General features: G+C 34.9%; 4 protein-coding genes across 6 annotated transcripts; 3 read left to right on the top strand and 1 right to left on the bottom strand.

Moving 5' to 3' along the window:
* The first annotated feature begins 20,766 nt into the window (after positions 1 to 20,766).
* Positions 20,767 to 44,392, top strand: LOC110998502. The gene is made up of 25 exons (XM_022267186.2): positions 20,767 to 20,917; positions 25,751 to 25,892; positions 27,743 to 27,940; positions 29,148 to 29,255; positions 29,654 to 29,794; positions 30,849 to 31,001; positions 31,459 to 31,589; positions 34,497 to 34,650; positions 34,743 to 34,904; positions 34,974 to 35,073; positions 35,147 to 35,285; positions 35,487 to 35,653; positions 35,820 to 35,899; positions 36,082 to 36,219; positions 36,587 to 36,691; positions 36,898 to 38,731; positions 38,847 to 38,946; positions 39,876 to 40,086; positions 40,251 to 40,642; positions 40,821 to 41,005; positions 41,204 to 41,339; positions 41,431 to 41,549; positions 41,933 to 42,060; positions 42,204 to 42,368; positions 42,482 to 44,392. The coding sequence occupies exons 2-25, from the start codon at positions 25,773 to 25,775 to the stop codon at positions 42,626 to 42,628; spliced, it is 5,313 nt and encodes a 1,770-aa protein (XP_022122878.2). The 5' UTR covers positions 20,767 to 20,917; positions 25,751 to 25,772; the 3' UTR covers positions 42,629 to 44,392.
* Positions 44,393 to 45,182: 790 nt separating this feature from the next.
* LOC110998249 (microprocessor complex subunit DGCR8) lies at positions 45,183 to 49,254 on the top strand. 3 transcript variants are annotated; one of them, XM_045630994.1, is made up of 9 exons: positions 45,183 to 45,320; positions 45,852 to 45,894; positions 46,524 to 46,766; positions 46,842 to 46,958; positions 47,238 to 47,380; positions 47,538 to 48,022; positions 48,094 to 48,200; positions 48,292 to 48,728; positions 48,797 to 49,254. In XM_045630994.1, the coding sequence occupies exons 3-9, from the start codon at positions 46,529 to 46,531 to the stop codon at positions 49,202 to 49,204; spliced, it is 1,935 nt and encodes a 644-aa protein (XP_045486950.1). In that variant the 5' UTR covers positions 45,183 to 45,320; positions 45,852 to 45,894; positions 46,524 to 46,528; the 3' UTR covers positions 49,205 to 49,254. The 3 variants fall into 3 exon arrangements, with proteins under 3 accessions (XP_045486950.1, XP_045486948.1, XP_045486949.1); XM_045630992.1 differs by having other exon boundaries at positions 46,489 to 46,766; XM_045630993.1 differs by lacking the exon at positions 45,183 to 45,320 and having other exon boundaries at positions 45,704 to 45,894; positions 46,489 to 46,766.
* Positions 49,255 to 49,283: 29 nt separating this feature from the next.
* Positions 49,284 to 69,182, bottom strand: LOC110998269 (glucose dehydrogenase [FAD, quinone]). Its single transcript, XM_022266829.2, has 11 exons — positions 69,103 to 69,182; positions 62,176 to 62,325; positions 61,125 to 61,245; positions 60,705 to 60,850; positions 56,465 to 56,723; positions 56,115 to 56,376; positions 54,909 to 55,144; positions 53,538 to 53,781; positions 52,767 to 53,031; positions 52,233 to 52,373; positions 49,284 to 50,024 (listed from the first exon to the last, which is right to left on the bottom strand). The coding sequence occupies exons 2-11, from the start codon at positions 62,323 to 62,325 to the stop codon at positions 49,944 to 49,946; spliced, it is 1,905 nt and encodes a 634-aa protein (XP_022122521.1). The 5' UTR covers positions 69,103 to 69,182; the 3' UTR covers positions 49,284 to 49,943.
* Positions 50,550 to 52,163, top strand: LOC110998281 (acetyl-CoA acetyltransferase A, mitochondrial). The gene is made up of 2 exons (XM_022266840.2): positions 50,550 to 50,877; positions 51,010 to 52,163. Exons 1-2 carry the CDS (start codon positions 50,713 to 50,715, stop codon positions 52,024 to 52,026), a joined length of 1,182 nt encoding a protein of 393 aa, XP_022122532.1. The 5' UTR covers positions 50,550 to 50,712; the 3' UTR covers positions 52,027 to 52,163.
* Positions 69,183 to 72,089: the final 2,907 nt, after the last annotated feature.

The following is a 72,089-nucleotide window of genomic DNA, read 5'->3' as shown; positions in this document are numbered from 1 at the left end:
AATATTATGAAACATCCACAATTTATAAATTTATTAAAACATGTATTTCAACAGTAGTTCCCATTTTTCATATTGAAGTTATTCTAAATACAGCCCTGATTCAAGTATTGAAACCAAACTGACGCCTTACAGTAAGTAGTAAGTGGTTTTCCATAGCAAATTGTAGTACCTACGAGCGAAATTGTTGTCAAAACTCCACGTAGGTGCTGCTAACTTTAACATAGTTCTGAACATTATGTTGGAAAATGTAATTATGATGACAGAAAGCTGTACTTTAATTAATAACTCTATCCGAGGGTTTGGAAGTCGTAAACGATGCTTAAACTTAAATCATTAGACGAAGTGTATTGTTTGTTGCTTTAAATTTTGTTACAATATTTGGTATATAATTTATGTATAAACAATTGCAATAAAACATTTTTCTTGTCCTATCTTTAATAAATAATTGAGAAAAGGGTAAGGACAGGTAAAGGGTCGGCGCAATATTTGTTTATTACTTATTTACACGTTTTCAGAATTTTTATATTAAACTGTTATTATTTAGACCAGTGTCGATAATTTTTGAAACCAAAAAAAATTACAGTAGGATGAAACCCATTAGAAATGCAGGGGAATATGATCAAAATGAAAGGAAAAATAAATTACGGTCGATCCGAGTTCGGGAAGTGGGAGGGGGGTGACTTTTAAGGGGGAAAAATTGTTTATCTTGATTTCCGGCTAAACTACCAGTCCTATGGAAAAAAGTTAAATGGCAAAGTTGTAGGTCATAAAAAGATCTACAACTTTGGTATTTACAATTTTTTCACATAACCTCAAAATTTAGGTGAAAAATTCAAAAAACCAAGTTTTTGGTTTTTTATTTATATCTTTTTTAAAAAGTTTTTTTTTTCTACGAAATTTGGTGAAAACTTACCTTATTATGTCCCAAATATACTGTAATTTATTTGATTAAAAATATTTATTTTTTCGCCTCATTTTAACTTAATATCAAAAAAGCACCCTAATTTTCAATCGAAAATTCTGACGTCAAAATTTCAGCTTTTTTCAAAAAGTTTAGGAGCTTTTTGTTCGTTGAAATATCTACTTTCTGATGGTGTAAAAAAAAATTTACATTACTATAGGAAATATTATTAGAAAATGCGAAAAATTGAAAAAACCTCAAATTCGAAAATTTTCTATTAATTATGTACAATTTTGAGGTATTTATTAAAATTTACACTTTAATTACTCAAAAAACGTAAGATTTCATGCTTCATTGATAAACGAAAAAATTGCAAATTAAAATATACTTCTATAATTAACAAACAAACAAGTTAATAAAGTTAATATTTAATAAGACATCTACAATATTTTGAAAAAGTTGTAGAATCTTCTGTAAATAATATTTGTAGATGCCTATTTATTGCTGTTTTAAGATAATTTATATACCTGAGTGACCTTCGGTGAATTTTAGCCCAGTGTAAGTTATTTCATTGAGAAGTGGGGATGGACCTAGGAGGGTCTGGGCCTTACTGCTACCTGCTATTTCGTAGCAGCTGTAAAAACCGTTAGCCAGTATTCGAGATACAGAGTAGTGTACAACATCGTTTTTAAAAATACACCTGCAGGCTGAGTTACTCTAAGTGATTTGTGAGAAATTTACTTTATTCAAAGAAAAATTAAAAATTCACCGAAGGTCACTCAGGTATATAAATTATCTTAAAACAGCAATAAATAGGCATCTACAAATATTATTTACAGAAGATTCTACAACTTTTTCAAAATATTGTAGATGTCTTATTAAATATTAACTTTATTAACTTGTTTGTTTGTTAATTATAGAAGTATATTTTAATTTGCAATTTTTTCGTTTATCAATGAAGCATGAAATCTTACGTTTTTTGAGTAATTAAAGTGTAAATTTTAATAAATACCTCAAAATGGTACATAATTAATAGAAAATTTTCGAATTTGAGGTTTTTTCAATTTTTCGCATTTTCTAATAATATTTCCTATAGTAATGTAAATTTTTTTTTACACCATCAGAAAGTAGATATTTCAACGAACAAAAAGCTCCTAAACTTTTTGAAAAAAGCTGAAATTTTGACGTCAGAATTTTCGATTGAAAATTAGGGTGCTTTTTTGATATTAAGTTAAAATGAGGCGAAAAAATAAATATTTTTAATCAAATAAATTACAGTATATTTGGGACATAATAAGGTAAGTTTTCACCAAATTTCGTAGAAAAAAAAAACTTTTTAAAAAAGATATAAATAAAAAACCAAAAACTTGGTTTTTTGAATTTTTCACCTAAATTTTGAGGTTATGTGAAAAAATTGTAAATACCAAAGTTGTAGATCTTTTTATGACCTACAACTTTGCCATTTAACTTTTTTCCATAGGACTGGTAGTTTCGCCGGAAATCAAGATAAACAATTTTTCCCCCTTAAAAGGCACCCCCCTCCCACTTCCCGAACTCGGATCGACCGTAATTTATTTTTCCTTTCATTTTGATCATATTCCCCTGCATTTCTAATGGGTTTCATCCTACTGTAATTTTTTTTCGTTTTTTACTATTTTTGAAGGCTTCGGCACTGGTCTAATTGGACTGTTACTGTTATTGGATTTCTAAATAGTATCTACCAGAGTCTTGCTTACTTAACACACTGGTTTGGCCTTTTCTAATGCCTTATGTTTTTTATATAATAAGTGGGCAAACGAGCCTTCGAGACGTCTAAAAAGCTGCCCATGGAAACCCATTTTAGTAGGTGCGTTGCCGGCCTTTGGGGGAGGAGTACACCCTAACTTTGAACAGTTGGATGTTGTATGGACAATTTTACCAAAAATAAATAAAACTGAAATTTTTAAACATTGATTTTGCTTTTATGACAATGCGAGTATTGTAATACAATAATAATTTTGCCCATACAATATATTTAAGGCACGATTTATCCGCACGGTAATCCGAACTGCCCCGTAATAAGTCTCCATTCGGCGAAACTCAATGATCTGTGAAACACATTAGGAATCGTTCCCGTTCGATTGCTTTGCACGATATTAGGTATCTATCTGTATCGTCTATACTATGCAATGTGTATTTGTAATGATAAAAATCACAATAGAGCACCATAAAGAAATTCTCAGATTGATATAAAAGAGAGAAAAACATCTGCCGCTTCATGATCTGGAGAATTAATTGTTGTTATTTATACAGTACATATAATATACAAAATAGAATAGGTGTCCTTATTAAAAATACTAGACGCGTAACTTCACTTAGTGCTATCAAATCTGAAAATTGTTTCCTTTGATTGAACCTTTGACTGTTTTACAAGTCACCTTGACTCTGAAAAAATAAATATTCATGATGGCCGCAATTCGCCATCATCATATAATAATCAAATTCGTCAAGATTTTAATGATAGTAAAGAAACTTTAATCACGCTAACGAAATGCCAATTTAATTCAATCTATACTAATATTCTAAAGAGGAAAAGTTTGTATGTAAGTAAGTTTGTAACGAATTGCTTCAAAAAGTACTGGACCGATTTTAAAAATTCTGTCACCATTTGAAGCAAGTGATGCAGTTGCAGTGATAATGCATAATCAATATTTTAATAACAATTTATTATATTAATATATATGTTTATATGTTTAAAGAACTTTATTTCTCATTACAAAACAGAAATATTTTATTTACATGAGAAACTTAATATTAATATGTATATATTATATACGAGCGAGATACACGTCGCCATTAGCCGTAACAATTTTAGTCAGCTATGTTCATTCTAACATGCATCTTTAATGCCTTTTTGAATTATATATAGTATTTTATATAGTATAGTAATACTTTCCTTTAACTACAATAGTGTTACCTAATGTGTAAATCAATGCCTATAAACATCTCACATCGCATCCGCTGCGAAAAGTATTGATGAACAAAAAGATGTTCCACAAAATTAAATAATATATCAATCTACCAAAAAAAAATCCACCCGTGCAATGCTGCTGGGACAAACCGTAGTACACCTAGTATTATGTAAAATCAAACGCACAACACAGTTAGCTTTGACCTAATACTTCTTTTCGACTACCATAGAAATATAAGATTACGAATTTATTTTATTATTTAATTTTGATGTTATTAGTTAATTTAAAAATAAGTAGAGTGCTACGCCCTAGTAATTTGTCGAAGTATTTTAAAATGGTTACAGCGCCATCTAGCTGTTAGTGGTCAAACTATGGCCACAACAAACTACGTTACAGGCAAAAGCTTTACGCTGCTTGGTTCTTAAACGAGTTTCATAAATTGAGTAAAAGTAAAATTGAGTTACTTTGCCGCTTGATTTTCTTACCGGTAGCAAATTTATTTCTGATGAATAATGCCATCATTAACGTAATTTCAAACAGGTGAATTGATATTTCACAACAAAATTGGATTAGTTTATTTTAAACTGTTTTGATTATAATATTACACCAGTTATATTATTGTAATTTGGGCCATGGGTAACATTAACATGAAGTGCGTCCTACCAATTCAATTAGGGAATGTAGTGTCCTCGTTATGCAAACGAGTGTGGCTTTGATGGTCAACCTTAGCTAATAAATTTGGCGGCGCGACGATTACCAATACACCAACACTGGAATCTATCCAACCGCTGAAGGTTTTACATAAAAATTAAGTAATATTGTAAATTTAGAAATAATTTAAACGTTACTTTCATTGAAAGGTATGTATTTTGTACGTTTTATATTTCTATGTTTTGAATATGATACAAATCAAACTACTACAAATTATTAAAGAATGTGTTTATGTGCATTTGATTCGTTTGTAAATAATATTAAAATGTTTATTTATCTTTAAATAAATTAGAAATAAACAATTCTTATAATAATGTCTAAACTTTCATTTGATTCAGCTGAAAAAAGATTAACGATATTCGAGGTTTTCCCGCGGGTAACCAACTGTAACCGTTTTTGATTTATCTCTTGTTTTTCATACAAACTCTTTCGAAATAATATTATTTTATCCAATAACGAGTTAACTGACCAAACTTTTCACTGATGGACTTTGATTTTATAACAAAAACTTGGAGTCTAGACGGTATATCAAGATCAAACCTACGGCACTTACTGTGAAACAGACATGTCTTTTTGTGTTTAAGAACTTTCTTCATTCAAAAGTATATAATATAGCAGACTCGGCCAAGCGTTGCTGTGGCTAAGGTTTTTGTTATATTACATAGTAGTAAATTAATCAAGGGAAACCGTAGGAGAACTTATGTGAAACGTTGGTACCACGACACGGACCTAAACTAAACTACCTTTAACTCAGCGCCATCTGTTAGAATTGTATCAAATAATAAACAAATGTTATCGTAATTTTAGTAAGGATGCCTATTTTTTTTTAAAATGAAATATAGCCTATGTCACTCAGGAATGATGTAGCTTTCCAACAGTGAAAGAATTTTTCAAATCTGCCAAGTAGTTTCGGAGCCTATTCAATTCATACAAACAAACAAAAAATCAAACCTTTCCTCTTTATAATATTATATAGTATAGATACATATAAAGTACATAGATTTATAACATAATTAATTTATAGCACGCGTAAACACGGTCCTATTATATATCTACACCTTATTCTAGTACAATATCCTATGCTATAATGGGATTTAGATATCTGTATCTAATACAAAGCCCATCGTCGGATGGTTGTATCAACTTATAAACGTAAAACATCATGCAAAGTTGTCACTGACTTGTCAAAGGTGTTGTTAAGCCAAGGCTTACAAGAAAACCTAATATTGCATACGCTGGCTATTTGACGTCTCTTACTAACAAGGATGATAAATATTAAACAAAAAAATAAAAAGAACTGCCGATACAGCCCGTGTTTATGACCGCTTTCAAAATAACATGTTTTGTTATGTTCTTTAAAGGCAATTAACGTTAGGTTCGTCTAGAACGGTTGGTGTACCGTACGGTGGCGTAATTTAAACACCTCTATCGAGGGTGAAATGTAGTTAGGAGTCACTAATGTTCGAAATTATACCAAACACCACAATAGGGAAACGTCGAAACACTTGTCATATAGTAGACAAGTTAATTTGCTGAAATACAACGATTAAACCTAATGTCCTCTCAGCAGTCGGGACACGTACAGCCTCCATTAGTAGCACTAATGTGATTACTGTCCCTCTGAGATCTCTTGTTTCGATTCTCTATGTGATGGTTTAACTAAACGTTATACTATCCTCAGATGTACTATTTTGTTGTTATTCATTTTGTAGATGGTTAAATAAGTTTACTGGATTATTAATTGAGTGACGCTTGTTCGTTTGTGGCATCAGATTGTTTGGTGTCTTAACCATTTGTTTATAAGCAATTAGCTGTCTTTGTTGCGCCTGTTAAAGGCACACCACTAGTTTTTAATTTACCAAAATAATTATTTTACTAAAATGCTTTAGATTAACGAAGAGCATATAGTGACTGATGATAAGTCTTACAAATACTGGTACTTATGGCCTCAATCGTGCTTTCAACTTTTTTAATTTCTATGCATGTGAGGACCCTCGTTTGAACACTAAAATACATGATTCTAGGGTAAGTAGCCAGTGAAGTGATAGTAAATGTTTATTCTTCAACACCTATAAATAGATGGCCTTTATGACATCTTATACAGAACCGATATTTATTGCTCATATTCTGATACAGCTTTAAATAAACTCACTTAACACATAAAATTTTTATGACTTATGTCTGTTTGAATAGTTGGGCTTTTATCGTGACTGAGATTTCTTTCAATACCAAGTGTATCATCAGTGTTGTTTCAAAGCAGTCAGTTTGGTGGTGGTTCTGAGGACTAGAACTCTACAACCATTTCGGTTGGATTTATGAATTAAGAAATAATAATTGCTTCAAACAGACGCCATTCAGCTGATTTTAAAAAGCAAGGAAAAATAATGTTTTCTGTAAAATTTTATAATATTATTTTGATTTTAATAATAATAAAAAAAATTACACATTATAATACAATTTCACAATAGTTTAGTTTTTTTACATATCCGGCCACCGTTACTTCTATTCAAGTGTGAATAGGTTTGTATGTAAGTTTACAAGGCAAATTAATAAATAATAATAATTGCTTAATCCATGTCGTGTCGCCAGTGCTCGCTTTCAGTAGTACGTAGGCCGCGACGCGAGGTGGTACTTTTCAAACGCCTCCATTTTCGCTTCGAAACTGTTGCGATCGAACAGCCCTCTAAATGTTTCCCGCGTAATTTAGATTTTTTTGACAGGTGCCAAATGCCAATGGCATCCAAAAAAACTATAGTTCGTTTGCCTTCTGTGGTAAGGATTTAAGTGTTCGGAAATGTGGCATGTGTCCAATTAAAACTCCTTTGCTTGGTATTGTTCTAATATTGCTGTTATAATAGCAATTTAAGCACCATTCCTAACTATTCGAAATCCTCGCATGTAACACTCTAAGTTGAGACATTGTCAATTTCCTCGAACCTTTTACTTAGTTGGGTCAAGTAGTGGCCTTCGATTTCTGCGCGTTATTTTTGCGGCTTATTTTTATCCGGCCTCTGTGTGCTTTTACTCCGATTGAAAAAGAGATATATGCGCTTCATGTATATACACGGTGTCAAGTGCTCTGTTATAGTCATTTGTGAAATCGATGCCCTCGAAGTATATTCTGTTACAAAAACTAGAATTACAATAAAATTTGTAAATTTAACTTTTTCTAAATATACTTAATTAATTAATTTTAATTTAAAGTTCCACCGGAAACTCTTGAACCTGGCTAACATCGACTTTTATTTGGTAATACTGTGCTATGATAAAAAACATCACATTTTTTATGTATCTATAATCTAGCTACAATAGATAATAGTAGCGCATGCACCAAAATTTAAACGACATCTTTAATAATTACATTTGTAATAAAAAACGATTGTGTTAATTCGAGGAAATTAACTTAAAGGTAAGAACATCGTAACACAAAACTAAATACAGCCCTTGATGTAGCAAAATTCAGTGTTAGGCCGATATTTCCATATTGAATTATTCCACGAAACTTCCTAACATAGAGATATTCCGTCAGCTGTCAGTCGTTCTCATTTGTATGCTAACAGAACATAATTTGAAGATAATTTTGTTACAATAACTTGATGCTAGTGAAATGAACACGTATGCTAATAATTCAACACGTGATAATATTTTGTAATTTAGTCTATTTAAAAATATATATCAAAAAAATTGAATTCTATATTATATTGTGCCAGTATTTTCTAATTAGTTGGACTGTTTTAAATTCAAATATTTAATATGCATGTATTTAAATTAAAGTTACATATATTTATAATATATATAAGTGAAAAAGTACAATAGCTACTTTAGTTACCACTAACTTCTATTCAAGAAAAACAAAAATATTATATAAGTACTTAGAGAAATAAAACACAGAGTTGGCGTAACTAAAAATACTAACTTGTCTGTTAACAGTTGGAGTTAACAGTTACTGTTCTGTCTCGGAGCTATTTTCTTTATTAGAATGATTTTGATTGAACATTCTCTAATTTATGAAGAGGTCTGAGAGATTCAAATTTATTCGCTTAGCAAACGATCTTCAGACTTTTAGCTTCCGGATTTTCAGATAAAAACGTAAAAAAAAACAGTTTTCTAAGAGAATTAAGCATTTCTATGAAAAAGGTATTACGAAACACGTTTTCGTTTTTACTCAGTGATAGATGTTTGTGACTAAGAAATATATAAGAAATGTATACGATACGATAAGATTATTTTGATATAAAAATAATGTTCTTTAAAATGGAATGTACACTGCCTAATCTTAGTTTAGTAGAATCTTTACAATTATTAAACTATTTTTCTCTTAGATTTGTTGATAACGATTCAGTCTGTTTCCATCAAAGTGATAGGTGAAAAGAAATAGATGTTTACCGCTATTTATATAATTAATACGTTTAACAATAAATACTTATTAGTTTTGATTGGATAACAGCTTTTCACAATTGTGGTAACAAAAATATATGGTAATAGTAACGAATAAATAATAACGAATGTTGCAAACACCATTTTGTTGCTACCAATTGATACCAGTCTAATCAAATAATGTTGTTAAAAAATATATGCAAACATACTATAGATGTACGTTAGATTTAATGCAATACAGCTCTAAAAAGAGTTTCAATAAAGAAGAGAATATTTATGAGGAAAAAAGTTGAGATAAAAAGAAACGCAAAGAGAAGGTCGTTCTCAGCAAATGGAATATCTATGTCAAGTGGGTGTTTAACATGGATGAGGCCTAATAATGTTATACTTTAACTAGCTTGTACCCTGATTTGCATCTCCATAACGCTCCTATTTCTGAAAAAGTATCTGGCCCGTGAATTAATTTTATTTATCGAAAGATTTCTGAACAAAGTTTGAGACAAAGGCTTCGTATATTAGAACTTTGATACAAACGATTACGTTTACAAAATAAAATCTTAGAAAATGCACCAACAGAGATTCTTTGAAATTGGATAATCTATTTCTTTCTTTTTTTCCCACGAAATAGGTCCTTTGGAGGTAAATGATTCATCTATTATTCATGAATTTAGGGCAAATAACGTTCTTCTATCTGATAAAGATAGATATACCTCATTATGCTACACCAGGTCACTGCTTTTTCAAATACATGACTTATTCTTATTAACTATTCACGTGGCTTTGCTTGCGTAGATTTGGTTGATATTAGTTGTATAAATATCTACTACGAATTCATTTATTTACATGCATGAATAACGCTTTTCGAAAGTACAGGAACACAAAAGATGGTCTGACGCCAACGTTTCTCCTCGCAGATTGAGAGATTCTACCTTTGCTTTGCGACAAATGGAAAAAATTAAAAAATGGTAAATTTATGCGGTGGATTCGCATGAAGTCAGTTAACAAAGCCGATCTTGTTTTAATTAAGGATATTTTGTATAATAAACAAAAACACAATTTGTACCTAATTAATTTAACCGAGTTTCATTTTGTTCAAACAAAATTTGGCGATGTTAAACAAAGTTAACCGCGAACTTTGCTGAAGTTTTGATTGATTCATGTAGAAAGGCCCCAGAAACGTTAAGGTAATTAAAGCATTGTAAGGACAATGACAAACATTTACGAACCACAGCAGTTTAAAGCGCTCTAAAATCGTCAGCTAAGAAATACCATAATATATATATAATAAAACTAGGTGCCCCCGAGAACAATGTCCTTAATGCCTAGTTTGGCTGTTAGTACAAACTAAAAAAGTCCTTAACTATCAAATAAAAATAGGGGTTAATTGTAGAGGGGTAAAAATAAGGGTTGTATGCAAAATGTAATACAATGTATTAAAATACATATCGGGACGCCCCATATCGCTTAGAGGTATGCAAAATAGATAGTAGCCGATTTTCAGACTTAGTGAATGCATATAAAATTTGATAAAAATCGATTAAGCCCTTTTCGGAGGAGTATGGTAACTAACACTGTAATACGAGAATTTTATAATAAGATAAATTAATACATTTTTCTTTCATTCAATGGTATCAGGATCACAAAAGTTGTAGGCTTAATATGACAATGTGGTTCACATTGTGACAGTTGGGGATTACACTCCGAGTTCCCAGTATTAGGGGGTTATTGTTCAAGGGTATATAAGTTGCAGCTTTTAATTTAATCGACGTGTGATAAAAGTTTATTAAATCGTTTGGCGTAGACACAGTTAGGAGCCTACGGTCGGCGGCCATTAGTAAGGTTTGGAATTCAAATGAGATGAGATATTTCAGTACATATACAATGACGTTTAAATCATCACACAATATACGAATACTTCCAATGTAGAATGTATATGATCAACATCTAGCTACAGTAAAAGCAACCTTAAATCTTTAACATCGCTCTGTTTGCACGGCTTCGAAGCGCAACCTCTAGAATATTGCTGCTAATTGCTATGTATTTTACCTTCAAGGCGTTTTGAATTTGTAATCCTAAGGATTGTATCGCATTGAGCGAAACTGTACCTTAACGGCGTGTTAGACAAAGATTTTTAAATTACATTAGCATATTTCGAATAATCTTGTCTCTAGAATTTTTGCGTTTGCAAAAGAAACCATAAGAACGTTGTTCGTAACAGTATTATCACAATTTGACAGCTTATATATGTAATCCTTTTAATATAATATTTTCTTGTCTTTACACTGACGTTCTACAAATGCTACCGTCCTAAGAGCTTCTCACAATTGACAGCGGACGTAATCATAATAAGCAACACTTTGCAAAAGAATCTTTCTTCACTAGAGCATTCACTCTGCGCCAGTTTTAGCTTAACCGGTAATTAAGCTGCGCTGAGATTACTTTTTTGTACTTAGTCGCCGTTGTTTTTACTTAGCTAGAATTTTTGCCCTAAGATATCAAGTAGCAAAGTCCTGAAAACTGAAAGTTAAAATACTTACAAATACAATAAAACCTACTTCTTCAATTTAATAAATATACGACGTTGCTTTAACTTTTTCGATAATGGTAAGGTCTGAAGAAGACGTTTGGTAACTGAAAGGGAATCGTTTTTATATGTCATTGACCTTTTTTTCCTTTTTCCTGTAGACAGAAGCAACCACTCAAATATATTTTGCAAAAAATACAATTTTCACACCAAGTATAATTTAGTACGGAAAAAATTGCTTTCAGCAATGGAACAGTCCGTTTCCATCTTTGTCTTCTTAAATAATAAATAACCAAAGATTTATGTTTTAGATTGTTAATTAAGTATAGGAAAAAAATGCCTTCTAAAAGTTTTTTGGAAGTAACTAAAAGTGAAAATTTTAAATGCCGGTTTTGTTGCTAAGTTTAATGTACAATTTTAAGGACCAGTAGGTACGATAAAAAAGCGAGAACTTTACGACCACATCTAAAAAAATCAATTTTCTTGTACGTGTATCATAAAAATGTAAGGTTTATTATGTGAGTGGTAAGCGGAAACAAAAATATATCAATTTATTGAAAATTGTGATGGGTTTTTTAGTTTTAGAAAACCGTATAATAAAAAGACAAAAATCATTTAGTGCGAACATTTAGATTTAACAAACGAAAATAAATGAAAAAAAAAATCTTTCTTGGTGTAATTTTTGATCAATAAGATAAAATAGAGGGTTTGATTATAGTTTTTTTACAACATGGGGCAAGCAGGCACGAGTCTCATCTGATGTTAAATGATAACCCATGAACACTGTCACTGTCAGAAAACTCGCTACTGCCATGCCTATTTAGGATTGATACCCGTTTTCTTTAAAGACAAAATTACACTTTATATTATACTTCAGTGGGGAGTTGGTTCTACTTAGTAGTGGTGTGCGGTTATAACAATTGTGGAACGACGATCGTCGAGGTAGTACGGGTATTAAAGATATGGGCTATTGGACCTATAATTATTTGCATGGCCAGTGCTATACCTATCATTGTTAGACAGAAGAAACAGTGTCATTATACAGTTTCAGTTATAAACGCTTTTTAAAATTATCGATATATTAGTTTTGTTGTGGCGCTCATATAATAAACAGAGAGAACTTAGTTTCGCTATCGCTACTTACGTAATGTGTTCTTCAAGTTGTCGCTCGAAGAATATAGCAGCCCCATGAAAAGTTTATTTTCTCTACTAAGGTATTTACAGTTTTATTAGTTTCTCCTTAAAAGGAAAAGATTTCTTTATGACTGTTTGTTGTCGATAGCGATAGCATAATCATACTATGTTTTTGTTATTGATTTATTGTTTAAGTATTTTAAACGGTTTAAATTCAACTCAAATCGAAAAAAAAGATTTTCACGCATGCCAAGGTAAAGTTTAGGAACCGAGGTACTTAACAAATCATTCTCTATTAAAAATATTCAATAGTTAGACGAAAAGGCAGAACTAAAACTAACAATCTCTCATTTACTGCATTTCTCTTCATTATTATTTCATAATAGTTACCTACTGTTTCGCTTTCGATTTTGAAGCTTCAGAAATAAGGTCAGTTTTAATTAGAGTCAGTCTAGAGTTTAGATAATTTTACAGGCTATATAGAATGTGAGAGGTGTGAGATGTGAGGTTAGATACAGAAAAACATTCTCATATTAGCGGCCTAACATATATTAATATGATGAAGACCTCCCAGGAGGACTGAACAGTCAAGATGACATTTGAAGACTGTTACACAAGACAGATCTTGATTTGCTTCTTGCTGAACGTGCTTATCTGACGTAAAGTTCTTTGATCCTTTGTTCTGTTTCCAACCCCGGGGTTCAGTAAATAACAATGTAAAATTTACTCAAATACCATGTATTTTTGTAACAGATAATTTTTATTAACTGGAATGATAGATAATGCTCAAAGCAATCAAGATTGATGTAGCAATTATACATGGCAATACTTCTCGAAGCTCTTGAGAAGAATTGCCAGCAGAAATATAAAAAAAATATTAAGCATTACCTACATAGTACGTTCACGGAAGATTATTGACAAGCCACTACAGTCACGTAGATGTAAGAATGGGCCCTATCATCATAAGTGCAGTCTGCTGCCCACCAAGGCATAACATCAAAGAGGAAATGCTTACTCAATACTTCAACGTACTTGGTAACAAATACGTGTGTGGTGGAGACTGGAACTGCAAACACCTGTACTGGAGATTAAGGTCCTTAGGTCATACAACAAAAAAAAAACACAAAACAAAAATTCCAAGTAAAGTATATAGAAGAAACTTTTGATTTGCGTAGTATAAATATATATATGCCTCAGTACAACAGGAGTCTGTACTTGGCACTGTTCTCTACAGAACATTATATACCGCAGACCTTCCTAACACTAATGATGTAGAGACTGCCACATACGCAGATGATACAGCATGTCTTGCTAGTGACGGAGACCTAACAAAATATTTGAAGAAACTCCAAAGTTAGATTCATGTAATTGATTCTGGCTATACACAAATGGAGGATAAAATCTACCACTACGAAACAAGTTACTTTTACTCTTAGAAGGGGAGAATGTGCACCTAAACATCTCGGAGTCAAGCTAACTAACAAGCCAACAAGTAACAATTGATGAAAAAATACTCATAGTCTCCTATTACTGGTGACGGAATGTTTAAACCCATTTAAGTCTAGTAGTTTTTAGTTTGTAGCAAAACTATTTATCTTAATAGTTTGGAACACAATAATACGACAAAAATGTCAATAATAGCTAATACTGAAGTGTATTGATGAAGTTCTTGTATATTGAGGTGGTTTATTCAAATTATCTAGCTAAAAAAACTCAAAAGAAACAACAAAATCTCCATGAAAGTTAGTCAGAGCGATTCCGACGCAGGGCTTTTAGCTGGATATATAAGCCTTGAGTATGTGCGACGACTCAAGTGTACTTTATATTCTATAACTCTCAAACTTCGATTTAACATTCTTTACGGGCATATGTGAGCGTTTGGTATTTTTTACCCTCCTTTGGGATTTGAATATTTTAAGTTGCACTCAAACTTTTGTTGATTTACGATTTTCATTCCAGGCGCACCAAAGCACTGCATTATAACTCGTAGCGTAGACAAGACGCGCTGAATCAACAAAACAAAACAAACCTTTTGGAATCCAAGGCTTTAAAAGGCAAAATAAATCAAACGATACTTTTATTATTTCGCGATTTAAGACGGAATAGTTATTATAGAGATAACTCTATAAAATATTGGTATACGCTAATTAAAACTTCAAGTTTAAAGCGCAGCTTCTCAGTCGTGCGCCAATTTGCCACATATCTTATAGACGTCCTGCAGTTAGACCATCTAAGGATTGAAAATCTTTTAAAAAATGTAACCTCGTTATAATAATCAGCGGGTGTCAACTTTGCGAACACATATTAAATATAAAGTAGGGTCGACTTTCTTAAACAACTATTTTTGGTTGTTTAGTATCACTGGGAAAAATCCATGCTTTGTATATTCTGTAAATAGCATTAGTAATGCAAATATGATGATATTGAAGTTAACCAATTTACCTGTCACTTTACTCAGCAATAAATCAAATGAAGTATTCCATATCGATCAGCTAAAATCTACACTCCGATTGGAAATAGAACACCTACGCGATTGTATATTCACGATATTTTATTTTCATTTAATTGTATGCATATATATCTGTATAATTATTTAAAATGAATATATATATTACATTATTAAAATGTAAAACCGATAACATTTGATACTTTTTCGATTCAATATCATTCAACATGAATGCTATGGGAGCCATAACGTTGTGTTATTTAGGGACAAGGGCGGTTTCAGTTAATAACGATTTCTGCAGATACAAAATAAGACCTTATTTGTAAGGAAGCAAGAATCATTCTTTATTGTGGTCTGTCCAGAACGGTGGAAGAAATTGATTTTATCACCGATTTCCAAGTAATGGTTGATGCTGTATTTTTCTATTGAAGTTATATGACAGTATTATTACTGTACTTTACAAACCAGGGGAAGCTCTCAAAGCTAAATATTTTTCTTAAGTTTTCATTACCCGTTTCCTTTTGTTACCGCATAATATTTTTAAGCCAATGCTACTCCCTGATAAGTGATTGTGTAGCTGTACATTGGAAACCTGTTTAGCAGATTCAGAGTTTCTCCATTACAAAAGTAAAACATTACAGTACAAAACTAGTAGTGTAAATTCATACAGTTAAATGACTTGAGATTATTTACATGATTTCAGTTAGAAATTCTCACTTGTAAATCTCTCATATTGCTACAAATTCAATTTTTAGATTAGTCTTAATTACGAGACAAAATGCTTAGAATTATTCAAACAATGATTGATGGGTAAGTCACTGAAGTGAAATTGTTACTCGGATATAATCAGAACATAAACGAGTTGGCTCAGTGAACACATATCATTTATTAGAAATCAACTTCTAGCCAAATCAATAGATTTTTTATGTGAAAATAATTTACTGTATTAGCATTTCATTCTATTTTATTTAATCGTAAGAATTATTAAAGTTTAAGGGAAGGTTCAATTTCAGGCATTTGGTTCAATTACCAGTGAAATAATATTTAGTAATACACGTAGACCTGAAAAACTCATTACTTATTCCCACAATAAAGATATGGCACAAATATTTTTGATATTAAGACGAGTGGGTGGAATTACCAGTAAAGCGATATGCCGTGAATACATCACCGCTGGGACGTGTCAAAGTGATCACACCTTAACGGAGTCATTACTTAGCCTATCTAATTAACGATCCTAAGGGATATTCGAAAGGTGACCATTCATTATTTATCTATCGTCGTAATTAATACGAGTATATACTTCATCCAACAAAAAGCCTTTTTTACAATGCATGCCCTTGTAACACAGTTATTACTAGTATTACATAACTATATAATGATAACGAAAACCTCCTCTTTGGTCCAAAGGTTCACGCATACATTGTGTACACCTAAATAAAAAGTTGTTTCTGTTGGTAAAAATATGATTATAAAAGGGAATGTACGAATTCTAAATGATCCAGAATATGACTTTAAAACAAATTGAATTATCTGATTTGGTGTATTATTTATTATTTCGTCATTTGCATTGTAAAATAGAAGAGAGACATGTCGATACTAAAATAATTTTTGTAATTATTCAAGGCAAACATAATAAACAGAACAAAGAGAGATTAAAGAGAACAGAGAATACAAAATAAACAGAATTTGCTGTATTAATTTTGACAATATTACTGAATTTTCTTATTACCCTTTTTCATAAAAACTAAATTAAACTAAGTTAAGTAGTAGTTCTTCTAATAGATTGGACAAGAGGCGTCTCAAGAATTCAATTTGAATATATTTTTCCTTAACGGTTATTAGGGAAATGCGACGCTTCCATAGTTTATCGTGTCGTAATATCGTTTAAAAGTCCCGTCTATAAATCCATCAAATATAATAATATTTACGGGAAGTGGCATCAAACGATTCTGTGAAGATTAGGTCAATATCCCAACACTCGGTGACGGCAAATGTAGGAATGTCCCGAGGGAAATAAGGCGTTGGACAAACGATGCTCAATACTTCCGGTTAAAGATAGGAGAGTGTTCTTATTATTCACCGTGCATATCGTTATTTAATTAGTTGACAGTGTAACTGTTTTATAGTAATATACTACTTATGTAAACTCAGATTTAAGGTATAATAGGGCTTCTAACATGTCTGCAAAGAAAACTTTTAAAGTGTAATGGACCAATAAAGGCAAGAGATACATTTACGATATTTCGATACCAAGTAGAATTTATTCCCTCGGGGGTTTGCGTCGTATTTGAGAGTTCGTTGAATTTAATAAATACTATAACAACATATAAGACATTTGATGGAACTGATTATTATTTTTTTATAGCATTCAACGTTTACATGTTGAAAAACTCTGTTAAAGGAATCAATGCTTGATTAATTTAGTTGCTACTTAAAAGTAAAATTAAAATTTTTTTAGAGTAATGATTTGAAAATGCGTTCAGATTTGGACTGAATCATTGCTTTTACGAATAGAACGTTACAGAATATCGAAATCCACGTTAATATCGGACTATGAAAACAAAATATTTACTGATCTTCAAATTTATTTCTCATGTATTGAAGTGGTACAAAGATAAACAATTACAGCGCACTTTCCCAGTTCGTCGTTCAGTCTTTTGTATTACGAGATGTAACAAAAGAGTATCGCTTCCAGCTGAGCGATAACAAGTGATGCAAGTAAACCTGCGGGAGACATCTGGCTATCATTATCCTGTTTCTAATGATGTACAGTCGAGTTCGAGTTGCAATTACAAAGATTAACAACCCAGATACGCTATCGTAAGCTATCTTAAAGCATGAACACGCTTATAACAGCTTAAAAGCAAGCCAGATCAATGGTAATATATAAAAAGTTAGATCGGTTTCCAAACTTTGCGAACAATAAATCGGAATCTACCCGAATCCCTCTCAGAGCTCTGACAGTTTTAGAGTCGTCGTTTTAAGCCGACATCGATAAAAAAATCGCGCAATTTGCTGCGACACTATATTGAAAGTTAATAAGATACGAGAAGGGCATTCCAAAATAAAATAAATGTAATAAAACTTGTTTAAATTACTTTGAAAATTGGAACATTGTGTGTTTATTAGGTGTAAAACAAAAAACAACGAGTAATCATTTATTAGATAATCTTAAGAAGTCTAAAACAAAAACCATTCAATGTACAAGAATGCAGAAGTATTATAGAAGTCTCGGTCACAATCGACACATTCGTGTGCAATATGAACGTTCAAACTCATGAAATTGATCCCTTTTATAAATAAGTACCTCCAAGGACAAAATTCCAATTAACTTGTCAAATTTGGGCATCGCATCACTTTGTCACTTGAGCTTAGACAGTCTATTTCGCATCCTCTCGACACTCGAAAAGCCTTGTTTTTGAAATCCGATAACATCGTTCATCTGTCATCTGTAGCAGATGCTACTGTTAATTTACTTATGTATATGTCACATTATCTATTGCTTATTGATCAACTTATACCCCCTAACGCCTCAGTAGTCTTATGTTTAATACAATAAATTTTTAATTTATATTGAATCGTTTTTATTTAAAGCTAAAGTAGGGAGAGTGGACTTTTACAATCATACTTGAGAAATGGAAAATTTAAGAATCCTTAAAAACTAATTTTGACTCGCGCTGTTAAAACCGTATTCTTATGTAAGAAAACTCACGACTTTTTTGTTTGTCTGTAGTCTTTGGAAGTCCGTATTCTTTTAATATGACCTACATTTCACTCGACATCGTGTCTATAAAAGCACAAAGCAATATGTCAGTTTAGTTTTAGCAAGATATAATTAAAATGCTTAAAATGCAGTATCAGTTAAAGCCTTTATTTTCTACCCTATTCCTTTTAAACAGTCGCATTGAATTGTAATACACTGGCAGAGTATGCATGTAAACGCCTGAAGTATGTGTTTAAATATGATTAAAGAAGAGTCGATACCTCTTATTCGTATTGAGGTAAGTTTATTATCGCATTTTATCATATATTGCCTATTTTTATATTCGATATTTAGCGGACAATCATCGAAATGCGACACGTCTTACTTGAAACAAATGCGGCACTTTGCAAAAGTTGAAATCTTTGAAATTCCCTTCGACAAATGGGAGAAGTTTTCTTCTGGCTCTCAATTAAAGAAAAATAATTAAATGAGTAATAAAAAATGTCAAGTTAATGGATTAACAAGTCTAATGACGTTACGCCGATTACGAAAATACCACTAAACACATAATTTAGATTGTTCTTAAATCGGATAATGTAAGAAAGAAGAGCTGTCATTTCAACGAACACAGATTTCTTATTATCGTTAACGTCACTAACGGGTAGTATTTTTTTGAATTTAAATTGTTATTATTATTACTTGTCAGTAAGTAAATTTAAGAACAAAAATACCGTTAATATCTGATGTTAATATTTAATCTGATGGAGCATTTTATTCTATTAATAGATTCTTTTGGTTAATGATCTTATTTTAAATGCTACCAACAATGCTAAGTGTACTGAAGAAAGTGATTAAAGTGAGGTCCAGATTAAATAATGTAGTTCTATGTCTAGTCTATCGGCTCAAGGCCTAAGTAAATAATGATGACGTCTGATCGATAACTGGTGGAGAACTTTACAAACTTGAGTGAGCAAAATATAAATTGAGGTCGACATTTTTAAAGTTTAAATTATTAAAAAAAAAGGAAAAATAAGATTCATTGCGAAATATTTTTGAAATCTAATTAATGAATACTACAATTGTAAATACAATAAAAAGGATTGTAAATAATTGTAACGTGATAAAATATACTTATGCAGCGTCATAATGTACGCAAATACTGTCCATTATTTTGAAAATTCAGCTTATAATAAGAAAGAAGGAGACGAAGAAAGAAGGCAAAGACAGAGAACGATTGTCGACAAAACAATAAATGAGAACCTGAATAATTACTAGAAAGCACGGCCTGAATTTTAACAAAAACAGGACGAAATGACGGCAGACAAAGATGACAAAAATGAGTTTGTTGCTTTCAGGCGTTTAGTTCTAACATAAGAGGCTACTTTTTAAAGGCTTCAGATTGGTTCGACCGCTCAATCGAACACCAACCAATTCCTGTAACAGTTCGCGAATTGTGTTTGAAAGTGTCTAATACTACTTTAATATGACTATGACTTTGGAGTTATTATTATTATCGACCATTAAATATTCGTTAATTTATATATCTAGCAACATTGACCAATCAAATACATCACTAATATTAACAGTTTTGAACTATATTTACTTTGATGTAATTCAATACGACAATGGCCGCTCCGTCATTTATAATAATGTCTATTAAATAACTAATTCTCATACAAACTATGTAATAGTTGTTAATTTGTAGATCTAATAATACTAGCTTATCGTATAAATCAAAAGTATTAACGGTTGTAAGCTAATAAGGCTTTGAAGTTGTTAAGTTACAATCTCTGTGACATGTAATGACAATGGCAGCTGAAATCAGCGCATTTACTCTGAAATCGTTGTTTTCTTACAGAAATCGAAACTCGATGAAATATAAAAATGTTTTCTCTTAAAGGGACTTAAAGCCAATTACAAGTTTTATGTGTGTATATTTGGACATACTTTGTCTTCCCTTAAAATGAATTTTGTTTGATCGCTTACAAAGACGCCTTTTATTGTTTCAGGCTGAAGAGGGTACTAGCAGAACATCAGAGGGAGAAGACAATGACGTGAGTGAAGTGAATGTCGATTCCTCCCGAGGAGTGTCTGTTGCGACGTCCCGGGAGGAGGATGACGACTCCAGTATTAATGCCAGCAACGCTAGCAAGAGTCCAGGACAGAGGTAAAATACTTTTGCCTATTAGTGATTCAAATAATATTTGTCCAATTGATTATGTATCTCAGAGGCTCTTTAAAATTAAAGATAAATCGTAGGCTAAACCAACTGGCCATGCATCATGGTACAGTTTCAAGAAATATATATATTCTTAGGGTTTCGGAGATTCTTAAATAAACAGGCGCGTACTTTAAACTAGGTGTAATCGTTAGGCTTTAGCCTGACCGGAGGGCAATCACAAAATCAATTAACTATTAATTATGTTTAAATTTCTCAAAACAGTGAAGGATTAAATTTATAATAGCAGGAATATAATTAAATAAAACCATAATCAATTTAGATAAGAAAGTACTGTGTGAAAACTATAAAGTGAACTAATAGATATGTACTATGAAACCCCACTGATTCAATTGTAAAGTAAAAAGGAAGGCGAAACGGTGTCGCGTTCGTTCCATTGTAATAGAAAAATAAGAAATAGTGATCGTGATGCGTGTCTTTGGATGGACTTGAGATGCTGTAAATCAGTTTGAAAGATTACTGTTTGCATAATTGTTTAGGCCAATATACAATCATTATAACAATATTTAAGACAAAACTAGGTACATTTTATTCACATATTGGCGAGTTCCGTTAGCATGAATATAATGGAATATTCTTTGTTAATCAATCAAAATCTAAGTCAACCCGGGGAAATCTCTCCTTAGACATAAGAACATATGTTGCATTCAAAACTATGTTTGTACATATATAATGAACTTTTGTATAATTTATAAATACATTGAGTGTTCATTGACGCCATTGAGCTACAGCTTGACACATATCTTATATCACGCATGCCTTCCACAACAAATACACTTAGGGTCTGTTTCACAATGTATGGATAAAGTACCAAATAGCTATGTAACACATACATTATTCGGCAGATAAAAGTTTTGAATAAGATACTTCGCGTTTCATGATGAATAACGCTATCTGACAGTCGTGAAACGCAAACATACTGTTTATCCTACCAATAAGTAATAAATAGCTTATTTGGAACTTCTCCGGACATTGTGAAACATACCCTCAGTAGATAAAAATATATTCCACATTGGCACTCAGTACCTCAAACACATATGATTTATATAAGAGATACACTAATGAATGTTTTAAGATATATCGTTTGATTAAATCAAATTATGTACAATTATATACAAAGAAATATATTTTATTTCGGCTTATTGGGGTCAGAAGGCTAGTCTCGAGCGTTAGAATAGTCAATCGATACATTCGCAGGCAAAGAGACTGGGTTCGTAGTTATTTTCTCATGTGACGTCACACGATATGCGCTTGATCCGATTACACGTCAAGGTAATCCGGCCAACACCGCGTGTGACTCACTATTACTTCGTTCCTTCAAAGATTTATTGCCGATCAATATCTTAATAATATTTATTATTTTATTTTAATTATATATTAAATAATTATATATTATAATAATATTTAATTTTATCGATCTCTTTCACTTCAACGGTTGAGGTTTTTGGTAATTAGTTGATCTAAAGTTTTTCTTATTTTTTCCCTAAAATTATACGGAAACTTATTTAAAAGTAAAATGTAATTTTACTAATGAATGCAGGAGTTGCCAGCTGGTTTCTGCTGACGGTTAGCTTCAAGCCAATGGCTCGAAAGTAAAATGGGCACTGACGTGGACTAATTAACTACTTTCCTATATTCATAAGAATTTTATTATATAAGATTCTGTAAAACATGCAGTAGAAACTTAACAATAAATAACGCCACCAAAAAAATAAAAAAAATATATAAATTACCTTACATGAAATTACCAAGTATTATCCTATTCAATATGATTTTTTTAACCCTTTAAATTCAAAGAATTCCGATCGGATGATGCCTGAAAAAATATTATTTCCTCCTATTCGAATGCCGGCTTTAACTTCTATCTACCCTCCAACTTCCTCTAGAAGTATTCCTGAGCGTAATTTCTGCCTTGTCTTCTTTTTAAATAAGTAAGTATATTCAAATTAATATTTACGAGTGAAAATTTATTTAAGAGAAAAACACTTTTATAGAGAGAACCCTAAATGAGAGAATCATGTCAAGTTCACTAACGAATCAGTTGAATCAAGTTCAGCTGTGCTCATGAAGGCTTTCCATTTGATTGTCGAGTGTCCCGTCGGACTCGATATGTTGGTTGCTTCTTTCGTCACAACAAAACCTCAGGCAATCAGATGCAGAGTTTGTGAAAAGATATTTAAGATCTTATCAAAACTCTTTAAGTTGAACACATTTATTACTTTCTGTAAGTTTTATAACAAAAGGGACACTCTATGATATTACTGTTCAAATAATAATAATAATAATAATAATAGCCTTTATTCAGATACATTTTACATTATATATTTTATATACATTTAAACAAATTTTCATTTTAATCTAATTCTGGTGCATCTGTGTTATCATTTTTGTTACAAACTTGTAGTGGACAAATACCTAAGTTTAAATACCTAATTTGCCTATAACGTGTCTTCAAAAATTAAATGGATATGCAAAACAATATTAAGTGTAATTTCATTCAAACGAATAAAAAATATAACAAAAGTAGACATTCCATAGTTACTACTACAAAATCACTAATTAAATTAAACAGTGTAGCATAATATATCGTTTCCTATATTAAGAACTTAGAACACCGTATCGCAGTTGTATTGACATGGAATTAATAGAGATAATCTCGGCCCCATTTCCATTAACCTTATTTGAATTTCATACATTGATTTTTAATGAAAAAAACTAAAAAAGCACGTTAAAGCTTATATACTTGATGTATAAAACAAAATTCTTATTCTTTCAAAATTCTTATTATTGAAAGCTTTGCTACTTACTACTACTTACTACTTACTACTGAATATAGAAATTTCTTTGTTAAGTAAATTGTTGCTGATTAAACAGACTAGTACTATAGTCGTTCTATGTTGGCTGTTGTACACTTTGAAAAAATAAAAATAATACGTTTGAATGTACAAAAATATAACTTCTTCTAAATCCTTCGTGTTCTCAAAAATGCAATTTATGTAATGTCTTTGTAATACGTGACTACCGCAACTAGTTTCTAATATAATATTTCTTTAATATCACTGTAAGCCTGACTCCTATGTAAAAAACAACCACAGGCTAACAATCTCTTAAGCATAATTTATAAAATATTATTTGACAATGTTAAGTAAAAATATTTAATTACTCCACGTATGACCAAAATAATTGAATGAAATAACCACACGATACGTTAAAGATCCCGTGTATGAGAGATTTCTATGTACGAACATCTAAGTGAGAAACGAATTAATTCTAGGTTGATGAAGTATTCTCCATTCGCATCACATACAGCCCATGAAGACGTGTAAGTTGTAAACTGTGTACGAAATTTGTAAATGTTTGCTTACGCTTCTTAGTCGAGCACTAGGTGTGGACTTCGCTTTTGGTGCTGGAGTCTGATTAACATAGTCACCAATCATCATTTTCGCGACGATTTCACGTTGTATCAAATAAACATGTCTTTTACGTGCACTATTCTATAATTTTATAAAATAGCTTATTGAATACAACAAAATAACCAATTACTCGCTATAAAACAATTCGTAAAAATGAATTAAACAAACTAAGTACTGCAATTGAAGGCAATAGACAAGGGGATCATTTCGTACTTACTAGAATTCAGCAGACAGGCACTTCATTCACATAGAGGAACATGCCTGCATGATTCAGCACCCATATCTACCACTGGCTACTACAACTGCTCACGAGATTAAATCTACAAGAAGCAATGGCACGAAGCGCACTGCGATACCATTCACGATACACAATAGAGCGGGTCTTGTCTAGATAATGCATGTTTTAGTTTATTTTGTGATGAGGCTAATCACAAAAGCTGTGAGTTTCGTTCGCTTCGTCAATATTTAGGTCGCGATATTTTCAGTCTGGAATCAATGAGGCTTAATTGAGGAACCCACCCTTCGATACCTTTCACCACTCCTCTTTTCCCCTTTACAGCAAAGATAGTTGTTCCGCGACTCTTGTAATAATCACACTATCACGTAACACGAGCATCCCTTTGTAGGCGACCGATCATTGCATCGAGCTCGTCCGCTCGGAGGTCCGAAGGGGACTCCGAGAGGGCCAGGTCTGACTCAGACTCACGCGGCCATAAATGGAGACACGTGCAAGCTGTCATGGCATACTACCAGGCACTCAGGAAAATAAAGAGGTTCGATTGTATAGAAGAACGACAACATCTTTAACTTTGTATTTAATCGTTGTGTTCTAACTATCCTCTTTACTCGTATATAGGACTTCGGGAATGTATAATCGGTGGACTTTGTGTGTTTCTTGTGATTAATGTGCCTACTAGTTTTATCTTTACTGACTTTATTTCCGATTCTTAATAATCGAATCTTTTTAAATTTTATTCTTGTTTGCATTTGAATGATACAAACTGCGAGATCTAGTTGATTCCTGAGTTTAGATTAGTTTAGTTTAGATACGTTTGTGTTTTCAGAGTTCACTCCACGACTGACTTATGTATGGAATTACTTTCCTTTCTTGTATGCCATGCAGCATGATACATTTTAGATAACTGTGTGCACGATAACCAATCACTCTGTCATGACCTTCGCGTATTCCACTCGGGTGACACAATTCAAAAGATAGATAATTAAATTGACAAACCAAATTTGGGTTCTCGAGACTTAAAATTGTATTTTTTATGCAGTGAGATAAAATGTTTTCATTTGAATTTTAAATTAGTCTGTTCAGAATTACTTGTATTTTTATACGTTGTAGAACAAAGTCCAATCAAAGATGGATGAAATTACGAACTACGGTTCAACTCAGCTCAGCGATCCAAAAAAAGCCGACCCTGAAGAGAGAAGATTCATTCTTGAAGCGGTTTTCAATGCGCCAGATACCGGAAACGCAAGAAACAGTAAGATTTTAATTTACAACTTGCTTTGCTAATGACATAATTATTAACAAATGCATACATTAAATCGTAGTCTGTTTAAAAAGTTCTTGAGGTATTCGATAAAATTCAGGTTTATACACTTTTTATACCTTTAAAATTTTATTTATTTATTACAGATATACATTATCCTTACAGACTAATTATGTACAAATATAATATTATACGCATAATATACACAATATCGCTACTGTGAATTCACTCTGCGAACATACAAATATGTCGATAGTGTCGGAGACAGTATTCAGGCGCAACGTTCTGGATAGCGGGGATCTGTGCAGACTGGTTCTTACCTTTGGTATCGCAAATAACCTAGGCCTTCGCCGTCGCATATATCCCATAGGTACTAAGAAACCCAGTTCTTGAAGTACACTCGGGTTGCACACTACACCCCTCAAGACTTTCAGTACGCAGTAGGCCAACTGTAAGTCCCGTCTGGGTTACAATTTGTTATACGCCACCATCCCTAAGACATATGATATTGAATACATTAAAGGATAGTAGGGATAGACGCCATACAGTCCGTTATAGAAGTGTCGCTTGAGTGTGAGTTGACCCCCTGACATGTTGTACTCATGATGGCGAGGCAATTTGGCGCAACTAACTATCACCATGGCACATTTATTAATATTTAATTGGAGATTATTTTAAATGCTCATCACATGCACATACACATACCTACTCCACCTATATCTCCTTGCAAGTGTTCACAGTCGTCCACCCCTTGGCAGGAGTAATTTTAGATCGTATACAAAAATAAGGCAACTAGTATGTCTTATTAGTTCTGGTAAATCGTTCACCATTATTGCAAACAGCAATGGCCCTAGATTGCTGCTCTGACTCACGCCTGATTTAGTGTAGTATGGTTTCCACTGACACCCTTTGTACTCTACATACTGCTGGCGAGCTCTCAGATAATTAGCAAAAGAATGTAATAGTTTTGGAGTGAATCCAATACTTACCAACTTCGATAACAGTATGTATACGACGTTAAACGCCTTCAATCAAAGTATACAGCAACCTGCAATCCGGCGTAATAGGGCGTTACATAATTAATTACATGCTGGCAGTCTGAAAAGTACGGTTCTACTTGTATTAAAATGCTATGGTTCAGAGCTCCTTCGAATATTATAGCGGAAGCCGCATCCTTCCACAGAGTCTTTTTCATCACTTTTGGGTATAATCACTCTTGTGATTTTCCAGCAATCTGAAAGTAACCGTTGTTCAGGCATAGATTGAACAAATAGGCAAGGGGCTCGGCAGGTATAGACCGACGGTCCCTCATAATATATGCTGGTATGCCATCCGAGCCTGCCAAGCGCTTCAGCTTTAGACGGGCAAGCGCATCTGTTACCTGCGCTAATGTCAGTTTAGATACCTACATACACCTACGGTACCTGCTGCCATCGCCTCCTTCATATTCAGTTGCGCGGTCTCCATACGGCTGAGTAAAAATATATATATAAATCTTGTTGAGAAATTTTCAGTGTTGTGAGTTTCTGCGTGTATGAAAGCATTCTGGAGTCCAAAGTCTTGAATTACCTGTTGTATAATTTTTTTTGTGGGTAATATTTGATTTATACCTATTTTAAGAACACCTTTCGACACAACGCAAATAAATGACTTCTATTTTCAAAAAAACGAAGGATTTTTTTTTTGTTTTTTAAGTTTAGGGCTATGATGTACTTATTTATTCTCTTTCCAAGGAGAAGGTATCACATTATCACTATTTATTAAAGACCCCGTGTGTGTAAATGTAAAATAAAAGAACAACTATAGCAAATAGTAATTGGATGACTTTATCGTTTACTTAGGTGGAAGACACTGGGTCTGAAGGGGCGACCGGAGAGCACAGATCTACCACTCGACAGAGGCGGAGGAAAATACGTGCGCCTAGAACTGTCGTTAACCCAGATGAGAATTTTTACTTCTATTGGCTCTGGCTCATTACACTTTGTGTGCTCTATAATTTATGGACTCTCATCGTGCGCCAGAGCTTTCCTGAGCTTCAGGTATTTAAACGTTTCTAAATTATAATAATTTTAATCGAACCATCTAAATCATACTATGATAATCAACTACAACGTAATTGATTATCATAGTTTCGTAGCGGTCTCTTCGTTTTAAAAAAGCTGGTTTTTCTTTGAATTATTTTCAAGACAAGATAAGAGCAGACAAAACAGTACATTATGAAATAATGAAGTAGCCGGAATAAAATTAATAGTATGTTTACACTTTTATAAAATGTGGATTATTTTTATTGAAAGTTCTATAATATATTGTAGTTGTAGGTTTAACTGCCGTAGATTTATTTAACATATTAAAGTAATTGCTACTAATACTTATAATGTTATTTGAAAAAATATGAAACATTATATTTTGCTTCAAAAACACAGTTTAGTGTACATTAAAGAACAAATCCATAAACGTAAATATACAAAAATGTGATTCGTAATTTCTCCGAAAGACGAGCAATGAAGGTGGCCGTACGTGACGCTTTCCTAATAAAATGAAGTGGGCGAAGAGAAATGTTTGTAAAAGAGCTGCCTCCAAGATACCGCCTCGAGAAAATTAAGTAATTTCACACTAAGACCCAAGCCACTTTAAGACGATGATAAAACTTCGTTTTAATTGTTTAATTCACTTTACGGAGAACTATACTGTTGTAGCTTCTTTTGTAAAAGTTTACTTATAGGGTATTATTATAGGTATTGAAATGTGTGGCTCACACACTCCATGAAAAAGTTAAAAATATCCTGAGTTTTTGTTATGGTCAGAAGTGATTCAATTTGTTTAAGGCAAAAGAAATAAGTAGTCTGTAAGATAAACTGTGTCCCCGAGAGAAGGTATTGTCCCCTCGAGACGATGCGGGCATTTCAGCCTTTTGTATATATAACGAAATCCTGTGGGGAAACCTTTAATGCATAATATATAAGATACATTATATTTATATTTAAAGAAAAAAATATCCGTTACAAACGTTGATCACCCCATCTCTAAAGCTTATAGCCGTCGCGTTATGTAAATATAGTAATAAATTCATATTTATTTAAGTCAGTGAAACAATTTGTATTATAAAGTACTGCTTTTTATGTCATCATACAATAATTATAACCATCATTTATTATTTTGAGACAGCTGCGGCTTCAGTTGCATCTTAATTCAAATACACCAAAATTAATTTCGTGTAAAAAGCTCTGCGAAACGGCTTATTTACAGATGATGTGCCATTACTTCTGGTTAACCTGTGACGGTATTGGTGACCTCGTGTTTGCGTTGGATCTGGTGGTGCAGCTTCGCACTGGGTACTTGGAGCAAGGGCTTATGGTGAGAGTTGGCCTTTCGAGTAGGTCTTGTAACATATGTATACATCTTAATATTTAATTTAAACAGTAATACATTTTATTATAATATAATAACTGTGCAATATAAGTATAAATAACTTTCAAGTGAATAAGAATAAAATAAGGCTTTCGAGAATTGTTAGATTGTACTCCACACTCGCTCCGGTAACAAAATTCTCAACGAGCAATAACAGACGAACAAACTTGAACCCTGATGTTAATTACTTAATTATCTTCGAGTGCACGATTAATTAACTGAGCGAGCCTCAAAATTACACTATTTTAATTATTCGTTATTTTAATTTACTCTTTGATTGATGGATTACAGTACCTCACATGTGATAATTTAGTTTGTATCTAATATATATGTATATATATCAGGTGTACGATTCGAAGAAGCTAGCAAAGCACTACCTGACATCCCGTCCCTTCCTTCTGGACCTGGCCGCGCTGACGCCCTTGGATCTGCTGCAACTTCGCATCGGCACTAACCCTATCATACGATTTCCCAGGTTCCTCAAGGTATATCTTTACTACGTACGCTAACTCCAAGTCGTTTGGGATTCATTTTATTCACATAATTGGTTTTATGTATAGGCCTGGTATATTATAACATAGCTTATTATTATATCCAGCTCAATCAATTTCTGTTTTCTGAGAAATGATCAAGCTAAAATAACCTTCTTACTTAATAATTATTTAGTAACTTCATTAATAATTCGAAAAAAATGTTTTTTATAATGTAAATAATTTTAATGTAATTGTTAGTAAAGGAGAATCGAATCGGAGAATGAGTGTTGTTAGTCAAGAGATTTTTTTCCCCATAAAGACTTGCTAATAAATGCCACAATTTCGTCAAGTGCCTCAACGAATCAACGATATCGCTACATAAGCTGCTCCTAATATGTCTTCCTTGATATAACCATCTATTACGCGGCCACAGGACTTGCGACAACAGTACGAAGGGGCGTTTTATTTCGCTTTATTCAAAGAAAATATTCCTTTATGTCTAAATAATGTCTCGGCAGTGTATAATATACATGGCCATTTAAAAGTTAAGCATATCCCAGAACATGGCATCTATAATAGGCATGATAATAACAAAAAGCTCTTAAACGGAAATTGTGTTTTTCCACTATTTGGAAATTGTTTTAGATTTTTTGGGTAACAAGAATGTTGTCTCTATAGTTTAGACGCCTACTGTTTACAATGAGCAACCTGTGCCCTGAAAGGTCGCGTAAAGGCCGCGTGTAACTCAGGCTGTCACTCTGCTGAAGCGATGTCCTCGATTTGTCCATTAGGCCTCCTGTACCCTCTAAATAATACGCCTCTCTCAACATTTTAAGGAATACTTTTCAACATGCTAAAAATAGCTGATCCTGTGATGTCCGCTATCTGTTTTTTAGACTAAGCAGTAAACCTGACTTTGTTATGTACTATACTATACTAATTTGTGAGTTATTGTGTGCGAGACACAGGAGATTGAACACTTACTTGCCTTTAAAGAAATCCTAGGCTAAGACTTTGATGAGGAATTATTTATTTTTAATGTAAACAATAAAAGTATGTTTTCCAGGTGTACCGGGCTGTAAGCTGCTACTACATAGTGGAGTCACGAACAGTGTACCCCAACTTCTGGCGCGTCATTAACCTCATCCACATTCTGCTCATCCTGGCACACTGGTTTGGTTGCTTCTACTTCCTGCTCTCCGAGGCTGAAGGCTTTCAGGTGACTTAACGATCACAAAGTTTTAAGACGGATTCTGTCTGTTGGTAATATAACATGGAATTATCCTTAATCTTCGAAAATCTTTTAATTTAATTTGATTAAAAATATTATTTTAAATATAGAAAACCTCAACTTTGATTTGGTAGAAGACAAGTGCAGAGCAACTCCGAAGACGAAAGCTTCACAAGTGTCATAAAAAAGTTTTTTCATTAACAGTGAAAAGTTTACGTACAGCTATCGTAAAGTTCTCAATGAATGTAGAAGTTAGTGATCTGTTTAGTCGGAATTCCAGAAACTTCGCTTTAATTGATTTTATTACTGGCAATATTCATCTCCTTCCAGGCGGAAAACTTCTCCTTCACTAAAACTTATTATTTACTTAATTTTGACAAGAAAATCGTCTTCAACCTCCCGTCTTCCGTTATTTAATGACAATATTTAATTATACTATTTCCAGGGTGACTGGGCGTACCCCCACCGACCTGGTGATTATGCGACTCTCACTCGGAAGTACCTGGGCTCTCTCTACTGGTCCACACTCACCCTCACAACTATAGGAGACTTGCCCACACCCGAGACTAATGCTGAGTGAGTACTTCTGTAACTATGTCTGTGAAAACCGTAAACACTAACAAAACATTCCAAATTTATAGCAAAAAGATTGAATAGTAAGGCTCGTTCTGTTTCATAAATTTATCTCAAATTAATATTTCAAAAGCAATGTTTGAATAATGTAAATTTTCTTACTTAGTTATTATTCGTGGATCGTTTTATGTAAAAAGATATCCGTTGCGGTGTAATAGTCGCTCGGAAAGATATATATAAAGAAAATTTTGATTTTTTTTTAATTTTTATACACTTAAATTATGTAAGCCTAACTTTTGCTTAGTATTAGCAAGTGTCGAGTACGTAACAGACGGTGCTTTTACTAACAAAGAAGTCAAAATGTTGTTATATTAAATAACTTTCATTTTAGTATCTAATACCTGTGGCATGTTAAGCATAACTAAACCATACAATACTGTTTTTAAAGACAAATGGCAGAGTTGATAAACACGTTATTAACGATAATTATTATTTAGTCAACTGCTGTCTAACTGGGCCATAATTCTTATACAAGTCCTAGGCCCTAACCTAAGTCTATTGTCAGAGCGGAGGTAGACCACTCACAAGTACTAACCTGTTATACCAGCGCGCTGGGACGCCCCAAATTTCTGCCACGCAGGGGACTCAAGTCCCGACTTCTGCAGTTCAGGTCTAACCGAGGGTATGTGGCTGCCCCTTGATTGGTCAGATTATGCTCTTAATGTCGTGGTTCTATATAATACAACTTTTTAAATACAGATATATTGTACGTGTTTGTGCCTGGTGTAATGAGGGAAATTCCGATAGAACAAAATCGTTTAAAAAATTCTTAAATAAGTAGCTGGAAAAGTTAATAATATATTTACATAATTAAAATAACTAAATTAAAACTTCGACTTTTCGTTTACATTAAAAAAATAAGGGTTCTCGGAAAGGGCACGAGTAGATAAATCTGTCCTGAGGTCATTAAGCAGGGTCAGCGGCCGGGGATCGGTCATAAATTAAGCGAGCCACTATTGTCTGTGAATTACTGCTGCTGTCATTAAATTGCCGATCGCTAGGGTTCGTCATATTTATACTTGGCCAATACTTCTTGACCATTTCAATCGCACAATATAGAAGATTTAAGCAGCTTTAACGTACAAATAAATTTTAAGCGTTTAAACGCGTCACTCAATTCAATATTACTGATCCGATGAAATATTTTAAAGTGATTGGTTTATTTGATAAACGAAGTGAATTCATCACTCGAATAATATAAAAGGTAATCCTATTATACAAATTTTACGGTTGCTTTAGGTTATTTTCCATATCATTAATTATTATGAGCATAATGATATACGTTTAAACGTCACTTTTTTTACAGCTTTAAGCTTAAGCTTCAAAGCAAGTTTAAAACGGACAATTTAGTTGCAAGATAGTTCAAAGATAGGTCTAAATAAAGCAAGTACACGCCTTCTATGTGTCGCATAATATGTAGAATTGAGCCGATCCCTTTTTATGACATAGGGCTGACGAGCACGAGTCACTAATGAAATCCTGTACAGTCCAAGAGCACGAATATCCGATATTCAATATAAACTTATTACAATTTCCATGTCTACAAAGCCACACAACACGAGGATGACAAATTTCATATTTAACTCAATATTGTAAAGTTAAATTCGTTTCGTAACTCAAATTAGTTGTAGCTGTAATGAGGACGGGGATTTGAGATGGATTTGGTAGAATCTGTCACTTACTAATAAGTTAATCTAAAGAGTAATTTATATCTCTGTCTATATAGGAGAGAGATTTAGTTATGTTAGCAAAACGTTTGTATAAAATATGGTTGATTGCGTCTTGTTGGAGCTTATATCTATATTGATTTAAATGATCACCTATTTAATCAGAGTGAAACTTTCTCTATATGGGATAAAAAGGGTGATTATCCCAAACGGGTTACGGTTACGGAAACTAATTGTTTTTATACGCATTATATATTTTTTTATTTTATATACGGTATTAAACGTAATCAATATATCAATACTAAAATGTTACATAATCTGATCAATCACTGGTATTAGTTAAGTAACTCTTTTAAATTATATTCTAATATAAATTATCCAATACTTTTATGCGCACAATGGCTGTTCATACATCACCATCTTCTACGTTGTATGTCATATTATAATCAGCTACATGGAATTATGTATAATATATAATTTTTTAATGAAATTGGAATACGTCGTTGCAGTGTGAACTTCTTCTAATTCCCAGAGTTAAAGTAAAAAAAAATATATCTCCGCCTGTCTGTCCTTAAGACTAAACATATAACGTATGCAATATTGGCATATAAACTTTGGATTAAATTAACAGCCATTGTCATGCACACAATAAAAATGGCGGCGGCAGAAATTTGGAGGCTGTTCGCTTCGCAGTGATAGAGTATGGGTGCGGCGATTGATGTCAATAGTTCGTCCCTAATCGAATTCTTTTGTTATTTCTTTTTATTGCTCATCAAAGTCAGAAAGTTTTCGAACAGCCTTCATAGAATCTAACCGCCATTTTATTATCGCTTCCGGCCACGCCTGTTTGTTTGTGATTTGTAACTGTTCGAAAACTTTGCACCGCTTACTTGTTGTGTTGCATGGCTCTCATCTACGTTTCGTAGCTACATACTTACATTTAGTACTATTTTATTTTATCTTAAAGTAACTAAAATTATGGAATATGGGACCATAAAACGTGTCAAACTATTCTTCCCCGTTAAATAGTTTCCTTGATTCATATTATTCTACAATTCAGACGTTTTGCAATTTTTATATTTCATCTAGAAATAACACATAGCCAAAGGCTTCCTTCTCATTTAGGAAGAGTAGTTTACGGTTTAATATTTTATTAAAATTAAAAATTTTTGTTTAATTTCAGGTATGTGTTTACAATAGTGAGCTACTTGATTGGTGTATTTATATTTGCGACCATAGTGGGCCAAGTTGGCAATGTCATTACAAACAGAAACGCGAACAGGCTCGAGTTTGAGAGGCTTCTGGATGGAGCCAAGACGTATATGAGACATCATAAGGTACATTTCACTATGTAAATTAATTTTATTACAACAGTTTATAACGTACATATACATATCGTTTGCTTTTTGCAATTATTGTTATGCTCTAGGTTCCGGGTGGCATGAAGCGTCGTGTGCTGCGTTGGTATGACTACTCGTGGTCCAGGGGTCGCATCCAGGGTGGAGGTGACATCAATACAGCTCTAGGTCTACTTCCCGATAAGCTAAAGACCGAGCTCGCACTTCACGTCAATCTTAGCGTGCTGAAAAAGGTACCCAAAGGTAAAAAAAGTTAGAGCACGATTTTGACTTAACTAACCATTTGCTTATAAATATTTCAGGTAACAATATTTCAAGAGTGCCAGCCCGAGTTTCTTCATGATTTGGTTTTAAAAATGAAAGCTTATATTTTCACACCCGGAGACTCTATTTGTAGAAAAGGTACAAAAAAGGTTCGCAAAATAGCATACTTATAATAAGGGTTTTGTAAAACTTTTAACTCTGTGTTTTCCAGGTGAAGTAGCTCGGGAGATGTTTATCATAGCTGATGGGATTTTGGAAGTGATTTCAGAAACAGGCCACGTCCTTACCACCATGAAAGCTGGAGATTTCTTTGGGGAAATCGGTATTTTAAACCTCGACGGATTAAATAAGTGAGTTTCGTTTTATATTGTCAATTCGGAACTTAAGTAACGAATAATAATTCCAGATAATAATTAGTTTTTATTCTCAACTACTTAATGCATCATTCGTCGTATGAAGCAAGTTAGAGATGTATTTAAATAAAAAAGGGTATAGAATAATCAATTCTTTGGAATTAAATTTATGGTTTGCATGTTCTTTTTTCTTTTTAGGCGTACCGCAGACGTACGGTCTGTAGGTTACTCTGAGTTATTTTCGTTGTCTCGCGAAGACGTCCTTGCAGCCATGAAGGATTATCCAGAGGCGCAGGATATCTTGCAGACACTTGGCCGGAAGAGACTTCAAGAGGCCAAGAGCATGTCGCGACAGAAACCCAAAAGTTAGTACTATATAATATAATGTTTTGTACCTGTTATCATAGAAAGGATTTCATATTAATGTACGTTATATACAGAGATTAAAAAAGTCTTTCAGTTAAATAGTCTTTAATGTATACAATTTCTGTGTCATAAATTACAAAAAAGGACTAAACTATTACGTTCCAGACGAAGTTAGTCCCGACAAGACGGGAGGCGATGACAGCACTTCAAAGCGAATCGTCCATAAGCTGCGTACCGATGTCAAAGTAAGTTTAACTTTTACGTTCAGCTTATTTCAAACTGAGAACATTATTCCATTTCCGTTTAACATACTATATATACACTAAGGGTCCGTGTCAATTAGATGCTACGTCGCATTCCAGATGAAATAAATTGAGCAAATTTCCTTCTTTTCTACTTAAAATAGCTAATTGTCTATTGTATTCAGGGAATACGCAACGCGATCCGCAGCCGATCGCGCGGCGGAAGGCGATCGGGCGAAACCTTGGAGATGCGAGCCATGTCCGAGCCTAAAGTACTGCGCCGCATGCCTCGCGTGCACAGCGATGACTCACAGCACCAACAGGTGAAATACAAACTGTTATAACCTTAGCATCTAAGAGAGTAACCTCTTGACTATCTCATATGCTAATTAATCAAAAAAAGAGCAGTTAGTCGATTGTCAGTGCCCATTAAGGTTGCAACTCTGTTTCTAGACAAATCTTTTTGCTTTTTTTAAACATTATTTCAAATATCCGCATAACAGAAGGAATAATTATATTTCATATTAAAAAGACAATTTTATCATTCGTGCTCTCAAACGTAGCTGTTATCGGTCTAGAAATTCAATACAAAGTATTTGTATTTCCTATGTCGTGGCTCCATGTACGCCAAACTCATCAAGCATCGAATGCTAACTCGATATCATTTTTTACGAAACTACCACTTTTCAGGAACAGGCTAGTGACCCTGCGCATAAAGAGACAGAAAAAACAGTATCTCCTCTCGGAGCGGGTTTGCCTCTGCTTTCACGATTGAAACTCCTTAAGGAAAAACAGGTAGATTCATTATAAGTGTACAATTTACATTATACTCATCCGCGCAAAAATACAAATAATTTAAGAAATACTTACAAAGTACAACCGAAGTTTTTTAAAACTAATTTAATTAAATAGTTTTACTAGGAATTTGACTGCGAAGACTTAAACGACCGAAAATTAAGTTAAAAAATACATATATTTATTTCGTTTTACCAATGTTTAAGGATCGAGAGGAGAAAGTGGCAAAGCAGTGGCATCTAGCATCATCGGTGGTGTCGCCTCCACCCCCGCAACCGACTCCATCCACTAGTTCCGCTCCCGATGCGGAACCGGAAGTTATCGGAGCTGGCCTCCCTCTTATACAAAGATTACTTCTTCTAAAAGCTAAAGAAGAGAGAGAAAAAAATCAACTAACACCTACGTTGAGTAACCAGCCCTCAAGCTCTGACACCATCAGCCCCAATTCTTTAAAGAGCCCCTTAAGTCCAACGATCAAAACCCTAAGCCCGTTTCGAAAAGGCTCGGAATCAAGCTCACCTGGAAAATTTTCAAATTCTAGGAAAAATTCTTCAGGGTCCAGTGACGGAGCTTCCAAACCAAAAGTTAGTTTTAGGAATAAAATACTGCAAGTGCAGAGTGACGGCACTGCTGTATGTCAACCGCTTAGTAAAGAAATTACCGAAAAACCGGCTGCAGTCGTTGAACCTACCCCTAAAACAGAAAGTAGTTTAATATCAATTCCACATTCTGTAGTCAGTAAAATAAAATCACCAGCTAAAGTAGTTGGTTCGACATTCCGAGATAAGTTAAGATTATTGCAAAATGGATCAAATAAAGACGTCGAGAGAAATAAATTGCCCTTACCAGATAAAAGTTCACTCGAAGTTATTCCGGTTCAAAAAAAGGATACTCAAGAGGAAAGTAAAACTAAGAAACCTTGGAGTAAATTAAAGAAAGCTGCAATATTAGGCGAATCTAAAAGTTTTAGTAAGAGTAGTATAGATAAAATTAATAGTGAGACTCCCAAACAATGTGCGAATGAGAGGAAAATTGAAAGTGTAAATTTGAGTAGCCCAACGCCTGTAATTAACACGGCAGAGCTTGTCAAAATAGATAATAATAATGTAGAGGTTCATAGAGACTGCATTAATAGTGATAAGCCTAAATTATGCATTATGAGCTCTGAAACAGATGAAGAAAAATCTTTAGATCTGTTAACTTCTTCCCCAAAAAAGTCGGAGATGAAAGTCCACGAAACAAAAAAAGTCATTACGATAGGAACAATGTTGTTGCCCAAAGTAAAAAAATACAAATCAATAGACGATCTCTCCCCGGAGTATGGAGGACTTCCTTTTGTAAAGAAATTAAAAATATTGAACGAAAGGCAAAAACTAGCTGAATTAGAAAAAGTAGTTAAAATAAGAAGTTCTAGTTTAGATTGTGCAAGTTCTTCGGAAGACTTGCTTTCCGATACGCTAACTCGTAGTCATTCAGAAGGAAGCACAATGGACAAAAGAAAATACAAAAGAAAATCTTCTGAATCTATCGGAAGCCATGAGTCTAATGAGACGTTAGAGAGACGAACGTTAAAGTCTATTTTGAAAAAGTTGTCAGAAGATGTCACACCTGCAGAGAGTCCACAAAGAGGCAAAGAATTACGAAAATTGATTCGAGCACCAACGTTGGAAGGTTACGCTGCGAGACATTCAAAATTTGCCAAAAGCGTGACTTTTCATCGTCACACGCTGCCGTCTCCACCAGGCAGTGCCTTGTCTGATATAGTAGACGATGTGTTCGAACTGCCAGAACCAAAGAAAGAGCCATCAATACAGACAGAATCGTCCACTGATACTCCATTTTCGCAAACTCAAATTGTAAAATCAAGTCCTGATGTAATTATACCGCGTGAAGATTACAACATAAATATAAAATCTGAGTATGAATTACAGCAAAATTTAGATTTTCCATCACTCCGGCCCGAAGATATAAAACTTCCTTCTGAAAAACCGAAAATTACATTAATATCAGCAGTTGCTAATCAAAGGAAACTTCTACGAGGTAAGTAAAAATAATAATATGCTTATTATTATACCAATAACGATACTTATGGCTACATAAGTAATGTTATTCACTTAGTTGAATGTCATGTTCTAAGTCATTTTTCCTTCTGCAGCATCTCTAGAAGAACAGGAATACTTTGGAGAAGTATTGTTGGGTATCAAACAAGTTATTGAAGGACATTTATACGAAGTACAAGGAAAATTTCAGGAAAGGTTTGTCTTAACTCTTTCATCTAAAACAATGGCTACGAATTTCATTTTATTAAGATGAAAAATATCATCATGAATATTTTAATATGAAATGACTATTTATATTTTTTATTTTACGTATAACAGCTAGAATACATCAAACTATAAATAAAAAGAGTGTGTGTACTTATGTTCACGCGTTAGTTATACATACTTCTTTCGCGTATGGAAAAGTGATTACATTAAATTATTAAATGATTAATATTAAAATTAATCAAAACGATTTTATTTAAAAAATAAAATTTGATTGTTAATAATAAGAATATAAAAAAAATATTTAAATATCAATTAATTAAATTTTAACAAATAGTTAAGATCAAAGATAGTATAAAACACTCGGCATTTAAGGTTATAATATAAACAATTATAGATTTTTTTTTATTATTTGTACATAAAATTTGATATCAGAAATAAAACAAAACGAAAAAAGGAATATTTTTTAGACAATAAAGTAAAAATTTTTAATTAACGATGTAATAAAATTATACATACCGACAATTAACGTCAAATCTATTAATGCACTCAAAACAGTTTATTCAAATCAGTTTTATCACTAATATTCAATATATATATACTAATAAATTATTAGTAAATACTATCACCGTCGTATATGAAATTAATTTAATAAAATCACCTATATAATATTGATTGATTCACACTGTTCCATAGTACTGTTAAGAATCACATGTTCTAAATATAAAAATACTAGAATATACAACTTAAACATAGTTATCTATTTTCATGCCACTTAAAACTAACTTTACGATGTTGAATTCAGGTGTCAGTGTTCGTGCGCATCGTAAAAATTCACTCTCATCATTTTTCTCCATCGCGCCAAAAGAAGTATAACGTCAAAAATCAGTCGTATAATTTATTTCATGACTTTGTTACAGATTCGCTAGTTTAGAAAGTGAAGTAAGAAAACGAGACGAAATAATATGTCAACTACAGAATAGAATTCAAGAATTAGAGAGACTAGGTTTGTCAGCCCCATTATCTCTGAAAACCAGTAATGAGCCCGTGCTTGAAGAAAATGGAAACATACCCAATATCAATAATGATAGCTCAGCTAGTGAAGGGTCAGATGTAAATGAAGGTTTTATGGTAATTATGTTTCATGTTAGTCAAAACAGCAAAGAACTTATGACAAAAAATTTGGTCTCAATAGTTTTTTTATGAATCAAACAGTATTAACATAAATAGTCTTCAACCAAACTTGATTTATATTATTAGCAGGTGCAGCATAAATATCAGAACGTGTTTTTCAGAGAGGAGACTCTCTTGATACAGTATTTGCAACATCTCCGGGTGATGATGACAAGATTAATCCGCCTCTCAAATCAATTCCGTCATCCAGTAAACATGTATCAAATGACGATTTGACTGAAGAAAAGTTAGCAGAACTAACTGGTGGGATAGAACTTTCGAAATTAACGTATTCAGAATTACAAATGTTAGCTGAATCTATATCAAGTAGAACCACTAAGGCTTGCTCCAAGAAAGAGACGTGGAGCATCAGTAAGTCAAAGAGGCTGGACTTAAATTTAGATGGAAAAGCCGGGACTTATTCAAGGAAACGCGCTGCCAAAGTAAAACAAAGAAAATCGTGGGACCAAGATCATAGCGATCAGGAATCAGTGGAAATGCAGGAGTTGACAAGGTGAATATACACAGGAGCCTTGAGTACCTGGGTATATACATATGTAACCGTATACCTTTAAAACAATTGTCAAAAATGTATAATATAATATAAAATATTTGAAATTTTTGTAACTGAGGGTACTTGGCCTTTGAAATCTTCAAGAGGAGTTTTGTAACAAAGAAAATTTTTGTTTCAGATCAATATCACCACAAATAATATCAGAAAATCGATCGTTACTAAGTCCCGAGCAGTCGAGCCTGAGGTCCAGCAGACGAGGAATGCCATTCCACTTTTTCGGGTCTCATCTGGATAACACTAAGTCTAAAATCAAGAAAACTCTCTCTGTGGATACTGGCATGCATCAAACTGGAAGAAAAAAAAGTAACTATTATATTTGTTGAATAGTTCGTTCGTTAGTAAGTTCTTTTTAAAACTTAGTGTCATATACCCAAAAATATGACATTAATATTTCGAGAGGCTTTGTCAGGCATCTCTAGGACAACTCTTTTGTATCCCTAAAGGTGAAAAAAGGAATTCGACATTACTGTAAAAATCAGATATATTTTATTAATTTTTCAGAACAAAGTCGGGACGAGCGTAAATTTAGCCTAGGATCATTTTTTGGGTCACGTGGGGGGAGCGGGTCCCAGCAAGAAAAATCACACAGCAACGATGTAGTGCTGGATATCGGCAGCGATGCCAGTTGGAGCAACACGTAAGATATTTATATAAACCAACAAGATAGTATTAGTAGTAATTATCTTTTTCTCCATTTTTCTTAAATATTTGTCTTATAACTATATCAGGACATCGACATCGTCCAGCGATTCAGAGTCCATTCCTCATACCCCAGTTTTTGAGGAGTTCGTGAACAGCAACAGACTTTGTCAAAGATCGGGACATGGAAATAGGTCTTCTGTTAGAGGTAGGTAATTCCGAATTAAACCATCAAATGTCTTTGACAAAACAATCATCAAACCTCTAAGTTATATCCATCATCTATCCTAAGTTAAATCGCCGTCTTTGCGACTTACGAATGCGTTGCTGGCTATTTAAGAATTATTACGCTACAGTTTATGAATAGTATCAAATTGGTGCATAATATCATTGAATTACAAAAGGAGTACAAGAAGAAGTATGTTAAAAGTACCATTATACTTTTTTTCCTGATCATACTAATAATATTGTGTTAGTAATTTAAGTATTCCATTAATCGTTCTGCTCATTCGGCTCGATCATTTAGAGACTTTAAAATGGGAATGATTTCAAATATATTTTAATGATTGGATAATTTAAAACATATTTCAGGTTTCTCTGGAAGTGGAGGAGACTGGGAGTTAATGATGCTGGCTGATGAGTTAGAGAGGCGAGAAAGGCGCGAAGATGGTCGAACCCTACTGCCTCCCTATCCATCTGCTCTACGGGACCTTGAGGAGGTGACTTTAGTCGTCCTATTGTGCTTTCATCACAAACAAAATATATTTCAATATCATTTAATTTAAAGGTGTTCTGACCTCTGGGTTTGTAGTGCACGTAATGGCATAATTAAAAACGAAAACAAAATTGGGTGTGTTTATAGGAGTCTGATAGTCCTCAACGCGAGGACAGCGCTGACGACGTGTCCAACCTAGAAGAGTCGTCCTCGAGTACGCAACTACTATCGCAGTCACTCAGTGACCACCTCGAAACTTCCTTCACTGAACACAGAAGAATTCCGCACCGCCTCGGCTCATTAGGAGACCAGGTAACCTTGAAAATTCAATGAAACTTCAGTTTCATCGGAAATTGTAAATTTAAATAAAAAAAACAATGCGATTACAAAATACAACAAAAAGTTTAAAGCAAATTACGTTTCAGCCCAGGACGGAGGTTTCCCGGATGATGGTCCGAGCGTCGAGCCTCGATCCAGCCCCTCGCAGCGCACCTCCCCCCCGCCGCGCAACTCCTCCCCGCCGCGCCACCTCGCTTCGCAGCTGCAGCGACACTCATCGCAAACGGCTATGATCCGTGACCTTACTTTTACCCTTTACGCATACAATGCTTACGAGATACATCCATTACTGACTGTTTTTATTTAAACCAAATAATATAAATCATATTGTATAGTTAGTTCTAGTCTTATAATATGTAAATTGCCTTCTAAGCAAGTTAATAATATGTAGTAGGTATACCTCTGACAGAATACTGAGAAATAGTTCATATTTAACTTTGATCTTTTGACTATTATTTCAATTATTAAATGCAATACGTCAAAGTAAAAAGATAAAAATAATTAAGTATATGCATTTAAGGAACATAGAAACGGACGAGAGAAAGTTAGTTAACCCAACCAAAACTATATATTTTATTTAAGAAAATATAGAGTATAAATTAAATCAAGAAATAATAATTATGACAAAATGTTTGTTTTCCGAATATGTTAGTTAAGAAATAGGTCACGTAATGCCACTCTAGAAATTGATCTGTACAATTTACGGCACAGGTCAATACCTGTATTACTACTATATTACTGTATTACGGAAATACACAAAACAATTATAATCTACCATACATATATAATCATGAAACAAAGTTAACTTTTAGAAAAAGTTATAATATATAAAAAAATTAAAAGTTAACAATAAATATACTTGATTGAACAATACTTATAAGGGTGTTCTGTCATCTGTTATAAGAATGTTTTCTGTATAGACCATTTTGTCCTTTGTCATATTAGATAGTACAGTCAGCCCGTCTTTCCAATACAGAAGGTTCCAAACAACAACTACGACCTTCATAAATAAAAATACCGTTAGAGTAGTTGTCAAATGTATTAGTTTAAAGATAATCTTAATTATGTATTACTGAAATTGCATAATATGTAGCACAAAGGGTAAATAGCAAAATAAACACTTTAAATGATATAAAAAAGAATCTTATAAATATTGTTATTGTACATAATATTATAATGTTAATAGCAGGATTTGTATTAAACGAATTTTCAAAGTTCAAGCACAAGTGTAACTATTATTTAATAAACTTTTAAAATCTGCTTTGTGTTAAATGTCTGATATTGATATGAATTAAACACCATTAAATGCTGTTGTGCATTTAAAACTAAAATGAGTTTTCGTTTGAATCGGTATTTCCCCAAAATCTAAGATATTTATACATACGCCTTTGTTCTATTGTCAACTATCAGAGGTTTAATAGATATTGTATTGTCGTGACAATTCGTTCTAGACAACTAATAGACTCGTTAATATAAGATTATGTGCCAAAAATGTAGTGTGTAGTTTCGTAAAAAAAAATAATTAAGGATGTAAATTGTGAATAATTATTAAATAGGTACACATAACCCATTTTGTAAGACCGATTAGTACGATAATGTAGGTATTCCTATTTGTGTACACCACACAATAAATATGTATGATAATAAAAAAAAATTAGACGTAAATAATTTCACAAATATTAGGTATTAATTATGATTTTATTTTTACGTTTATGTATTCATATCACAAATTACTTATTGAATATTCTTTTTTTGAACACCATCTAGTTTTTATACTGATTTCCAAACTAATATTTTTATCCATCAAAAGTAATAAATATGACTATTGACAATGTAATTTCAGCAATAAACTGACAATTTCCATAAGTTATTTGTTATTACGTTTTTAATTAGAATTAAGAATCTGTTAATTTGGCTGGAAATTTAAATTACTATACATATAATAGAGATAAGAGGTAGGTATGTAAATGAAAGGGAGAAATACAAGATATTAAAAACCTTAAGACATTTTTTTACACCGTGTTTCTTGTATTTAATGTAATATCCTCTAAATATGGGCTTACTAGTTAAAATACAAATACACAAAATACTCACTTTGTGTATTGTGTGTAGACCATGGCTTAGAGTGAGGCGTCGCTCTTGGTTGTAGTGAATTTGATGATACTGATTATGTAGATGTCTCGGAGGACATTGATTGGAACGCCTCCAAGTAATTTTGACTGCCAGAGTTGTAATGTAAGTATAATAAAAATTTAATATTATTTTGTGTTTGTATTGTATTGAAATTCGTTTAACGAAACGTACATTTTATATTTTTCTGTTAATTATTTCAAGTAGTGGGTATTTCAGAATATTTAATTTTTGGAATCTTGGCTATATTTTACAATTGAGGTAATAACTTAATTTTTTTTTAGGAATAATAATTGTTAATAAAATTATTTGCTGGGTTATCCCCGCCCCCTCGTTACTCTCCATTTCTAAGAGTCACTACTTTTAAATTCTGCAATTTACACTAAATTTTAATGAAAAATAACTAAAATTGAAAATGATTAAAAACTTAAATGTACGCGGACTCTTTTTGGAGTTTCCGCCGAAAAGTGAGTTAGCACAACTACATCCAGGTAGCGGTAGTGTGCTACAATGTCGAGTATTGACTCTATATCCTCTAAGTACTCTAGTCTATGTCAAATGTCAATTTGTGTTTCAACATTAAAATTACAGTATCTAATTTTGACGGTAATCGGTTTACAATATTAATATTAAATAGTTTGCTGTTTCTTGTTAATGATTAATAATTACGGAATGGAGGCAGTTAAATTAAAATTTAAATGCGACCATAAAATTTAATGGATTAAATTTAATGTTAGTGATCATAATCATTAATTAAGCATTTTCGTAGATATCTGATATACGTTTTTTTTCTATGTAAGTATTTCAAGTTTCTAGCTACATGCATTCTATTATTCTTGAGTCTTCCCAGAGAAAGATATTTCTTGCAGGTAACATACATCAGATCTAGTGCCATCCATGATATGGCTATGTCTTGTACCAAGCAGTTTTACAAAAGGCTTTACTCTTGTGTTTTTTCAGAAGAAGTCTTTTGGAAATCTGCTCAAAGCCTCAATTTGTATTCATCTTTACTATTTAAAAGGTCTTTTTAACATTTACATTTGACGATGGTAAAAATTCAATTGTTTATTTTTATTGGGTTTTTGGAACTATCGCAAATTGTAATTGTTACACTTCGCACTATTGTGTTGAACTTTTTCTACAATTAAAATAACATCAGTATATTAAAAAAAGTATTATATAAAACTTCAGTGTTTGTAAATTTAAGTCCTGTATTGGTATTGATGCTCAAAGGAAAACCATACTTATTGTGTAAAAATAATGCAAGTTTCATGTTACTTTATTTTAAGAAACTAATAATCTTAACTTTTCTCTTATACATTTCAGTTTAATTAAGTTCAGACTTAGGAAATATTGAATATATATTAAGGTAAGTGAGGCAGACTGGTTTTATGATTATTAAATAATAACAAAACTTATAGAAAAATGAATTGTTATATAAATTATTATCATCAACATCCACAAACAGTTTTATGATCAGCACAACATAAGTATCATATGCCCTTCTTGTATCTTGTGTAAGATTTACTTAATTTCAACAGTTGTCTTGTAGATCAGTACAGCAACATATACAACTTTAGCTGTGTTCATGTAATAAAATCGGATATTTTTAATTTTGATTAAACCTGTGTGTGACCTAATTTGAAAATAAGAGTAAGTATGTAATAAAAGATGCCATAATTGTTCATGAGTAGTCATGCATCAAAATTACTTAGCCTGTATATTAAAACTATCCAAAGCTATTAAATGTACAAAATCGATTTTCAGACATAAAGCTTCCCTTTGATAAATTACAATTGCAAGGAAAAAATAACAATATCCCGGAAAATAGTTTCCTTTATTGTATATAAGTATATACAGTTTTTGGTCTAAACCTAATCAAAATAATTCTTATTATTATTGTAATACAGGGAAATATTTACATAATATGATTAATAATTTTGTTAATTTCTTGGGTTAAAAGGGCTCTATATACACCACAATAACCTCATATTGTAGATAAAATGAGTGATTCAGAAATTCCACCACCATCAAAAAAATCCAAAGTGATGGAAGAAAAGGAGGAAGACTTCACCGAGGATCCCGGCACTAGTACCAATGAATTTGTGGTTGATGACAAGTACAACAACTATGTGACACCAGAGGAGCTACAGAAATTAAAAGAGTTTAAGATTCTCGATGAAGTTAAATCAGATGATGAAGAAGCCGCCAGTGATGGTGGAGAGTCCGATGTTTCTCAGGGTATTACATAATTAAATACATAAAAATATCTGGGGTTTTATATCTCTAATAAAATATTACAAAAATAATTTTCAGAACTACCAGAGGAAGAGATTGAAAAGATGTTGGAGGATGATCTTCCTGAAGATTTCAAAGGAGCTCCAAAACCAAAAGAGAAGCCATATGTTTTGAGGTCCAAAATAGTAATGGAAGGTTAGGCTGGCCCACTTAGCAACATCCAATTTTTTAAATTTATTGTTACCTAATTTTTTTATTATTGCTATGAGCCCATGTTGAGATTTAATTTCATATGTAATAAAAATACCAGTTTAAATAATTATTTTTGATTTTTATTCAGACAGATATAAACACGAATTTATAAAGCACATACCATAAATTTCTGGCGCGCTCTGTACCCTTGTACCCCTCGTAAGGTAGTGCCTTGTTGATGAGTTTACGCAGTGCGATTGATTTAACTACCATTTGTGGCAGAGAAAGGCACCAATCCGTTCGAAGTGCTGCCTTTGGACTGGATATGCGCTCGTCACATGAGCGGGATCCCGGTGTACATGCACCGGCCCACGCGCGTCGTCACCCTCGCCAAGCCTTACTGCCTGGGCAAGAGCAACATACAGGTCAGTGGTCTGTCTTGCTTTTTTGTTTACACAATTACAATAAATCCTTCATGTAATCATCTAATTATGGATTTTCTATTGTGAAGTTGGGTTTTGTGGTCATTGAAACCTCGACTATTTTACAAACTCGATTTATAAAATTGCCCTATTTTTTTAGCGCCACGATATCCCAATAAGTGCGATCCCGTGCTTGGCGTATCGACGGGCTCTGGAGGAGGAAGAAAAACAGAAAGAGTTAGATAAGAAGATACAAGAACAGGTCGACATTTGTAACGCTAAACTACAGAGCGACAAAGATTCGTCGTCGCCACGGGCCTCCGGGACGGCCGATCGAGCCGCGGACGACCTCGTCGCGGAAGCTCACGTCGGTGACGACGCAGAAAAAGATAACGGCACTGTCTCCGGATGTCCCTTCAAAGGAAAACTAATTGAGAACGACCCCCAAAGCCAGGAGAAGGAGAGAGAGAGCGAAGAGTCCCTGAAGATCCGGCCGGTGATAGTGCCCGGAGGAAGAGCCGTGCCTCCGCCCAGGGTCGAAGCGGTCAGCTCCAGCTGGCGCACGCAGCATCTCACGGCCGAACGCATCACCCGGTACTGCGAGGCACTTTTCCACTTCAAGACCGTCCAAGTCATGCACTTCAAGTGAGCCCTCGTTCCATTTTCATACATTTTCGAGAACTCGAACAACTTCTCGGGAAATACTTACGTTTCAGTCGCTGGGCGGATCGTCGCAAGTACACGAAGGCCCGTAAGGCGCTGCAGTACCCGTCTCTGCCCGAAGGCACCAAGCTCATCACCATCCCCACCACGGGACAGGACGGTAATTAAACGCTTCTCGGCATCGATCGCCCACCGAGGGTCGCTTCTAGATGCAAGATCTGTATCATCAGTCCGTCGTACCTTGTCCTCAGGCGTCCGCGGCAAGAGGGACTGGGTCATGAACATGAACGGGCGCTGCTACCTGTCAGTCTTCCACGAGTACGTGAACCGCGCCCTTCAGCAGCAGCCGGTGTACCACTTCACGCAGCTGGAGAACGCCGCCACGCCCTACCAGGCCACCGTGTTCATAGGCGACATGCAGTACGGAGTCGGCGTCGGCAGCTCCAAGCGCCAGGCCAAGGCGGCCGCCGCCCGCGCCTCCATCCGCATCCTCATCCCCGAGATGAAGGACGAGCTCGCAGCGCCCGACGCACCCGAGCCGGACTTCTCGTTCTTCGACTACGTGGGCGTCGAGGACCCGCGGGTGGCCGAGTTCTGCGTCGCCACCTGCGAGCCTTCGCCACACGCCATCCTGCGCACGTGCCTGCTGCGCAACTTCGGCGCCGGCGACCGCCACATCGACGTCACGGTCGGTGCCCCGCCCCTCCGCCGCCCGCGCCCTTCGCCGTGCCGCCTCTGACCGATCCCTCCTTGCAGGTCGACAAGCTGGAGTACCAGAAGATCCAGCTGACCATGAAGGTGGGCAAGCACAGCGCGGTCGTCGTGTGTAACAACAAGAAGGCGGCCAAGCAGCGCGCCTCGCAGGCCATCTTGCAGTCGCTGCACCCTCACGTGCGCTGCTGGGGTTCGCTGCTGCGTCTGTACGGCTCGCGGTCGGTGCCTTCGTGCGCCGAGAGGAAGCTCCACGAGCAGCAGATCACGCTGCTGCAGGAGCAGGCGCGGCGGCACCGGCCCAACCGCGCCGTGCTTCGCAAGCTCCGCCAGGACATGCTCCGGCTGGAAGAGAGGGATCGGGCTCTGGCGCCCGTGGGCACGCTGCTCTTGCGCCCCGCCGACGCGCTGCCTCAGCACTCGGGCTCCAACCTCAACAACTTGCATCTCTAGCTCGACCTCTTACAGTCATTGAAATAAAATAAAACACGCATATATATATATATATATTATTTTTTTTCTTTTTTAATAAATTAACTAAATTGAGTATTTTGTACGACACCTATTATACATATTATAACAACAGTCGTAGATTGTTTCAACTCGCCTCTTAATTTAAATTAATTATTATCTAAATTTGAACATTACCGGCCTGAATAGGAAACCTGGGTTAAGAATAGTCCCATATTTGTTAACATCTTTCATTGTGCACTTATTAAAGTACACCACTTTTATCATGCATTTTTACAGTACAAGTTACAATCTATCTATTCAAAAATACATGACAATTTCTGTGAACATTAATTTTTCTAAAAGACTATAAATTTTAGTTTTTACTAGTTATCTAAAATCATAAAAAACACCTTAACGATAGCAACAATCTTTGTACTATATTAAATACAGGTTTCACGTGGCCGACTCACTACTGAGATGAACTTAAGACAACTTTACAGTATACAAAATTTAAGAATAATTCATCCTAATCTTTCAATAGAAAATCGTTTATGTAAACATAATAGATAGGATCTTTCGACTCTTTAAAATAACATATTCTTAGTTCTAAATATTAGATCATTGATGGCGCTAAATTAGGGGAAACAAGGAAACGTTTTAAAATAATGGTAACTATAGGTAAAAATCTAAATCGAGAGAGGGGATTCAAGGACGGCTCATGACCTGGACTACGGGTTGGTCAGAGCCACCCTGGGTAGCGACTCTCGCTTGGGCTCAGCACGTTAGAGATGTCCGCTGAGTCCTGCGTGGGGTTAGGTACCTGAGGATATATAGGTAAGTAAATATAAGTGGCCAATATAATGAATGATCAATTTATTATGCGTACGTTCAGTAGATAATCATTGAACAGTCATTATATTGCCTTGATAATACCTAAGACACCAATACATTCTTATTCATGTTTAATAAACAATTTGAGCCTCTATTATATTATATAGTAAAGTAAAAATTATTTGACCTATAGAAAGCTACACTAACGTAAATAGATAATGTTGTAACATATGTATTTGACCGAAATTCCAGTTCTACCAAAATTGCAAACTGCTTTTGGGCATTTCGATCCCTACGGTAACACCATTAACAACCTTTATGATATCATCATTTGAACGAACGAAGTTTCAGACAATATATACTTACATTAAGTATAAAAATTACAAATTACTTCATATATTACTGGGGATTTTGTATTGTACTGATACGACTTCCGTCATACAATGCATTATCATTATCATATGCATTCTCCATAATTAGACAATGCATATAGATATTGTATTACGTAGCACGAGGCAGTTCTAGTATCTACTTCGTTGTAGAATATTCCAATGCAATGTACTTGAATCATTCAATGCCATTCGCTACTTGAGCATTGAACGATCTATGTATTTTATTCTTAGAATTTATAAATTGTGATTCGTTTTATTGTGGATCAGTTTTAGGATTGTTTAACAATGTCGAAAATTGTTCTTAGCGAGGTGGTAATAGTGTCGGCTGTCCGTACTCCTATCGGATGTTTTCAAGGAAGATTGTCTACTCTCACCGCCACCGAACTAGGCGGTATAGCGATCAAGGGCGCCGTTGAGCGGGCCCACATATCACCCGAAGAAGTACAAGAGGTACTCATACCACATTGAGACACAATAAATCTATATATTTTTGTGTAATATTTCTGGGGAAAACATATAGGAACCCGATAGTGATAACGGTCTTCATAATTGTGGTTTAAATTTTATAATGTACTTTTGCAGGTTTTCATAGGCAACGTTTGCTCAGCGTATTTGAGACAAGCGCCAGCTCGTCAGGCTGCAATAAACGGGGGTCTTCCTGCAAGCACAGTTTGCACCACAATTAATAAGGTGTGCTCATCGGGACTAAAAGCCGTGACATTGGCTGCGCAAGCGCTACAGACTAGGACACAAGATGTGGTCTTAGCCGGAGGTATCGAGTCCATGTCGAATGTTCCGTTCTATCTGCGGCGCGGTGACACCCCGTACGGCGGGCTGCATCTTGTGGATGGCATCCTTTACGACGGCCTGACTGATGTCGAGCATAACATACATATGGGAGACTGTGGCGAATACGTCGCCAACAAGTTTGAAATTCTGAGGTGCGAGCAGGACGACCACGCCATTGACACTTACAGGAGGACTATCGCTGCCTACGAGGCTAATGTTTTCGCGGAGGAAATGATACCTGTCACGGTACCGCAAAGGAAGGGAGCGCCAATAATCGTGGCAGAGGATGATGAATATAAAAGGTTCAATTTCGAGACATTTAGAAAACTGCAACCGGTATTTCAGAAAGGAGGCACGATAACTGCTGGAAATTCGGCTGGTCTCAACGACGGAGGGGCTGCCGTGCTGATGATGACCTCAGAAGCTGCTGACAGACTAAAAGTGGAGCCGCTGGCCAGAGTAGTGGGGTACGCGGACGCTGAGAGGGATCCTCTCGAATTTCCTATTGCACCGGCCGATGCTGTTACCAAACTATTAGAGAAAACCGGGGTTTCAAAGGAGAGTGTAGCCCTGTGGGAGATAAACGAGCCGTTCAGCATGGTGGGGATCGCTAACCGGCGTATATTGGGCTTAGAGGCTAGCAACGTCAACGTGCACGGCAGTTCAGTGAGCCTCGGCCACCCACTGGGCATGTCTGGTACTCGACTAGTAGCCCACCTTAGCCACGTACTGCGTCGCGGACAGCTGGGCGTGGCCACCACGTGTAACGGCGGTGGGGGGGCCACCGCCCTCATGATAGAGAAGATATAGATACCGTAGTCCAATGAAACGGAATTTCCAATATTATTTTTTTACAAAATGCTCAGATAAATTCAATACTTATCAGTCTGGTTTTTAGATGACTTTAATAGTTTTGTGATAAATAAATATTAAATAACAGAAATTAATCTGGGTACTTTTTAAATCTCCTCAAAAAACCGATTGGTTCTATATTAAGATTTACTACAAGTACATACTTGTGTCGCGCCCAGCCAGCGTTGCTTTATGAAGTCTGCAGCGCGTTCTGCGATCATGACAGTTGGCGCGTTAGTGTTTCCTGACGGCGCAGCCGGCATCACACTAGCATCCGCCACGCGGAGCCGATCGATACCTTGCACCTGCAAGACATAATAAATAGAAAATATCAGGCCAATACACTAAACAGGTAATTTGATTGCCAATAAGTAATCGATAATATTTTTTCGGTATACATATTTACATATATAATAATAGTAATATAAATACTACATATTATTATAATATATATATATATATATTATATATATATATATATTATTACTATTATTTTATAGCAACACAACCAATATTATAAATTATAAATGGATGTTTTATACAATATAACATAAATAAAAGAGATTATACAACAGTTCAAAGGCCTGCTGAACTTAACTTAGCAAAAGCACTCTTTGGCGTGAAATATAATTTGCAGGACACATCCTGGCTCTGATGATGATGACTATTAATAAGATACTTAATGAATATTGGCGAACCTGTAACAGCGGGTCGACGCACGCGAGTGGGTCACCACGAGGCCCCATTCTGCATGAACCTGCCTGGTGGTTCTCCGGTCCAGTCTGCATACGCACCGCACATTCCCAGTAAGCGTCGCACCCGAAGCGATACCTCTCACATCCCTTCACTGAGGTGCGATCAAGCTTTATTCCGTACTTTTTCAAGGCTCCGGTCTCTGACAAACGGATGGCGAACTTGATGCCCTCTATCAGTGTCTTCACATCATCTGGATGGGTCAAGTAACTAAAAGTAAACGAGATAACGTTGTTATTTTTTTGTAATAATTACACTATAAATATTTAATTATATTCATTAAATACGAGAATTAGTAAGAAATCATAAAAGAATTAATAAGTGAATATGGAGGATGTTCCATGAATTCGAAGCCATATTTTTGAATGGAGTTGGTGATGATGCTGTATTATAAACTGTCGTTGTAGGGTGTTGTTATATATAGAAATAAAGAAAGATTGTGGTCAAAAATACTTGTCAAAAAGCGTCTTATACGGCATGTTAAAACCACGTGATTGTCTAGGCCAATCTGGTTCTCTGCATGAAGCTTTTTAAGCTGTATTAGTGTAGTGCAAAGTTGAAGATCTCAAGACAGTGTTTTAAAGTGATTGAACTCAAAGACATTAGCATATTTGGAAATAGAAATCAATGATTAATTACTTGTGGAAGCAAGATCACTGCTTTAATTTTAATAAATTAAAATATATTGTAGCTATTATCAAACACCAGTTACTAACTTGGCAAAAATCTTGGGATGCTGGAAGGGGTCAGGGCTGGCGATTTCTAGATGGCCACGACTTTTTGGTCGCAGTACAGCAGGAAACATTTGCACGGAACGGGCGCCTTCTCCCTTACTCTCCCCCAACATCCCGGTCTTGGCGCAATCTGCGAGGAACCCGCCGAAAAACATTTGGATGTCGGGGTTGTCTTCCTCCGGGTTTGCATACTTTGTGTTGATGAATGCGGTTACTTCAGATATTCCTAAAAAAAAGAGACTTATTGAAATATGGGTAATTATTTAATTAACTAGGAAACAATATACATACAGTTAAACATAATATTATAAATACTAATAATGGAAAATTCACTCCATTTATATTAATACAATTGACATAATTAAATGAAAAGGCGATAAGGCCTTATCGCCTTCGAGCGATCTCTTCCAGGCAACCACTGTGAAAAATCAAATTTAAGGCCAGTAAGAAGTGCAAAAATATATAATACATTTATATATATATATATATATATATATAATACAATAACACAGTTTTATATAAATATACATGTTTAAAGAAAAACACTTTTTTACGGATTATAGTTATGTATTATTGTATTTAAACTTATAATATTTGGACATAATTTTAAATTTAAACCGACGTTTCGCGTGCTTTACAGCGTGCGTGGTCACGGTGACTGAAGACAAAGGTGTTAAATGTCAAAAAGTATTACAGCTGCAGAAAATGTTGTGTTATCTTTATTTATTTCCCCGGAGTTGGTATCGACTAAAAATGTAGGGTTTATATTATAATATTTATATTATAATATTATAAGTTTAAATACAATAATACATAACTATAATCCGTAAAAAAGTGTTTTTCTTTAAATGTGTAAAAGTTATGTTAATAAAAGACAATACTATAAATATACATGAATCTCGATAATTACAGATCAGTCAGTATGTTAGTACGAGAGTTAGGGATACGATATGGATACCTATGCAAGTACAGTAGTGATTTAAAAAAAGATAGAGAAGGAGCTATGCGAATAGGGATGGGACTTCAATAGCATCACTGCAGACACTTTAAAGGATTCGCCAAAAAGGAAAAGTTATGTGATTACAAGGATATCGTTTTCGTAGGAGTGGGTGCTCTGGGTGTCCAAGAATTGAAATCGTTTTTGAGAAGAAGGAGAACGTGAGCATCACGACCCTGTCGAATGGGCAACCAGCCTATCCGCTTACGGAACGAAAGACATGGTCGTACTTTCTTAGACCGAATATAAAACGGATACAGAATCGTTACGATACGGATTATTATGTGGATTATTTGTTACTCTCCATACAGTGTTTCAAATATTAAAAAATATTTATGATAAATTTCTTGACTGACCGGTGCCAGACATGAGCCCGTCACGGAAGAGAAGATACTCCATAGCGGTGGCCCAGTTGAGGGGCGCGGTGTTGTTGTCTTTTAAATAGAAGCTGAGGAAATGCGTGACGTGGTTGTGAAGGTTGCGACCCACACCAGGCAGCTCATGGATCATCTCCACTCCCGCCCGATTTAAAACGTCCGCGGGTCCAACTCCGCTTAGCTGAAGCAGTTGTGGACTCCCGATGGCACCCGCGCTGTAATTGTTAGTCGTTATTAATCACTTATACGTATTTCTTAATAGACAACAATTATAGGCAGTGAACAAATTGTTTTCTACTCAATTCGAATAAAATATTAGGTCGTTCTACTCAATTCGAATAAAATATTAGGTCGTTACATATGAAATTGGGTTTTTGTATGACGAACAAAAAGTAGAGATTATAAAAAAAATCTTTTTTTTACATGAGAAACTTAATATTAATATGTATAAGAGCGATATACACGTCGCCATTAGCCGTCTCAATTGTCAAACGCACCAATATTTTAGATGGTAATTGATTATATATTTGCACACTTACTGATTATATTAATTTGTACAAAGTAACCATTGCTATTTGTGCACTTTTGCCATGTTTTATGCAAATTTAGAAAATAAATTGATGATCGCTGGGGACTGGGGAGTACGGTGAATGTCTTAGACATTCCAATTGAAGTTGCTCTAATTTGGTGGCAGTGTGTGGTCTAGCGTTGTCGTGAAGCAACTTACTTTTCCATCTTGGTTTGCAATTTGCTGATAATAGACATCTGACGTAATCATCAGCTGGTATCAGCCATTGCGATGAGCGATTCCGATTATCATACAAGATCCAATTTTCATCACAGGTAATGATTCGGAATATGAAGATAGGAATAGTCAACGCGCGATTGTCGATTTGCTTCTTACAATTCGTGTACCTTTCAAGCTGTTTTACGGAAAATAAAATGAATGGTTTTCAAAAAACCAATGCACGAGTAAATTGCAATAATACATTGAATTTGGAATTCCTAAGCAAAGAGGAGATATTACTTGAGGTCAACGTGGCCTCGTTGTACGAAAAAACGCCAATTTCATATGTAAGGATCTAACATTTTGTCCATCCATATCATACCAAGTTAGATGTATTATATTATCATATTCAAATAGATATATTGTATATGCTAATTATTTTATTTTTATCAAGTCACCTCAGTATAATTTCGTTATTAGCAAAGACGGTCTCGGAACGGCCGTAAGAGTTGATAATATCGACAGCGTAGGCGCGCCTCGTGGTGGTGTTGATGCGTACTCGAGCCGCTGTGGCGTTAAGCATCACGTGGAGATTGGGGCGATGCCTCGCGGGACGCAAGAAAGCCCGCGCCACGCTTACTCGAGACCCGTTGCGATGCGTCGTTTGAGCGATGCTGAACCCAGTGTGGATGGCTCCGTTTAAGTCACGGACTTGATAACCTATTATTCGGGGGATTTTAATTATATTTCAAATGTTACATCTACTTTACCGTCAGCTACACCTCCAAAGCTACAAGCGAGAAATTACCAAGCTCCTCTCCGGCTTTAAGCAGGCTGTGACTGAGAGGCGGATGATAGGGGAACTGCTCCACTGTGAGAGGGCCACCCGTGCCGTGGTAGCCATCGTCGACGTCATGCATCTGTCGGTTGTCTTCGGACTTGATGAAGTAGGGAAGGACATCATCGTAGGCCCAGCCCTCGTTGCCGGCGGCCGCCCATCCGTCGTAGTCGTGTCGAGAGCCGCGCATGTACATCATCCCGTTCATCACTGACGTACCGCCCAACACCTAATGACGTCACATCATTTTAGTCCCAGTAGCTTCAACGTGCGACTCTCTAAGACCCTAAGTTCGCAGGTTCGAATCCCGGCTGTGCACTTTTAATAAGACCGTCTGTCTAATGGCGCATTTAACACTCGATCGTACGGTGACGGAAAATATCGTAAGGAAACCGCTATGACTTAAAAGTCATGTACATATTATCTTCTTCTTCTCATTCGTTTCGCTCTTGGCAGAGCGGTCGTGATCGCTATGTAGTAGAAGTAGAAGGCGCAGATGTAATGCGCTTCACGACGCTGCGCCACCGCTGCCTATTGGAGGTCATCCTGCTGCACTGATTCAGTGTTTCTCCTACGGCGGACTTAATCTGATCAGTCCAGCGTGTAGGTGACCTGCCGCGCGGTCTAGCGCCTTCCACCTTCCCCTGGACGACAAGGCGTTCTAAGGACTGATCGCCACGCCGAGATACGTGACCGAAGAATGTAAGGATGCGAGATTGTACTGTTGAAAATAGACGCTGCTTAACACCGAGTTCTTGAAGTATCGAGACGTTTGTACGAAACTCGGTCCACGATACCCCAAGCATCCTTCTCCAGCACCACATTTCGAGAGCGTCTATTTTCTGCCTTTCCACATCTCGCAAGGTCCACGTTTCGGCTGCGTACAGAAATATGGGGAATATGAGTGCCTTCACGAGCCTGGTCTTCGTGGCTTTTGTTATATCTCTGTTTCCCCATATTTTCTGCATCTTGTCCATCGCCGTTCTCGTGATGCCCATCCGACGTTTGATCTCGTCGATGCAGCCGCCATTGCTCGAAATCTGAGCCCCAAGATAAATGTACGATTGGACCACGTTGCATTTCGCGACTTGAGCCACTTGAGGCGAATTATTTCCGGCACGGTCAACAATCATCACCTTGGTTTTGCTACGATTTATCCTGAGGCCAAATTCACGACTCACTCGCTCCATCTTTAACAAAAGCTCTTCCAAGTATTGCGAACTGGATGCAAACAAAGTCGTATCATCCGCGTAACGCAAGTTCGCAATCCTGTATCCACCAATTGTTACACCGTCTGTCCAGTCCTCCAAAGTGATCCGCATTATTAGCTCTGTGTACACATTGAATAAGAGCGGTGATATTATACACCCCTGGCGTACTCCGGCACTGGGATGGAAATCACCTGATAGAACATCATCTGTGCGAACTGAAGCTGTACCTTCTTCATAGAGCCGTCTTAAAAGGTGCACAAGATGTTTCGGTGTGCCCATATCTAGCAGGGTCTTCCACAACACCGGCCATTTCACTGAGTCGAATGCTTTTGAGAAATCAACAAAGCAAATGAATATGGGCTTGTTAAATTCTCTTGACTTCTCTATAATCTGGCGTAAAATGAGGATTTGTTCCCGAGTGCCTTTTCCCCTGACAAAACCTGCTTGTTCCGGAGCGATCTCCCCAGAGAGATAGGTTTTCAAGCGCTCGTTGAGGATATGCAGCAATATTTTGCTAGCGTGTGGTATTAGAGCAATGAGGCGGTAATTGTTACATTTCCTCGTTGAGCCCTTCTTATGCAGGGGTGTAAATATGGTGTGTGTCCATTCCGTAGGCCAAACTCCTGTCTGCCACACCTTATTGCAGATGAGATGAAACATCTGGTCGCCACGTTCTCCTAAGGCTTTAATTGTCTCTATAGGAATTGCATCTCTACCAGTTGCTTTTTTGCTTTTCAGGTGTTTTATGGCAGCTCTTACTTCGGACAGAAGGATGTCTGGTTCCAAATTATCTGGCTCTGGTTCTGTGCTTATAGACAGTCGCGACTGCGGATCCAGGAACAATGATTGACAATAGGTCCTCCACGTTTCAGAGATTTGTTCGAGTTCTGTTACCACTTCATTTTTGTCGTTTTCGATAGCCCAGGTTTTAGCAGGTAGAGTTTTAGTAATAAGACGAATTTTATGGTAAAGGTCTCTAGACTCGTGCTTCATAGCATGTTTTTCAAGTTCGTCACAAATGCTACGAAGGTGGGAATTGTGGTCTCGCCTGCAGCAGGCTTGTATGTTAGCAGACAGTTGATTCAACTCTCTTATGTCTGCTCCTGCGGCTTTCTTTAGGCGTCTCTCTTCTATAAGGGCAAGGGTACTGTCGGTCATCCAGTGTTGACGTTTGCGTGTTTCTGATCTCGGATTAGACTCAGTGACTGCATTTTGGATGAGTTGTTTAGCCTTATTCCATAGCGTGTCTGGTGTTGCTTCATTGCGACTCACAACGTTCCAATCTTGCCAATTCCGTTCAATGGATGTAGTGAATTTCTCGTTATCTGCTATTTCAATCCGTCTTGTCATCTTGGAGGATCGAGTGGCCTTGAGCTTCAACCTCATCTTTGCGATGACGAGTTGGTGATCGGAACCGCAATCAGCCCCAGGGAGCGTGTGGGCATTAAGAATGGAGGTGCGCCAACGTGATCTTATTAGTATGTAGTCAATCTGGTTTTTGGCTCCACCTCCAGGTGATATCCAGGTGAACAGTCTACGGGGATGGTGTTGGAATAGACTGTTTACCACTACCATGTTGTTCTCGTCTGCGAACTGCATGAATCTTTCACCTCTTTCGTTACGTACCCCAAGTCCGAAGTTTCCTACACATTTGCTGTACTGGGCAGAGTTTGCGCCAATTTTTGAGTTAAAATCACCCATTATTATAAGTAATTCTCTATTGGGGATTTTGGCAATTGTTGTTTGTAAATCTTGGTAAAAACTCTCCAGTACGAGGGGTGGAGCTTCACTAGTAGGGGCATATGCCTGTATTAGATTTAAGTTTACAGGTGAGGCTTTGAGCTTCATAGATATAATGCGGTCGCTAACTGCCTCATACCCTATCACACTTTTATTCTCATGCTTAGGAATAAGAATCGCTACTCCGTTTCGGCTACTGTCATCGCTACTGGAAAAGTAAACAGCATGGGCGTCGGTAAAGAAGTGCCCATTTTTTCTCCAGTGCGTTTCTGTTAGACCGCAAATGGATAAACCACATCTAGTGACTTCCCTTTCCACGATGTTAAGTTTACCGGTTTTTAGCAACCCGCGAACATTCCACGTGCCTATTCTCTGGATTTTTCGCAACTTTACGGAGTTTCCAGTAGCATTATCTCCACGTGGAGCCTGGTCTCTAACTCCAACATGGCCGGTAGTCCATTTCCCACCGCTCGCCCCGGACGCGGCGCGGCGCCGCTGGCTAGGCGGTTCGCATGGCAATCGTGATTCTATTGTGTGTACTTCCATAGCGATTGTCTTGGGAGATTAGCTGCAGTGGTTTCCCGTTGCCTTCTGCGCCAGTTCTTTTAGGGGTTATTTGAACCCCAAGGCCACTGTAGCCTCTTCTGACCTCTGGTCAGGAATGTGGTTATACCGCCACGGCTCGGTCGCCATTGCCTCGTCCGTTATCTAGCAGGGGGACCACGGTATAGGAATACCGCCGCAGATGATATGTTGTCCGCGCGTGCAGGTGAGGTTGACAGTTGGGGCCGGAAAGATGTTGAGTCCGTTCTCCCCCATTACCCCCCTACATATTATATAGACCCTAAAAGTCGACGGCGTGAGACAAGTGTACAGGTGACTGATTACCTACTTTTCTATTAATAAAAAACTAATTATCACGAAACAGATACATAATTCTGAAGCCCAGTCCTAAAAGGTTATAGCACTATTGTTTCTTTTTTGGCCGATTCAAAACTATGTTTAGATGGCTAACGATATTGTACGGTTTACAAGATTTCATTATATTCACTTAAGTTAGTTCGTATTCAGACGCGACTCTTATCCCAATCTCATCTCGCTACACTAGATTAGTCCATTGCTCTTTTAATATATAATAATCTCTATAATTTATCCAACCCCGAACAGATATAGAAATGAAAGTTAATAATTCCGAACAAGAACTAATGAAAAGAATTTCTTCCATCAATATGTCTCTTTCCCTATTAATTAGATCATACCTTCCCACGGGGCCAGTAACATTTGCGGTCCTTCTCCCCAAGGCACGCGGCCGGCTCAGGTTCCGTGTGGTACCCCCAGTCGATGGCAGATCCAATGAAATTCAGAAACATGGACGGCACCTGCGTTCCCGTCGGCTCGTCGAATCCTGTACAAATATAAATTTTCTAGTGGTCAGTGGTAATATTTAAAATAGTACCAATGGTCTGCAATCAATGCTGCAAAATATTGTTATTGGTAAATTATTTTTGGTATTTGTCACCTTGCAAATTATTAAGTAATGTTGTACTAATTATTGTTATTACTTTCCCACATTTTCTTTATTTGTTAAACACCTGTAAATAATAATTATATATTGATTCCTTTGACTTTATTAAATTCAGTCATCATTCTGCAGTCTGCAGGGCGTAGTTATACCGCACCTGCCTCCAATAATAACACCCTCCAGTGAGGCACCTCCGACAGCCTCGCGGCGAGCACGGAGCCTGCCGATCCACCTCCTACCACGATGAAGTCATAAACTGAATCCATTTCGCGACGAAACTGAAACATATCAAATATATCAATTTGCAAAAATATAAAATCAATTTGTTTTATTAACTAGTCTAGTTCTCTTATTCTCTCTCATTTTGGTTTCATTTTATTTCACCCTTCAGAGCTATGTGATATATAGCAATAAAGAGCTATGGAGGTGGGTTAAACTAAAGTTATATCACTAAGATTACTTATGCATTATGAAAAACGAGCTTGAGTAGCTTATCAATGACAAGTGAGTACAGAAGCAAAGTGTGGTAGAACACGCACAGGCACTCGTATCTAACACCCTAAAAGATGGATGTTTATCAAAGCGTATAAAATTTCAGCCATTGTTTCGGATCGGGGTGAGTGCTTTTCCGTGTTGATTAATCTGTTTCCCATAAATTTGTAGTTTCCAACTACCATTCGAGTAAGTAACCGTATATAAATATATTTAGAAGTAAGTTATTTCCATAATTCTACCCTTTGTCATAATGTGCCACTATCAACATCAAAGGCGAAGGTTCAGATGCTTGGGGCAGAACACGACGCACCACTATGACTTGTTATTACACTTATATAACATTTAGACATTTTATTGGACTTATGTACTTTTCTGAAACGCAATAAAATAAAGGCCAACACAACACGATAGGCACGATTAATATTTAACCAAAATAATATGTTTTATGATCGTTTACATTTTCTACAGCTGTAATACTTTTTGACATTTAACACCTTTCGCCTTCAGTCACCGTAAACACGCACGCTGTAAAGCACGCGAAACGACGAAACAATTTAAAATTATGTTAAATAATTATAAGTTTATCATAAATACATAGCTTCAATCCGGTAAAAAAGTGTTTTCATTAAATGTGTAAAAGCTATAAAAGACAATACTAGGAATCGTATATTTCAGGTCTCGGTTAAGCTATTGTAAACAAGTATCCCTTATACCTGCGGCCTTCCACACGGGTCCTCGAGATCGCATTGACTGCGTAGGAACACTTCCAGCAGTCCCATGAACAGCATGAAGGCGCCGCCGCCGCAGGTCGCCGCTAACGTAGGTCCCGGCTGCGACATTGGACAGTCGCATGATAGCGCCATCTGTATTGAATTTTGAATTTGAAATGTTTCGAATTAAGTGACAAATTACTGTAATTAAATAAATGACCATTAATTTTCGTTTTGGATCGAATTTTACATTCGTGAGCATGATATCCTTCACCTAATGCAGCCAAGGCTGGGCGAAAGTGCTGTCATAGAAACAGAGTGACAGAACACATCCATTATAACTGGTTACAACCATAACTTATATGACGGGGTCACATATCACTAGCTATCAGTATTGAGATCTAGTTACAAGGGTTTGTTTGGTTAGGTAATAAGTCACACTCTATTGAACAGAAGCACTGTTTGTCTATTCATTTGTGCTCTTGAAAGTCTTTAAACTAAACTTAATTCTCGATTACGTAGATGCGTAAAACTTGAACTGACCGAGTTATCTAATAGTTACAATGAAATATTGCTCCAAATACAGCAGTTTGAATATTAATTCAATCAGTTACGCCTCTGTGCTTACTCAACCGGTGCGGACTTTTGGTACTCATTGATTGACCATAAATAATAGACATTTCTTTCAAGTAATCATATTTCGACAGTACAATTTATTGATTGTAAAAATTTTGAAATGCTATATATATATGTAATGTGGTCTGAGAAAATGTATCTTTAAAATTCTCAGAAAAGTAAGTAGTGATTGATAGTTTGAAATAATTACTTGAGGAATTCGTATTTTTTATATCTTAATGTACTAGAAGGTACTATTCTTATCATTATAGTGAAAATGATGACAAACAAACATACATACAAAATGTTAATCATCAAATCAGTTCGTCAAGAATGATTGCAAAACATTGGCAACGTGACCTCGTGACCCTTTGACTTCGCATTCGTAACACCATAATGGATAGTTTAGAAACCAAAAATTGCTCATTGTGTACGAATAATACTCATTCAGGTATCTGGTTATTCGGAACTTTTATCTTGCGTGCCAACATTTGTTCGTTGACAGCAGGTGTGGCTAATATAATATGGCAAATGCATTGATATTTTTAACCATAGGAAAAAACTGAATAGAGTAAAAATGGTATTGGCTCTACCATACATTTTTTTCTAGTCGATATCAGTCATCATTCTACTTCTTTCTTCAATATATCAATATATTGTTGTAATTGTGACATATATCGCATTAAAGATTAAAACAAACACGTGTCCGAAGTTCACAATCGGAAGTTGAGGCAGAATGCGAAATTCCATCCGTATCACCTCGACGTCCGCCGTTCCACAACTGCGCGTCTTTGAAGGCAGTTTTTGCCGCGCACCAACACTTTGTGGAACCAACTGCCCACTGAAGTATTTCCGAACCAATTCGACTTAGGGTCCTTCAGGATAAGAGCGTACCGATTCTTAAAACATTCACTCGCGAGCCCTCTGGCATTGAGAGTGTCCATGGGCGGCGGTATCACTTAACATCAGGTGTGCCTCCTGCCCGTTTGCCCCCTGTTCTATAAAAATAAACAATCTGCTTAAGTTGGACTGCATGCTTTAATAATAATAAAAATACACGGCAACTTTGCAATTAATGCGGAAGCCAAGATAGCATCCGACGCGAATGCGGCAACTCGTAACAATTGTGATATGAAGGTTTTCGTCACAAAAACCCGCTGCTTAATTGTTAATTAATTTTGCATTCCCGTAAAATAGGTTCAAAACTTCGACTTCTAACAATGATACTTATTTCACGTAATTGAACTTAATGTTATACTGATATGTTGTGTTAAAAGTAGTGAATTATAATATTATTGCCAATTACGAAGCATTCAAAGTGAATTCAGTTAAAAACTAAGACAACGTGTACCACAATCGTTCTCGTCCCGCTTCACACGCTCTGGCACAATCTATTTTACGCTTTAAATCCCATTATATACAATTTTTTGACTACGATTTTACTTTATTTGTACCTTTATTCTTATCAAAACATACTTCTACCGTAGCCTCAATTCTTAATACTGCTTAAATAACTTTTTGCCCATAACTATATTTAAAATACTAAGTATCTTATCTTATCTTCTTGCAATGAATATCGTGTAGGTACACACACTCACTCACACTACATTAAATAAATTAAATCATCTTAATTAATATTATTTAATTAACTTTAATCGTCTTTGATTAAAGCTAGCTCTGATTGCCATTAGCTAGTCGTAGGACTTGAAAGAAAACGGTCCTGCTTATATAAATGAATCGGTATCGACATGTCACAAACCGGGTCGACGTGTCACCATGTACCTACTCTTACATAACACACTGTATGTTGTATGTGCAAGGAAAGTTCAACTTCAACTTAATATATAATATGTTACATTCATTTAGCACTTTCGTCCCCTTTTTAGTTGAGTCTTCCTCGTTCTTTACATCTCTTTAAAATATTGGTTTAATCCATATTTGACTAAATTTACAAATGATTAATTAGTTATTAATTAATTGGTGATTAGGAGATAACGATTATCTGCGGCATACAATGTTTTAATGTTTAAAGAAAAACACTTTTTTAACGGATTATAGATATGTATTATTATATTTAAACTTATAATTATTTGTACATAATTTTAAAATTATGTACAAATAATTATAAGTTTAAATATAATAATACATATCTATAATCCGTTAAAAAAGTGTTTTTCTTTAAATGTGTAAAAGTTATGTAAATAAAAGACAATATTATGTTTTAATGTATTTACAAATTATTATGAGCTTTCAACGCCACAGTGCAGTGAGAGGATCCTCGCGTAATGTCAAGGTACTTTGCAATTCAAGACAGTTTAATCTACTTGAAATGCCGGATGATGCACATCTAATCAGCAGTTAAATCGTTCTGAAGTAATTTTATTTGTGCCGCCATCGTTTTAATAATATTGGTATCTTCTTCGTGAAGAGGCAAATTTACACGTACAGATTTTCCTAGACTTTCGATATTGTCATGTCATGTCATATCTACAATGTTCTACTACTGTACTATACTAGTACTAATCAATTAAATTATCATGACTGTCACATGTTGCGTTTCCATAAGTTTTAGTTAAACATTTCTTGGGTAATTTTTAATTATTAATCTTAATTTAGTATTAAGAACAAGTTGGAAAATCCTTTCTATATCGAAGGTATCTCACCGCTTAATAATATAAAAATGCTCTCCTGAATGCCTTGAAAATATATTTGTTCTTAAATTGACATTGATATTTATAGCATATTCAACAATTTAAGTTTTAATAAGGCTTATTGCTCTTATGCAACTTTTACTAAAGTTAACTCAGTATTTGAACGTCACATTATGGCAACTCGGCAAAATTAACAACAAAGCGACATGACATAACACGATGCTGTTAATTATCTATTAATAGCATACAATTTATTTCTATGTTAGCTGTCTCAGTGATGGTTTTACCAACTTAAATAGATAGCATCATATCATTTATCACTAGCGGAGGCAGAAGGCGAACGAATAATAATAAATATTTAGTTTCTTACTCTACTTGAAATAAAAAGTTTTTCACGATGATACTAACCAAGACGTTTGAAAAATATCATTAATAAATAGAAAACTAAGCGCGATAGGTAATTCTGATACTTTAAAATAATGTAAGTAATATTAATTAGAACCGTAATTATGACAGCCATTTTCATGAGATGCTTAAAATTAAATGAATAATATAATTAATATCTTAGAAAAATCGCGTTCATTCAAATCTATATAAGGCTATATAAAGTAAGGAAGCACGAAAACAAAAACAGGATTCATGTTATTTCAGTTTAACCAAGAATAAAGGAAATAAATTAAATCATGTATTAAACTGAAGTAAATTGTCATAAAGTCCATTTCAAAACAGACCCTTTGTTCGATTAACGCCCGATACCCATTAATTAATCCCCAATCTCAGATTGTTTTCAGACCGTGGATCGATTTCCTTTCTGCATCCCAATAACCAAACACTACAAAGACAAAATAAAATAAAAATCAATAAATATCAATATAAACCAAATAAAGTAAAAAAAACCGTTAAAATAATATTAAAATACACAATATGTCCATGTTTAAAACATTTAAAATAACTTTTTAATTATTTTAAAAACTGGTTTAAGTTAAAATCTTGAGATTGCCACAGTTGAACTATCATTTTCATACCACTTCCACATACACCGATCCGACCTACCATGGATAGCTAGTTAGTATTAGACATATGGCTATTACAATCCGTCGATGGGTTATTGGCACACTTTTATCAATATTTGGACAAAGAGATCAATCCCAGATGTCAAAAATGGATTGCGATAGGTTATTGGCTTGGGAGTAAGGAAACTTTCCCTCACAGTCCTTACGCCGTGTAATGTCAATGTTGAGCTCAATTTATGAACACGAGCAGTATTAAGGATTTTAGTTCTTCCGATTTTCATTTCGTAGCTTTAGAAAGTCATGTTGAATATTCATTCATTTTAAACCAATCCAAGAATGTAACCAAGTCGTACTATAAGAATTGCTTTTTTAACAAACTTCTTTAGCAGATAAAATAATTCGCAATTTGACCCAAATACCGAAAAGCAATATGTTTTCTTTGGAAACAATTTCCGTTTTTAGATCGCAATGAGCGCCTAATGTGAGAAAAAACCAAGGACTTATAGCTTAGCTTACAGATAAAAAATTTATAGCTTAAAAATAATAAACGTTTCAATTCATCTTTATTGTAAACGTATGTTTGAAACGAATTAATATTTTAAGTTTATTATTTATTGTTTGTTTTCACAGATTTGTTGAATAAATGTTTCGTTCTACGAAATCTCTTACAATAAATTATGCTCAAACAAAAATGAATAGTCGTAATAGAAGTGGTGGAGCGATTAGAAGCGGTGGAGGTTGCTTCATCACTCCGCGTAATCTAATGGTGACCGACATCAGCGCTCTTGAGATTGTTTGGAGCACGCACTTCTTATTTACCTCTTGTTAGGCTTCAGAATATGATTTGATCAAGCGTACCTTTTGCGGTAGAATTTAGACAGCAAGAATATAATAATAAAATGAAAGACTACTTACTAAGAAGTCGACATATTATTATAATATACTTACAAGTCCATTAGACATGACGTAAAAGATCTAGGCGGTAGGTAATGCTCCGTAATGACGTTTATTAAGAACAAAACAATATAGATAGATTATGGAGGAACTTGCACAATTTCATTATGAGCCCAACGTATCACACCATCACCTCGGCACTAGTGGTTTAGAAACGAATCAAACATATCTATTTATCGCAGTAGAAGAATAATAAAAAAACTTAATTGTTTAAAGATTCCTAAGAATTTAATAAAGATATAAACTCTTTCACTTTATATGTATATACTATATATACTACATAAATTACTTTATTGGAAAACAATACAGTTTGCCAGAAAGTATTTCACGTGTAAATTGTAGTGATGCTCATTTTCATCATAATAATTATATAATTGTAAATTATTTTAAAAACAATGAGCTATGGCAGAGGTCAAGCGGTGAAAAACAATGGTCAGAGCAATGAATGAACAATGGCGCTTATCTGTTCTGTTGAATAACCTTACAGCTCCCTCCACACGACGCTGCGAAATCATATTATGTGATAAGCTTCGCACCTTCACGCACAATTGAAATGATACCAACAACTGCGTGCTTTTCCAATGATATTCAGCGAAAGCTATCACGACTAACTCTATTAAATGTAAATGAATTTATTACAAATTAGTAAAACTTGGCCAGTATCGATGTAATTTAAACTACTTCTTTAAAATAAAATAACATTAATATTAAAAGGCTACATTACAAACAGCAGATTCGAGAGGCTGCACAAGGTCTTAAAAGTCGTGATGAACTCAATTATTATCGTTTGGGTAAACATTACTGGCTTTATCACGTGACACAAAAGTTTAAATTTATATTTTTTGTTCAATATTGTCAGCTACAAATTTAATGATTGATGGCCATTCTATATGCGTGTGATTAAATATTAAAATAATTTAAACAGCGCATCCTATTCTTAAAAAAACTCATAAGATTGTTACAAAATACGAAAGATTAAATTTTGCCGCACAGTTAGACACAAAGTTTAAAGACATTTCAATAATTAATAACCGATACACTTAGCTTTGCTTTAAAACAAGCTCATCGTGCTTCATACGAGATATACCTACGACAGAACAAAAGAGCGCAACGAGCGTGCTTCTGTACTTGAGCTTTAGATTTTAGAAGCGTTATTTAATGTTTTAAATATAGTCGTTCATGATGTTTTAACAACAAGATTCGTTTAAATATACACCGAGAAAGGTATAGGCAATCGAAGATGAGCCTGGCATCACAGCACTGCCTAATTATCGTTCCACAATCATATTCTTATCGTTTAACATAACATAACATCATAAATATTATTTCTTGCTGCGTATTAAAGTAGCATAGTTTTGAAAGATTAATTCTTTCTGGGAATTGAAATCAAAGTCTGGTGTTGAGAATCACCCAAATTCCCAAGAGAGTTTTTTCGTGTTGCGCAGGTTTAGTGCTTGTGACAAATAATAAGAGCAGAATTATATACACAAATACAAATGTATGAATACGATGTCTCTTCCATGACTTCTTTTAAAATGAGGAACTTGATTAATTACTTAAAATACTCAATTAGATTAATTCAATCGGTACCTATAGCTTCCCGCTGAAATATAATATGATACTTGAATAAATATTGATGAATAATAAATTTATATTTTTGCTGGTTTGAAACTTTTTGATTATTGAAATGTACGTACCTTTGAAGTATAGAACGGGTGCAACGCAATCAGACGCGTGTATATTGTTCGCGCTTTGCTCACTTACTGCCCAATGCCGAATGGCAAGTGCCGGCCTGAATCCGCTGCCCGGGCCCACCACCAAGGGAAGGATGCTGCTTCACAAGGGTAGAAAATATCAATGTCTCATCAATCATATCATAAAACAAATAATTAATATTTCATACAATGTCATGTTATGGCGACGTTTAATTATACATTCAAGCTTACTATTAGGTATATTGAATACTGATTCAAAATAGATATTAATCTATTTTGAATCAGTATTCATGAAATGTACCTATTTATGTATGTAGGCAGAAGGTACTTACATTATCTCTGTAATAATTAATAGATGTTTAAATTTCTTGCCTTCGACATATTTATTAATTATACACAGTATATATATGTACAATATTCACAATAGATATACATAAAACACAGAATATACGACTAAATGATCATTTTATTTCTTATAAAACACGTAAGTAAGCTATTAGCAGTGGCAAATGAGGTGAAGGAATTGTCAAATGCACCCCGAGGGAAAGCCTCATTGAGACTAGATAGTGCACGTGGGCGTGCCGCTTGCGTCATATCTGCGATCTACGCGTATGCGCAATACATATGCTTTTCTCAGCGGTACCGTCAGCATTTCTGACCTGAAACAGCCGGTTTTTAGTAATGAAAAGAAATATTACTTATTCTGTTTGTAAAATACACATATAACAAGTTATTATAACGACTAAAAATTATATCTGTTCGATTGCCAACTTGTATTTTGTAAGAGAATTGATAAATACAGACGCCTATTTAGAGGTTAGTGAGAAACTCGAGATTTGACAAAGTTGTAGATGCTGACGGTCCCCACGGCGAGCGGAACTGTGACGACTTCATTATCTAATTAGCGAGACAATGCATGTTATTCACTTCGAATTAATCCGCCATACACGAGCCTCGGAACTTTGCCTCTCTCCACTTAGCACCTTGTTAAGTAATTACTTAAAATTAGAGTTTTTCATTTACCTAGTAATTCATTATACCTATGACAGCAACTAAGGTTTTTCTATAAAGAAATAATCTCATCACTGAGACGAAGTTTTATAAGTTTTTAGTCCCTTAGTATTAAACCTTCAAAGGTAACTACCGTGAAGGCAGCCAATGGATAAGGTGATGGTTTCAACTGAGTAATTTTTACATTTTTATTATGGACTACATATTAAACTTTTCTTAAGTTTGAAATACGTACGTGAAAGTGAAAATGTTTTAATTATAAATGAGTTTATCCAGTTTCTTGTTCATTAAAAATCTTATATTATCTAATATAATTAAAATACAGTATAAAATACAGTATAAGTACGTGTTAGTTATGATTAATGACATAGACATATTATTTATTACAAACAAAACACACACACATAAATACACAACACAGCAGTAATCAAAGAGAAAAATTTAAATAAAAGATATAAAGAGAGGTATATTATTTTTCCCTTTCCCCTTGGTCCGTCTCAAGCATATATTGCGTGTGTGCTGTGGCTGTAAATGGCCCTGGCTCAGCGATGACAGTAATGATTTAAACAAACTTTTCTAAAGGGAATATGGAATGTTTCCAGAAGATAACTATAATGCAAAATGTGATTTGAGCCTTGACATTTAAGTCGAATAAATGTTAAAAACATTAGTAGAAGTTGATTGACATTCACAACATTTTATGCAGTAGTCGTTGAGGCGATATTACAATTATTGTAATAATTAAAAATGTCGTGCAAAGATCTCGTCACTGTAGACAGCATAATGTAAATTACAAAAACTAATATTTTACGCGAAAAAATCCGTGACAACTGCGATAATTTTGAAAGATTTATAGCCGTAAATGAAGGTTTACTTTAATTGATTACAATTTCTTCTTAAATACTTTTCAAGTTCTGTAAGTGGTCGTTGGCGTCGAGTCGAGATGTGTCTGTGTACGACAGAGGCAAACATAATTTCATCATTTATTTGGGGTTTTATCGTTGTGGCACCTGTTGATGGCTGAGTTTATACAATAATAAGTGAAGGTGTTCAAATTCATAGTATAGAAAAACGTGATTTTATGTAATGGAGCAAGCTTCGATTGTGGTATACATTAAGGTTAACTAGTTGGTAGAGCTTACGTCCGCCCGCGGGTTTCGTACACGCGGAGGGCGTGCGTATTAGCTCTTAAGACTAGTTTTTCTACAGATGTGTTACACAATTACAAAACCAGTACAAATTCGAAGTGTGTTCTTGGCTAGCAGGATGTGTAATAAGGTTCAGTTATACTTAGGATTGTGAACTTTTCTATGTCCCACATTGATTAATTAAAACTACGATCACATTTTGTTTACAAAACAACTTTACAATATTTTGGGTATAAAATACTTGTAACAAAATCGCAGTTTCCCACGGACGGGCATCGCTTTCAGTTTCACGCACTGAGAGGTCACGCTGTAGTGATGCAACGCTTGGTCGATGATGATAGATCAAATATTAATATTTTATGGGATTTACTTCATTAAAAGCAAAAGATCGAAGGTACTTATCTTTTACTTGTTTTAAAAATACCTAGTTTTAGTTAACCGCTGTGCGTCTATACTCTTACAAATTTATTGGTTTTTTTTTTTCGGCTGGGATAAGTGGAGAATACATTTTTCTTCTGAACTTATCCTATGCGTTATTAAATTAACTAAGTCAGATAATAATGCAATTATATAAAAAGAATCGAATACAATAGAACTGGTTTAAATATAAAAAATAGTCAATTTATAAATCTGTAAAAATAATAATGACCTTTAAATAAATTTGATATAAAAATATTAAAATCGTGGAGCAGCCACCACCACTATCGATAATAACTATGTTTGACCAAACCGTGAGTTTAGTTCGCTTCTAAAGATGTCTTGGAAACTCAGGACAGTGACATTTTAAATACGATGAAGGCCAGAACTGAC

Source organism: Pieris rapae, chromosome 14 (assembly GCF_905147795.1).
Source record: "Pieris rapae chromosome 14, ilPieRapa1.1, whole genome shotgun sequence".
Taxonomy (NCBI): Eukaryota; Metazoa; Arthropoda; class Insecta; order Lepidoptera; family Pieridae; genus Pieris; species Pieris rapae.
The sequence above is the reverse complement of the archived record's forward strand: the minus strand, read 5'-3'. Positions and strand labels throughout refer to the sequence as shown.

Coding starts and splice junctions, on each gene's coding strand:
- LOC110998502 (XM_022267186.2), top strand. CDS start 25,773: ATGAAATTACGAACTACGGTTCAACTCAGCTCAGCGATCCAAAAAAAG. Junction 34,651..34,742: donor CGTATATGAGACATCATAAG/GTACATTTCACT, acceptor GTTATGCTCTAG/GTTCCGGGTGGCATGAAGCG. Junction 36,220..36,586: donor ATGACTCACAGCACCAACAG/GTGAAATACAAA, acceptor ACCACTTTTCAG/GAACAGGCTAGTGACCCTGC.
- LOC110998281 (XM_022266840.2), top strand. CDS start 50,713: ATGTCGAAAATTGTTCTTAGCGAGGTGGTAATAGTGTCGGCTGTCCGT. Junction 50,878..51,009: donor CACCCGAAGAAGTACAAGAG/GTACTCATACCA, acceptor GTACTTTTGCAG/GTTTTCATAGGCAACGTTTG.
- LOC110998269 (XM_022266829.2), bottom strand. CDS start 62,325: ATGGCGCTATCATGCGACTGTCCAATGTCGCAGCCGGGACCTACGTTA. Junction 61,246..62,175: donor ACCCGTGTGGAAGGCCGCAG/GTATAAGGGATA, acceptor GATATGTTTCAG/TTTCGTCGCGAAATGGATTC. Junction 56,724..60,704: donor GTTACTGGCCCCGTGGGAAG/GTATGATCTAAT, acceptor TGACGTCATTAG/GTGTTGGGCGGTACGTCAGT.
- LOC110998249 (XM_045630994.1), top strand. CDS start 46,529: ATGAGTGATTCAGAAATTCCACCACCATCAAAAAAATCCAAAGTGATG. Junction 46,959..47,237: donor GTCCAAAATAGTAATGGAAG/GTTAGGCTGGCC, acceptor CATTTGTGGCAG/AGAAAGGCACCAATCCGTTC. Junction 48,201..48,291: donor CCCCACCACGGGACAGGACG/GTAATTAAACGC, acceptor CCTTGTCCTCAG/GCGTCCGCGGCAAGAGGGAC.